At 37.4% G+C, this 72089-nt stretch overlaps 1 protein-coding gene across 1 annotated transcript; it reads left to right on the top strand.

The window, feature by feature from the left end:
- Positions 1 to 24526: 24526 nt before the first annotated feature.
- Positions 24527 to 70637, top strand: LOC134533427 (homeobox protein unc-4-like). Its single transcript, XM_063370949.1, has 4 exons — positions 24527 to 24531; positions 28778 to 28901; positions 65534 to 65651; positions 70534 to 70637. The coding sequence occupies exons 1-4, from the start codon at positions 24527 to 24529 to the stop codon at positions 70635 to 70637; spliced, it is 351 nt and encodes a 116-aa protein (XP_063227019.1).
- The last annotated feature ends 1452 nt before the right edge of the window (positions 70638 to 72089 follow it).

Here is a 72089-nt window from a genome sequence, read left to right as displayed (position 1 = left end):
GTAAGAAAACCTAGGTTATTTTACCTTCAATTTAAGGTTTGATTTGTTGTAAATAGTCTAAATAAACTGTTATAATATACCATTGAAACTGGGACATTATATTATGGACCCTCTGTATTTTTAGAGGAGCAAGGTATTTTTAAAGCTATCGACACATACTGCATACATACTCATCTAAAAAATATAGTTTGAAATATAAATACGGAAGCATAATTATTAATCTGACCTCAGCGAATTATTAAATTATTTTCGTAAACAGACGCAACTCGAATATCTTGAGCAATTTTCCAATCACTTGATTTATTCTAAAGCTCGTCACATCGTACGTGTGTCCAGGTAGGCGCGTCCCGTAAGTGCTGAAAATATGACAATCACTAACATAACTGAAAATAAGTCATTCAATTTATTGTTTGGCATTTTAGACCAAGGGCTAATTCGAAGATAGTTAATGGTAGTGATTTTACTTCACACAGGGGGCTAAGGTGACTAGAACTCAAAGATTCTGGTGGGATCAGGACCACTTCGATGCCAGATCTGTGCTCGTGGATTTCAGAGTCCAGCCGAGTGTTTCGGACAGAACACACGACCATAGCCTCGTGAGTGCAATGCGCTGGCGACTGTGGTCAGCGAGGAACCTGCTAACATGGGCAAAGACGCACTTCTTCTATGCGCATTATTTTATAGTTAACATTTTTGTATCGGCAATGAATATATGTACCTCGGAGGCATCAGCCACTATGTCCGCTTTAGGCGAAAAGCACTTGTAACCATCAACTTGACCACCGTTGGACGTTCTTTCTAGTAGCATACAATATTAAAATCACTATACCTATGTCAAAAATTTATATATTTTGGGTATAAAATTAAATAAGTTAGATACTATTTAAAATTCTTTAAACAGCTCTCATGTAAAATATGGTTTATGTGCCACAATGCCTTATGCCTCCGAGGTACAGATATATAAGTAAGTAAAATAAGAGGGGATAAAAGCGGTTGGTTATATGAAACGAAGGAATATTGCAGACGATTCATTCGTCACGTGCGGAATAACGTGAAAATTAATATTCTTTTATAGGAAGTTAGGCTACTCGTGGTTGGATGCAGAGGCGATGGTTTCAGCAGGCGTGGTGCGGGGCTTGAACCTTATGTACGTTCAAGATACGCTATCGACTCTCGCCGTTCCCTCCCGCAGACTACCCTCTTTCCCATTCGCGCATCCTTGGCGTCCCAGGAGGCCGCGACTTCATCCCGTTAACACCCGGGGAAGGGGAGGGGGGTAGGGGATGTCCACACGGGGCCCGAGTGGCCCGAGGCGAGGCCTGCCCCGTCCGTCTCCCGGGGGAGATCGTCTCTCGGCCCTCGCCGGCCAATGAACCGCGACAATGAGCCGCGTGAATCAATCCACCGCCGGTTCGGCGCTCCGCCCCCTCCTCCTCACCCTCCCGTCCACACACCGCCCCTCCCTCCTCTAGTGGCGCAAACAAGCCAGACAACAAACACTCAGCTGCGGGACCAGCGAAGCCCAGACCGACCATGTGCGCACTCACGAACCAGACCAGACTCAAGTGAAAAAAAAAAAAAAAAAAAAACATCCTTCATTTTGCACAAAAACGATAGTATTATTTGTCTACCAGCTGGAGTACCCGGAGTTGCCCGGGCTAAACACGTCACAATACGAGGAACGTCACTACCGAGTTTCAAGTCTGTAGGACATACACTTAAAAAAAATAGTGCCTGGAGTCCCTCCGCGCGGAAGAAGTGAAACTTCACTGTTTACTTCGCTGCATAGCAAGTAGCTATACCACGCGCATGTGCTTGGGATCTACCGACTCACTCTCTTTCTCTCTCCTACTTTCTACCTTTGTGTATCTTTCTTTCTCTCTCCCTCTTGCTTGGGAATACTGGACGCTACTCGTTGCTAACGCTCGCGCTGGCCTGTGACGGGTATACTACGCGCATGCGTTCGAGTGCCACGCATTCACTCTCGCTCTGTCTCTTTCTATTCCCCCTCCATGGTAGCGTTAAACGTTTAACGCAACCTTGTTGGAAGTCGCAATAGAAGTTTTACTTCAAAAACGGTAAATTTTGATTTTAAAGTTCCATTGGTTGCACAATATCGGTGCATCAGGGCTACGCTTCTTCAGATTCATTTTGCGGGGAAGGCAGGTAACCCCTAGGCAAGATGCGACGGACGCACCAAACGATGGCGCGTTACAAATTAAAGGCAACGCCGTCTATTGACGAAGTTCTAATCTAAACTGTTATAAACGCCTTTAGCTCGCTTGCCGCCGCGAGCTTCCCTAAGCGGACGGGTTTCTATAAAGAGAAGGATAAGAAGTTGCCAGACCTTACTATATGACCGTGAGGCGGACGTCGATAATTGACACAAACTCACTGTTTGTGTGTCTATGACCTACCTCCTATGATGTTCTATTCTAAAACTGAATTTACCCCCTTTTCACTCCCTCAGGGATGTAATTTCATAATTATATGTAGTCTATGTCGTTCCCCTGTCCATAAACTATCTATATACAAAAAAAATCATGTCGATCTGTTGCTGCGTGAAAGAAAGACAGACTAACACACTTTCGCATTTATAATATTAGTAGGGATTTTTGAAGTGAAACTTCTTTGAGCGCGATGGGTGTAAAATGTCAAGGCCGAATTTTAATGCAACGTTTTCGTGGAACATTGTTGAAAAACGTTTTGACGCGAAAATGACGGAGAATAGGTAGTGAAACACAACGGGGTTTGAGCTTATTTTAAAGTGAGAAATAATTTGGTTAGTTTATCTTTATTTAGAAAATTTCTTATTTCTCTCTCTTCTCTCTCTCTCTCTCTCTCTCTCTCTCTCTCTCTGATGTTTTACCCCTTACGATGTACTAACGAGTTGAGGTTTGAATTGCCAAAGATATTTCACTTCTATCACGTGTACCGAGTTGCACACACTACTCTTTTTTATTTTTTTTGATTGATTTTATTGGTGGTGAAGTTACGGCCTTTCCTTACACTTAACCGCATTGAACAACAAAATTTCTCTACATTCACATTGAATATTAAAAATTAAATAATAAAGCACAGCAAAATAATAATTCATAGAAAACAAACTTATATGTTCACTAAATATGCATAGATGGGAGATAAACAGAAAACAAATTCAAATGTAGCTCTTAATTGGCATACACATATGCTGAAATGTAATTTATGGATAAAAGTCTTTGTTGCTAAAATAGGATTATAAAAATATTATTTATTTAATACCATTCATACACACATTATTACATAAGGTAAGCTTTAACTTACACAAGTTTTCAACCTATATATATATATATATATATATATATATATATATATATATATATATTTGACGTGAATGCGGAAGCCGGTTTGAATGTAGGATTTTTTTTTCGTTTCCTTATTTTAGTAGTTTAACATTTATAATGTAAGAAGTCTGCAATTTAAGTTCAAAGGATGAGCTTTTGAAATGTAAATATTAAATTCTGGATATATTGGTTGTGAATAAAATCTTCTATTGCATTTTAAAATGATGATATTAATATTCTATCATAAACTAACAGTCCTAAGCACTACGTATATGCACCTATGAATGTATCAGATATGTAGCCACTCCACTTGTCTATACAAATTCCGTTTCGTAGTTTCGTCTTGAACGTGTATATTAGACCAATTTTAATTGATAATGTAACACTGTGTTTTGTTTTCTCTGCGTTAATGTCATATTTGAGTTGCTCACCTTAATGTAATGTTTTTAAAATAATTTGCTGTATTATTCAGTGTAACACAGCACGGATGGCTGCGCACAAGGTGTCGCGCCAGTTTCCCGTGGAGGCTCGTAAAGCCCGGTGGTTCTGGCCCCACGCACTCGGACATGCGAACAACGTCGGGCGGGAACTCGTCGTCGGTGAAAAAAAAAAGGGGGGGGTGAAATGGGTCGCTACGCTGTTTACCGCTGTTTACCGCTGCCACGTCCGGGGCGTGAAACCCAACCCGCATTACGTACGTATGTTTCACCTGGCCAGGCTCGCAGAGAGAGAGAGAGAGAGAGAGAGAGAGAGAGAGAGAGAGAGAAGGAAGGCGACGAAGACGACGACGGTCGTACAAAAAAAACCCTCCTCCTCATCCCCCGCCAGGGCAGCCAACACAGGCGACTCTGATCTCCCAACCACGACCTCGAGGCGGGAAAAGGAAGGGGGGAGAGGTTGTTTCTAAGTGGGGAGAGAAACGACAGCGGTTTTGCTCCCGAAAAGGCGCCCTGCGAGGACTGAAATATGCAGCGCGCGTGTGTAGTTCGCTATCTTTGGCGTCTTTTCCCCCTCTAACTTCCCCCGCCGCAGAAACCACCTCGCACTTACGAACGTCGGGGGCAGACAAAACTGGTTGCGCTGCTCCTGCGTGCCGCGGGGACTGTGAAATATTCACGAGCGTCCCCTCCCCTCCTCCAGAACCACCCCAACACGTTTTATAGGTTTCCAGAGGTCGCGCGGGGCGAGACCTCTGGCGGCGGTCGCGCGAACCACCCGCGGGCTGCGAGAGCGACTCCGCGACCCACACGCGTCGCTCTCGCCACTGGCCGACTGACGGAGTTGAGCTCACGCCTCCTCCACTTACATTATAAGAACTGCGTGGTAATGCGCACTGGCTTAAGAGGCCACTCCAGTGTTTCAGGGGCACTACGCAACCCGCGTTAACCTCATAAGATTCAATGCTATTTTCATTTTGCTTATAACTTATTAACTAATATAGATTTCGAAATGATGCTTGCTTCATATGTAAGACAACGATGCTCTTATCAAAGCCCCTTTCTTCAAAAACGTGCATAAATTATGGTTCAAACCTAGACAATACACTTATGCATATCAGTAAAGATTAGAATAAAACCATAATTTATGCACGTTTTTGAAGAAAGGGGCTTTGATAAGAGCATCGTTGTCTTACATATCAAGCAAGCATCATTTCGAAATCTATATTAGTTAATTAGTTATAAGCAAAATGAAAATAACATTGAATCTTATGAGGTTAACGCGGGTTGCGTAGTGCCCCTGAAACACTGGAGTGGCCTATTAAGGGCCCCGCCTACCCGGGCACACACACGGTGTGCAGAGCTTTAGGAGGGAGTCTTTCAGTAATCGCCAGAGATGCGTAACATCTAACCTCGGTAACGAGCAAATTCTTTTGTTCTCATGTTGGAAATACACTACTTGTAATACGAAACTCGGACACGAAAACTAACGTAGAATTCTTTACAATAAAGCTGCATTTCTTAACGCGAATCACACGTAGTTTCCGCAACCACCGCTAGAATTCGCTGCCGGAGCAGCTACGTCAACTACCTAATAATTTGACTAGCAGACCGAAATTTTAAACTTTTCTAATGAAATGGCTCCGGTAAAAACGAAGAATATTTTAAAAAATACTTAACCCCGGCTTTGGACCTGATTTTCGATCAGCCTTGCGCTTAGAGGCGACACCGCGCTATAGAAGCACCAGCGAACGGTATCTTGACGGGCGGTTTCGGGTCTGTATAATTCGAGACACGGTATTGTAACTGGAATAGGGAAGTGAAGGGAACATTCATCTCCTACATATATTCAATTTTAAAATGATAGGCTCGACGTTAAGACTGCATCTCAGTTCGGTGCCTGGCGCGTAGAGGCTAAGAGGCGCGTGATGCGCGAGCCAGCATCGCCCTTAGCGCCCCCGGGCTCGTGCGCCCGGCCGTACAACGGAACCTCCTCATCCACAGTGGGCTCCGAAGAAGTCCGCGCCATGTGACTTGTTCTCCGAAACAAGCACCGAAGTAGTATAGGAATGAAGGTCCGGGCACTGGGTCCGGGGCGAGGAGCGAGGCGCCGGGTCAATGACCGATTGCTCTGACGTCACGGCGGCCATCTTGGATGGTAGTGACCTTGACCTTTGACCTTAACCTTGAAATTTGACACTCAAAAATTTCCAAAAGTTGTCAAAATTGGGCAAAAATTGCCCAAAATTCCTCAAAAATCGCCAACATTTACTTTTCTGTGGAAAAAAATTCCGCCAAAAAATCTCAAAAATTTTGATAAATTGAAAATTTCTCTTTCCGAGGGAAAAATTCCCGTTTCGAGGGAAAATTTACCGTTTTTAGTCCTTAAAATCCCAGCGGCTAGAAATGTCCATATGTAGGCTTAAGCATCCATGTCTACAGCCTACGATAAGCCTCTGACGTCATCATGGATTATGACGTCACCATCGCAATTTACGTTACGGCGGCCATCTTTAAAATCTTTATTTTTTATCCGATTTTAATGAAAAAAATTTAAAAATTTATAAAAAAATTTAATAAAAATTTTTTTATAAAAATATTAAACGACATTACTTTTATGACACGGAGCTCGGAGTCCTCAGTTCGAACCCGACGAGTGCAAAAAAATAAAAATGACGACCGATCCTTCTCCCGTGGTGGGTGCAGGCAGACTGGCCCCCACCACTTTGTTAATAGCATATATAATGCCAGTGAGCATGACGTCATGTCCGCCATCTTGAAAATCCGTAATTATAATGCTACAGATTCGAGAAAAATTCCAAAATTAATCAAAAATGTACTTATTAGAATACTGATTGATTAGTTCGATTCCTGTCCTTGGTTCGAAACCACTGCAAAAAAATAAAAAAAACATCAGATCCTTCCTCCACAGAAGCCACCTACAGACGAACCTACCACCACCAATAACAAGGTATATATCGTCAACTAGTATGACATCATGTCCGCCATCTTGTCTTCGTCTGCTGGAGACCACCATCTTGTTTACATCTGCTAGAGTGTGCTGATGACATGTTAGTATAATTTTCTGGTCACCATACCTTTAACCTCGACTGTTGGCATTGACCTTGAAATTTGACCTTGACCTTGAAATTTGAACTTGAACTTGAAATTTGACCTAGGCCTTGGTCTTTGACCTTGACATAGAAATTTGACCTTGACCTTGAAAGTTGATCTTGACCTTGAAATTCGACCTTGACCTTGAATTTTGACCTTGACCTTGAAATTTGACATTGACCTTGACGACCATCATATATCCGACATTATGCTTTCAGTACATGCTACCAGGAGCTACCACATGCTAGTGGTCATTGCCACCATCTTGTTTTCGTCTGCTGGAGGACACCATCTTGTGTGTGTGTACACGTCTTACCATCAAGCTAGTTTTATTCTAACCCGCTAGAGTGCAGTAATCATTTATTATTTTTGCTGTGACACCCGCCATCTTGAAATTTAGGCGCCATCTTGCAATCATGTAATTATTTAGCTAGAAATTCGGGAAAAATTCCAAAATTAATTAAATAAATCACTCATTAATTTACATATTGATTCGATCCGCTCCTGTCCTTGGTTCGATACTCGATCGATGCAATAATGTTTAATTTTATGTAAAAAAAATAATAATTTCAATAAACCATGTTCAACATTCTTAAAGAGACTTTAAATCCTCTACTACCATCATCCTATAAGACATCAAGACCAACATCTTGGAAAATTCGTAATAATTAACCTAGAAATTCAGGAAAAAATTCAAAATTATTAAATAAATTTGCAAACAATATACTGATTAATTACGTTCGTCTAAGGTCCTTGGCACGATCCTGGACGAAGCTAAAATAAATTTAATTCAAATACCAGAAAAGTGTAAGGTTCGAGAAATAAAACACCACAAAGTCTTTTACAAACATAATATTTATTACACAATTTATATCGTACTACAGGATCACTTGCGAAAGCCAGCAATCTTATAAACATTTAGCCCTGCATACACGAGCAATGACTACTTCTTAGCTCCAAATGCTCCAACAGCTCCAAATGCTCCAAAGGCTCCAAACGCTCAAACAGCTCCAAATGCTCCAACAGCTCCAACAGCTCCAAATGCTCCAACTGCCTTTTCTTTCAACAGCTCCAATGATATTGGGCTACAATGCTACGAGTCTAAGAGACTACGAGGCTACAAGGCTACGAGTCTAAAAGGATCTAGCTGGTTACGAGTTATACATGGCTGCGAGACTGCATGACTAAAAGACTGCATGGCTACTAAACTACATGTCTATGAAGCTACAAGGATACAAGTCTACTCGGCTCCAAAAGCTCCAACAGCTCCAACACGCAATGTACGCAATGTACGCGCAATACATGCAATTTACACGCAATAAATGTAATTATTACAAAGTACACACAGGAAACGGAACGTACACACATAGAGTAGCGGAAACACAGGCTTAGTTGGAAATCAGAATACAAGAAATAAAAACATTAAATTTTTACTTTCAATATTTAATTTATTTCTCAACATTACACAAATACTAGTAAAAGAAGCCATTATTGTATGAAGCCAGTTTTCCTCAGTTCTTTGAGTATGAAGGATATTCTTTGATGCACGAATAGTTTCCTGCACAAAGCGAGCCATGTAGAAGTCTTAGCCGTTCAACCAATATGTTTGGATCCTTCCATGATGTGTAATCAATCTCTTCTACCACCATCTTACTTGTTTGTTTATTATAAGTACATACTTTTAATATCACAATCGTCCCAGTGATCATAATAAGCATTATCAGATTTATTTATTATAACATGTCATTTCCATCGTTTCGGTCTCAGGACACCGCCACATTCTTCGATCTTGTCAGCTTTATGTGCTTCATCACAGTCTATGCCTTTGTCAACAGCCTCAGAGTCACTGTAACAATCACTGTAGAAGACATCCTCTTCACCCAGATTACCGTATGAATTCGATATCGATGATGTCGAAGTGTCTTCATCGTCTTCTTGCTTCCTTTTTAGGAGTCCATCATTTTTACAAAGATTGGAGGATCTACTGAATATAGGCTTGAATGTATTCTCACTTTTCACGGTGTTGATACTTCCATTAGTTTCAGTCTTCCCGCAGCCATCAGCATCCTTCAATTTATGTTCTTTGTCACGATCGGGTGAGCTAATACCATCACGCTCAGGACAAGGAAAATTATTGTCTTAATGCTGATCACTCTTCTTTAGTCTAGTGGATCCATCGATGTCCTCTATGCCGTAAGTAGGCTTGGCTTTACATGTTATATCATGTCTGTTTAAGCTGTCAATTCGTGTTAACAACCTGCTACACCGATTACAGCTTAACATTTTGCGTAGTGGGTTTTTAGCACAATCATTCCTCTCATGACGTCTAGCATTCCTTCTCATGACAAAATCCTTGCCACAGTATCTACAGCGGATTCCTTCCGATTCAGCTGCAGATAACAAACCATGATCCATGGTAGCTTCTGTGACTAATGTTAGATACAAACTGACAGTTTTCCAATTGGAACCATTTTTTTTAAATAGAATTTTTTAAATATTTCATCAGCGAGAGTTAAGTTATCTAATGCAAAGCAAATTGATGCAAGTAGTTCTGCTTGTCAACAACAGATGTCGACACTTTTTTGCTTGCAGGTAAGTATTATTTATTTTATGTGGTATGCGGGATGCTTACTAATGATCGCAAAAGAAGGAAGGCTTCGTTAGACATCAAGGAGAATGAAGTTCGTCCTTCGTGATAGTGTTTCTCTTCCGTCTTATCAGATATTTTTGGACTGAGTAATGTTTTTTTTTAATTTTTTGAAATCCACCTTTAAAAAAAATATCAGTTCTGATTTAGCACCAGATATTAACAATTTATTTGCATCACAGGATAAAATGACATAACTCATTAGGTAAAAAGTCCTTCATGCGGAGATAAATTTCTCATCTGTAACCAGAAGCACTCGGAGAAAACCACCATAATATTGACAAGAAAAATCAGGAGTACACGGAGAAAACCACCATAATATTGACAAGAATAATCAGTAGCACACGGAGAAAACCACCATAACATTGACAAGAGTAATCGGAAGCACATGGAGAAAACCGCCTCAAGTTTTCTTTAATTACATTAAATTACAGAAAAAATTAATAAAAAAATAAAAATAAAAACGAAAAAATACAAAGGATTCTGCTAGCTTGTGAACTTCTGATTGTTGTACAATTTCTTCTGCAGCTGTCGCTCCGTGAACCGAGTTCGCGAACAACTTCCCGGTGTCAGCGTTCACGCACGAACATCGTGTGTTACTTTGCAAGCGACAGTCGGGAAACAGGTCACCTCCGGCGCCACTTTGAGACAATTTACCAGAGACTTGAGAAAATTTGACGACTGTTACTCTCCGTACGTCCTCGTCGTATCGGTAGCTCGAGGGAACCTGTCCCCCACACACGATGTCCATCATCCCGGGGAGCTTCGGTGGAAGGGGGAAAGAGGGGTGACTTCCCAACTGACCCCCGTCGACGTTATTAACTTTTATAGTTCATTAGTGACCCGTCGCCGAGCGTGTGAAAGTCCTCGTCAACATCGCCTCTCCCTGACGAGCATACTACGGCTCGGCATAGCCTCCACCGGCGAGCTTCATTATTATTCTATAGTGATGGTTGGCGGGCGCGCAGCATTCCAGTCTCGCTGCGTGCAACCCCCTGAGACATGGAGCGGTCACCTCGAAGTTTCATCGCAAAGTTCTGCGCAGACTCCCTGACCTTCAGTTGGAAGTTAACAGGATGCATTGCCACAGTACTCGTTTTACCCATGGAGAAGGGCTTCGAATACATAGAGTGTCTGTACTCTTTTGCTAGCAATTGGTTACGAGGGAAAAAAACGTAGACGTGTAAAGGCTACGTTACCATTGAAGTTTGTTAAATAGATTGAAAGAAACTCACTTGGAAGAATAGTGCAAGCGGCGTCATGAGATGTATATTGTGAAACAAAGATGTTAACAACACATCAGTAAGGTATTTCTGTTTAACTTAATTTTTACAAAATAAAAAATTCGTACCTGGAAATAATAGATTTTATATTCAACTATTAATTGGGCAAAGGTTGCACAAAATATCATATCCCTTAATTATTAATTTCATGTTTTAATCAATGTTTGTCAGACGCTAAATTTCGGTACAGAAAACAATTTTTGTACTTTTACAAACATATTTTTTTGGAAACCAGTTGCCAAGAAATAGTTTGTAATTCTACAAGAAATATATTGCAACTTTGAACAACACATGGTCATGGTAATTTTTGCATTATATGTATCGAAAAATGTGTTGTATAGGCTATATAATAGGTACATTTTTCGAGGCAATACTGAGTATATCTTACTAAAATTGGCGCATAATTTTATACTTTAATTCATGTGTTATTTAACCATAGTCTTTGAAAATATTATCGATTATTTTACTATTTTATTTTGTTTTATCATGCTTATTATGTGCTCAGTTAATACTGTAAAGCTATTAAGGTAACGGCTTATAAATAACTTAAACTATTGTAATTCCTGGGACAACGCACACATAATAAATGCCCGAATATGAATCCGAACCCAGTATTAGGCTACTACGAAAAAGATCTTTGAAACGAAGTTTAAAATAATTTCTGCGTTAGACACTCAAAAAAAAAATGATACAACCTCAAATATTTTCAACTTGCGCGAATCACATCAACCCGCAAGAAATTTCAAATTAATTAACGGAATTTCCAATAAAGAACGAACCTTCGAATAAACAATTTTGTAATGTATTTCGTGGGGTTTATGTCCAAAGAAAAACCACACGTGAGCGAGTCTTTGAGTGCTCACCAATGCAGATTCGTGTATTCTAGTGTTGCAAGTACACTTATAATACGAAACTCGTACACGATATTGAACGTTGAATTCTTTAAAACTAATTCCAAGCGTGATAAATAGATATAAGCAAATTCTGTTTTCAACTACATTCCTTGCGAATCACACGTAGTTTCCGCACCTACCGCTAGCATTCGTTGCTGGAGCAGCTACGCCGACAATTGAATCATTTTATTAGCAGACAGAAAATTTTAACTATATAATGAAACGGCTCCGATAAAAACAAAAAAAGACTTGGAAAAAATACTAAACCCCGGATTTTGACCTGATTTCCGACGAAGAAATTTATCACAATACTGCTCATCTTGTTAAAATTCACTAAACAGTTAATACTATAAATTTTCCATTTGGCTTTGTGAACTTTGGTTCGTGCCATTCGCCACAGATGACAGCACCGTGGTTCCACGCGACTTCCGTCCCACTCATGAATGCCGTATACCGAGAGAGCTAAGATGTTTCTGCACATTCTGTAACCCCGGTAGCTATTTGTTCGCAGCTCTACCGGCAGATAAGCCGTTCAGCGAGTGGCTCGCACCTGCACTCTACCCCCATGAGGGAAGGTAAGTGTGCGGAGCGGGAGAGGGCGGATGAGGGTGGCAAAACTGTTTTACAACACTCGCCCCTCCCTGGCTCCCGCTCTTCGGCGCTCCGTCGTCGTCACCCCCGGGTCCCTGGAGGTACTCGCCGGCCTCCCCCACCCCGCGTCCATCCGCCCGCCAGGCGGTTCGGATGCCTGACGTGGCCATGTCTGAACGGGAAGCCGAGAGCCTACCTCCCAGAAATTTACACTCTTAGATACCGCAGTGCACGTTCGGACTTTCCAAGTTCAAGACTTTCTCCGTCGGGGTGAAATTTGTGTTGGTGCTTCTGGCGTGGTTTTGCCTCTATAGGCGCAGGACCGTGGGCTGGCGCGCTGTCTGCTCGTCGTGCACAGCGAAACTATGATATCCGAGCGGTGACCGTAACATTGTATGGAGGAGAAATGACACAATAGTATAATGCAAGCTCCTGGAGTGCTTTCAAGAATCTATACTTTCCAAAAAAAACAGCTTAAAAACTAATTACGGAAACAGAATTACTCATCTGCCCTTAGCGTATTTATTAATGTTATTTTTTTTTGTAAACCAACACAACTCTCTGATATCTCGAGCATTTTTAAATCACAGATTTTTTTTTCTGAAGCTCTGCACAACGTATGTGTGCCCAGGTAGGCGGGAGACTTAAATAAACGTAGAGTGAGTTATTCGTAATTTTTGATAGCTGAATCTTAGTAAAAAAAATTATAACGAATACCGACTTGCAGTTTATGTACTTACTAGTAAAAAGGGTAAACACACTCGTGAAAGAAAGAAGAGAGTTTTTCTTCTGAATACCTGAAGTATTGTTAATGGTTTGTTGGTATACAAGTATTATTCTTGCATATTCGTGTTCATGTGAAATCAGTACCCTTAAATTGTCGAAGAAAATTGGATGTGTATGAAGATCCAAGGGCAATTTATAATCAGCGTTATTCTTTAGTGGTGAAATGTTTTAACAGTATACTATTTGGATTTCTGAACTCTCTGTCTTTCTCTCTCCCTCACATCCTCTATTACATCCTTTCAAGGTGCTTATATACATCCGATCCGTGTGAAAACGCGCTGCAAAGCCATGCTCCTTGTGGGTGACTTAGCCGACTGCAAACAAAATTGTGTTATTTTACACAAACGTTATGTAGCAGTAGTGTCTTCGCCCATTTTAGTGCAAATTTTTACCTAAACGTGCTGTATTTTTACTCTTGCAATAAAGTAAATATGTAATCATAAATAAAAATAATGCAGATTTCGGAGGTCTCTAAATTTATAAACCATTATTTGTCAGTTTAAGTAACGTAGGTACGTTAAATGTCACCCGAAACGGCAGTGTAGCCTACTGAGTTCGCATTTGGATACGAAGTTACTCTGTTGGCTTTAATCGTAAATTCATTTAACTTACATAGTTCCCCACATGTGTAAGTAGCTAACTAAGGTACAGGATGCTAGCCCACATTTCACAGGAATAGCACTTGTGGACAGAGTAGATAATCAGCCTCTCACGTTCTCGCTCTTAGTGATAGTTATGCCAGTTTTTTCTTGTATCAGGTTTTTTAACTATAACTTTCTTCCTATGTATTCGTTTGTCATTACACACAGTGAATAAATTTGCTTTGCTTTACACTGACAAAGTTTTGTTAAAATAGAGCACATAATTTATTATTTTATGGTAAATAATGAATTTGTATTAAATAAAAATGTTTCACATTGATAGGTACATTTTTTTCGCCAATAACCACATAAAAACATAATTTTGCATTTAACACAATTTAATAATATATATATTTTTTAAACACGCAGAAAAATTTTAAAGGGGTATTTTGTAACCTCTAAAAACATTTTTTGTTAAATGTATTTAAGTTATTAAACAAGATAAAATGACCAGTCTATATCTTTTAAGAGGTTTTCGGGTATGTTGTTGTTTTTAACCTGTATAGGATTGAATCATTCAAAAAAGTGGTTTTTCCATCAGTAAGCTATTCAAACTCTGAACTACTAGCGCTGACTCTTTTTATCTTAATTTCACGAAGAACAACTTATAGAGCAAAAAAAAATATTTTTGCTGTCAGAAATGGTTAAATGCACTCTTAAAAACTAGAAGCGTCTTATACTCGAGCACGTCCTCTCTCCACATATCCTGCTCACTTACAAGTTGTAGCTACCCCCGAGTATTTGAACAGTTGATGCTGTACTACTGAAAGTTTTTAAAAGGTGTGAATGCTAACTTGTGCTTTTCATGTTGCAGACCACTTTTTAATTAAGTTTTCTAAATTTATTCCAACTACTAAAGCACTGGTTACCAAGGGGTTACAAAATAACGCAAATAAAGCAAGGGAAAATGTCGCTTTAATTACATTTTCATGGTCATTTAAAATGTTCTAGGTTGTATTTTTTATTAAAAAGGCAGTTAAATAGTGTATGGTGTGCAGAAATTTCACGTATTCATTCTAAAGAAAATATTATTAAACCGCACTTAGCTTAAAGGTCAGGATAAAGAACAGTTTAATGAATTAGAAGTCCGAAGTTTTTAAATGAGGTTAAGTGGAAAACTTATAACGAGGTATTTTATAAAGTAATCCTTCATTAAATGCACGCTGTGTGGTTACTCTGAAGTTTGAAAACAAGATCGTCTGACGGAGATATAGCGTTCTTTCGAATGATGTAATCAGAGATGTTGTAGCCTCAGTGCATCAAAAATTATTAGCGGTTTTATACCTTCAGTTAGTGAAAAGAAAAAATGGGCAATATCTCTTGAAAGAAATATTTTTGGGTAACGTTTTACGCCATGTTTTGTTCCTTTTGAAATGTATAATTTATTCCTAGAGTTTGTCCGTAAATGACTTATGAAACGACCAGGAAACTCTGTCACTAAAGGTACCTAGATATGGAATAAATTATGCGAGTGTTGTGTACTCGAGTTGGTCTGCAATAAAATGAACAAACTAGAGCTGAACCTCCCAGTCGGCGTCGTGGTCAATTAGAGACCATGAAGGGTGATGGGATGAGGATGAAGTATTCACGGAACAAATAGTTTGGTGCGAACAGGAGCACCCCGAGAACACACGCCTTCTCACGGCCGCGCCTACTACGTTCCTCCGCATGCAAAAAAAAAAAAACCAGGTTCGACCCCGTATTAAGTTTTTATTTAGTAGCAACGTCGTGGTGTCCCTATTTATTTTTTAGATACCTTTCTCCTTAATGGTTCCTTGCCACGTATGTATATGGCGAGTCAGAATTCGACGACAAATTTGGTTACAGGTTCATCATTAAAAAAAATTAGTTGAATGTTTAATATAAGGGACCATCCTTATCCCCCTTATATTGCTATGTTCCCCTAAATTTTTCAATTAAATAATGTTAAGACAGCGGAAAATGTTCGCAGACAAGTGTAAGTAGCACTTTTTTTTTAAATTAAGCATAATACAAATGCTTGGTTATCATCATAAATACTTTCCCTATTATTCGTAATAGACCGGTTTTTCGGCTCTAACTTCAAAGACGTGCATATATATACCATATACCACGTCTGCGAAACACTTTAGACCAAAAGTCGTCTCTATATGTTTTCAACTCATGTTTTGTGATAAACCAACAGTATAAGTTTGCCGGTATAATTCAGACTTACTATATATATTCAGGGACAATCTTCTGCCTATACAAACTAGGTAGCTGTCTATTTTCCCGGCCATGTGAAATGAGGACACAAGACATGGGATACAATGACATCCCCCTCCTAACCAATTCAAAAGTTATTGATCAAACCTCAATCGTTGACCCTTAAGTTGCAATACTGTGTGTCGTTCGTTTTCAGAGGCACAGAGAGTAAAGAATTATTTTAAGATCAAACACAGAACAAAACAGGCTTTATTATTATTTCTCTGTGCTGTACCTACATAGATTCAGAATTTATTTCGTCCGGGAACTTAACAGAAAATAAAATTCGCCACGTGGCTAAATGGGCTTGTAGTTGAAATTACAAATGTTAAAGTTTTCTTTGGATCTTCGAAAATTTCCATATATTTTTTAAAAAATTATTGGGTATTGAGTTGACTTAATTATAGCATGAAGCCACAAAGATCATGTATTATTAACAAAAAAAAATGGTTAAGTTGATATATAGAAAAAAAAACACTCTTGTTGCTTGCAACTGAACAGAACGAGGAAGCCGGAAGTAGTTTCCGTGAAGATCCGGTCATGTGGAACAACGAAGAACCCTGTACTTTCACTGTAATTGCCATCAGTGTATATTTCTCCCGTCCAGAAGATCAAGGTAGTTGTCTGTGCTCGGGAGCGAAACAGTTGTTACTTTCGCACAACTGCCTCCAGTGACGCTGATGCTCTCGCCTAGACCAGACTCTGCGACGGTGAACGCCGCAGACACCGCCGTCGCCTCAGCAGGCGTGGGTCTCGCGTCCCGACAGCCGGGTCCGGGCATCGAACCCCGGACCCGCCGAGAGCCGCTCACAGGAAACATTTTTTATTGTCCTTTTACAAAACTATTCCTTTGGGAACCTGGTGCCGAGAAATGATTTATAGCACTTCAAAAAAAATTACTTACTCTACATTTTTACAACACATTGCTATGGTTATTCTTGCACGCATAAAATACGTTTTTTTGGAAACAATACTGAATTTAGAAAATTGTTAAATATTGATTGATGTTTGATATAATTTTTTTTTAACTATGCGAAAGATAACAGAATTGTAAACAATAGGATTTATTTCATATCAATCTCACAAATGTGCGCAGTTAACACTGGAAAACTATTAAGGGAACGGCTTACAAATAATTTAAACTATTGGAGGTACTGGATCAACACAAAGCATGAATACCTGGGCAAGAATCTGAAGCCAGTAGTAATGCGAACATTTTTATAGTGATACAGTTGCTTTCATGTATATGTAAAAATGGTAAAAATATGTGTGATTTTATATAATTTCAGTTCTATTTACAAAAAAAAATATAATGCAGTAGACGGAATACCGCCCATTACCTCTACTGAGAAATTTGCGCCATCACTGCTTGATCGTGGTACGAAAATGAGAATGATGACTAAAAACTGAGGAGCTGAATTTAAATACAAGGGGAAATCATCATGTCAGTCACAAACTTATATCATTTATCTTAAAAGTGTAGCAAGTATTTTCCAATGATTTCAATCGGTAGCAGTAACATCCAACTTTATGGTTTTCATTTCATATTAATTACATAGGAATCATCCGCGTGTGTCATTTAGTTTCAAAACGGCTATGTTACTTAATTATTGTACTGTAGGAATAGCAGTGTGTGCTAATGTGGCGGACAGCAACCCAAAAGATAATTTATGCAACAACTAAGAAATTACTTAATTTTTGCCGTATTATATATAGGCCTATGTATATATACATATATATATATATATATATATATATATATATATATATATATATATACCAAAAGTTTATGAACACAGCCTTATCTATACTAATATTATAAAGCTGAAGAGTTTGTTTGTTTGTTTGAACGCGCTAATCTCAGGAACCACTGGTCCGATTTGAAAAATTCTTTCAGTGTTGGATAGTACATTTATCGAGGAAGGCTATAGGCTATATTATATTATCAATAACATTAGGGATCCTTACTAAAAGTCCAATTTAGAATCAAATGCGTTGGAGGGGGTTAGATACAACATGCAGTACACGTACGAAGTGTGTGTTAATGCCGCAGGCGCTATTGCCTATTAACATTGTTGCCACGCACTAGATGCCTTATCATTCTTAATTTTCCCATACAAGTTAAAAACACCCGTGTGATATTAACAACGAAGCAATCAGTACCCTCATAAGAGTTCAATTAGTATTTAAATACTTTTTATCACTTTAAATCGCAAACCTAAAATATTGTTTTTTTTTCCTCTCTCTGTGTTTAATTTGTTTTTTATTGTCCTTTTTTTCAAGTATATATATTTTACAGACTTGAAACTTCACAGTAATGTTCCTTATGTTACGCAGGATGACATTTTCCGAAAATTAGATCCCAATGGGTGGTTAAAACCAGGCAATAGTGGGTACTTTGTCTGCATGAGAACAGGATTTTGCATTGTTCATGCCTTCTGCGTCTCCATGGCAACGGGCATCGCGCGGCAGTGGCGTACCCACAAGGAGGGGCATGTATAATGAGCGGCGCAAGAGTGATCTGCCTGTAGACTGCCGTAGCGAAGTACGGGTACATCAGTTGTACGTTGCGTGCACGAGTCGGGAAACCATCGGTGCTATTCATTTTCTCTCCGGTACATTATACAGCATTGTAATAAATTTTCACTGATTTTTTTTTATTCACCATTACTGTAAATGGGAGATGTGGCTTAATTTTTTTCCATTAGTATAGCCGTGCGAAGCTGGGTCGGGCAGCTAGTTTAAAATCAAATTATCCTAGATTTTTTTAAGTTATCATTTCATGAATATTTTGTGGATAGTGCAGATCATGAGTCATCTACCTATCCAAAAAATATTGCGATACGATATTTAGTTTCCAAGATAAAAAAAAATTAATTTTCGATACTTATTATAAAAATCTACATTTTTAAGTATCAAAAATGTTGTAAATACTAAAAAAAATTTGGGTGATTTCAGTATTAATTTTTTTCCAGTATTTTAAGATGTGTAAAATCATTTTGAAAAAATAAAACTGTTTATTTTTTTCCCCAAATGGTGAATTCTGTGGTGATGATAATGGACATGATTGTGACGGTTATGAGACTCGGCGAACTCACCCGCTCGGGGAAGGATTGGGGAAGGGTGGCTAAACGGGAAGGGGGGGGGGGGGGTGGGGGATAAGTGGCCCCCAACCCGCCTGATATTCCTAATGACTGCGGGGTTGACCTGCCCCTCCCCCCCCCCCCCTCCACACGCGGATTATTGGCCCCGCTGCGCCGGTAATACGTAATCACCGGCGCGTCGGCGAAGGAGATTTCCTCCGCGGCGCAGCCTCCCTCCCCTTGTCGACCTCCTCCCTTTTCGATTCATCCCTGATAACTCGGGGCGGATGAGTAAGAGAAGGGTGAGCGGTCGGGTGGTGTTGGTGGAGGAGGGGGGGAGAGAGGAATCGCGTCACACGGTCTGGCGTGGCGCGAGACTGTGCCCCCAGGGAGCACTCCAAAATGGCGGCCCGCCCGCCTCACTGGTGCGCATGCGCACATGTTCCCTCCGTCCGGGGCAGCTGCCCGAAAACTCGGGAGTAGCGGTGAAGAGCAACTGCTTATGCCGGTATTACAAGACACTAAAATAAGGGATTAGGTTCTTACTATGTCCCTAGTGTTCCTAGTGCACGATAGGACACGACCTGTCCCTTATTTTTTACGGAACGGATTTTGGTGTCCTATTGGTATTCGTTGCCGATCTGTTGCGCAAGTTCCGCGCATGCGCAGAGCTCACTTTCTCGTTGATTTCATCCGGATGGCGGACCCTCGTCTGGCGCCATTGACTCATTAACTAACACATTAACTGTATTTTCACTTTTGTGATCATTGATGGACCTACCAAGCGTGTTGGTGTTCCAAATGTAATTTTATGATAGCTAAAATACCACGGGAATACATTTTCTACACTTCAATGGTCATAACAAGAAATAATCGCAACTTAAAAAGTACTTGAGAAAATTAGAAAGGCGGATCTATTTTTGTGGAAAGGTACTGCTATCTCTAGAATTTTTTTTGCCGTAACAATTGTATCTAGGGACTGCGTAGTCCATCCTGAAGGTGATCGAAACCGCGAATTTATCCAGTCCCTAGCAAATAAGGTAAAATACCTACACCTAGTAATTTTAATTGACGACTTAAGTTAATCAAGGATTGAAATTTCTTTCGATAGTTTTATCAAGGCCTTTTCTTTCCCAAATTATAGAAATACATAGCCAACCACACCCCCTTTATTAAAGTGTTCCGAAATTGTTGTTGTTTCAGGGTGAATCTATTGCTAATGAAATAAAACTGAAGTTCAATTTTTCTTCTCCTGAAGTTATATTTGTGATTTATCTTCACAATCTTTGTCCCTGTCTGTTGCAGGTTTAAGCCACCTGGATGCGGGCAAGGACTTCTCCGCTGAGGGAATTGGCTTCAACAAGAAGAAAAAGAAGAAAAGGCGACATCGGTACGTTGTATTGTGTATTTTGTTTTGTATTAAGCATTGAGTGTTTGCTTCACTTGCCCAGCTACTTGTAAGCCTGTGTAGTATTTTAATTACCCGCTGCTCCATATTCATTAGCTGTTTCAACAAGGTCTCAAATAAATAACTGTTAACCAAGCATTTGTTAATATTCGACCAGTGTAACTGAACCAGACATTTATTGTTATTATTGCGTATTTTCACGTGTAGAACGATTGAAAAATGAAAATATATTTTACGAACAGCAAAGAGTTTGGCTTCAAAGTCCTCTGGGATAAACATCAAAGTCATCTCCATAATTAGACATACGTCACCTGATGAGCCAGGGTAGCCTTTTATTAGGTAAATTTTATGTGGATGGTTTCTGACTGGTCAAGAGTCATCCTCAAAAATTATGTGCCAATAGCGTAAGCATCTTAAATGAACTTTAACTCTTGCCTTTCTTGAAATAAATTCGCCGATTTCCCCCCCCCCCCCCCCCCCCCAGATTCTACACATGCAATGTCCAGTAAATCCACGTTTGTGTTTGATGAAAAGTTTTCTAAAGAAGTTTCCAATTCCATTTGGCGAACCGGCTAGGCTAATTACTCTACAGCAAAAACCAAACGTGTTTGTATACAATACGGCATTTGCGCTTGCTTTAAAAGTGAATGTCCAACATTCTACGAGAGTAAATATTGTGTAAGTGGAGTAGAGCAAAGGATTTTATGATATTCCTGAGAGCTGTACCCGCCTGAAATGCAATAAACGAACACAAAATATAACGCACAGTGGTTTTCGCAACAATAATACAACTTATTCAATGTACTATTCCATGAGTTCCGAAACTATGCATTTTTAGTTCTTAAAGACACAGGAGAATGTAATTGGCTAAATGGTGTTATATACATAATGTACCTATATCAATCCTGTTCTGTGTCCTACGGATTTTTCGCTAGTGGAAAAATTTCAGGTTTAAGACAGAGTATTTAATTTGTCTTACCTCAATACGGTGGAATGCAAAGCCAAACCTCTGCAGAATTACTCCGAAAGTTTTGCCCTTAAGCCGATTTGCCACGACGTAAGTTTCCTTAGAAGATTCAATGCTTGCGACAATGGCCGCTGTTAAGGAATATCTTGTAGGCTTTTTATAATATTCGCTAAACGTTTTAGAGTAACCACTGCAGGTTTTACAATAGCAACTGGACTTTTTACAATAACCACGTGTTACAATATCCGTTAGACGTGTTAGAACATCCGTTGGACGTGTTAGAACATCCGTTGGACGTGTTAGAACATCCGTTAGACGTGTTAGAACATCCGTAGGACGTGTTAGGATGACCTCTGGACGTTTTCATGTGAGTTAATTTTTCTGGTTGTGCGCAATTTTCTGTAAACATTTTTCTCGAGGTAACCTTTTAAGCCAGTCAAACGGTCTTAGGTGAATTTTTCTAATAATAAATATACATGGATGAATAAATTGTGTATTTTTAAGTAATGAAAAGTTATTTGTTTGAAAACTAACGATCATATGGAAAAAAATTACGAATATTATTGTTTATTCGTGGTTATTATTAGTAAGAATCACTCGGAAATATGATCTAACAAATATGGCGGAAGCCATGAGTGAAGTAAGTATCGCGTGTGGTTTATTCCATAGAAACGTCTAAAGCTTCGAGGTAGCATTTATAAAGGAAGATTTTATCAGTGCCTGTACAAAATCTTCCATAGCGGTAGTGTCTCTCCCGCACCAATACTTTTATCTTCGAGCCAATGAGGCAGATTATATTGATGTGTAACAACTTATGTGTGGCTTCTGTGTATGTGTGTTGATGGGCAGTAATGGTTGTACATTTTCATATTCAGTTCAAGTTAGTTGAAGTTATTTAATTCCATTTCATTTATAACTTTTTTCTCTTAAGCAAGTCCTATTTTGCATCATTAATTATTAGTTTTAGTTTTAATAGTTTTCGTTGTATTTCTCAGTTATGTATTGTGGTACCGGAAAATAGATAGATTTAATTTAACTTTTTTTAAAAAATATTTATGTCAACTCAAAAATACATTGGCTTAAATCATTTATAATGCTTACCACTAAGTAAGTGGCAAAAAAATAGTTCTGTGATTTGCTAAAGGCATTAAGATTTGATACGGAATCTCAAAAAAGAGGTTTCATAGAGACTAAGCATAGCTCTGAAAACACTGTTATGTTAAAGATATGTTAATGTTAAAGATATGAATTCTAAGAAACACATATACTAAACTTTAATTAATAAACAGTTTGTAAATTAAAGCTTATTTGAATGAAAAAAAGTAGTTTTGATTTTGAAAGCTATATGTAGGCCCACCTCTGAAATAATTTAATTTGGCAATAGACAATATGACACTAAAATTAAAATTTAAAACGAAGCTCACCTACAATAAACACTTTCTTAACTTTTATTTAAAAATCTTTGCATCAAAGGAGCAAAAAGGAAGATAATATTTTTGTGAATTATGAACGTTATATCTTAGTCTTAAGGAATCAATGAATATCAGGAACAGTGCATTTACTATTTATTTTTTTTTCAAAATGCATTTATAGCAAGCAAAATACATTCAAATTGTTTTATAAAGAAAATCGCATATAAAGCTCTTGTTATAATTTTCACAACACATTTTGAGTAAAACCGTAGTTATATGTTTTTATGCTTCTTAATCTCACGAGTAGACTATTTTTGTTTTAAAAAGATAAACATGTTTTTTATATACTGAGGATGTATTATTTTTTAGTATGTGTGTGTGTAAGTAGTGGAAATTTACTTTCTGTGCAGCCTATATTAACCAATAACAGATTTCTCAATAAACACTAAGTGTATGTATATAATTCAGAAACAAATTTAATAATAAATACATAATGATTAAAATGAAAACAGTTTTGGCTGTTATTGTAACAACTTCGCTTGTGAATAGAACTGTTTAGTGTCTTTGTCTGTTTTATTACTTCCACAAGAAAGAAGTAAAAAGCAATTTTCACTCTCAAGAATCAACTGTAATTATCGATGAATTCTAAAGCAAAACTTCTGCTAAAACATTAACGGGCAGTCTGAGAATTTCACGAGTTTCTATATTCTCGAGGACTAGAAAACCCATTATGTATATATATATATATATACACACACGAAATTATACATCTTCGTCAGAAACTTCTTTTCTATTTTTGTAATATAAACGATAAAAAATACTAAAGACTAATTATAATATAGGCCAGAATTGCTTATTCCACATGGATAACTATATTAAATTACGAGCTGAGGTGACACAGCGATTTTGCATTAAAATATTTTATTCTATTAAACTAAAATTAATGCGCAAATATTAAAGTTGCATAATAGGAAAGGATACACCGAATCTTTAGTATTTGAAAAATTATTATTACAAGAAAATGATTCAAGCACAATACTGGACTAAACGCAATACATTCTAAAAATTTAACAGTGACCGTTCTGAAGTTTACTAGGTATAATTATGTTGTTTTTCTTTTTTACTTTTCATATTACCCTTCCCCATAATATTGTAAATTTTAATAGACAATATTTAAATAATATCAGGATATGTTTTGGTTCGTTTGTGAAAAGAACATTTAAATGTTTTTAATTTTATTTTCGTTTCTTGTATATTATTTTATTTTGACATTAGGAAACAAAGGGTGAATTCTAGGATTCATTTGTGACATGAACTAAAGTTTTTTATTCGAAAAAATTGGCATTCGACCCATCGCTATATTTGTACATCTAACATGATGCTCTGTTAAGAAGACAAATTTCATTGTTCAAAGAGATATTCTGTCTAGTAAGTGATTGACTTAATTATTTATATTCTTGTTTAACAGCACATCAAGTTTTATAAAATTATATTACATATATATGTTTTAATAACACACTAGTATAACTTTACAAATTTAATTATGATTTATATCTATACAATTATAACGAATTTTATACTCGTATTCCTACAGACCATATGACATGAAATAATTTTTAATTTAAATATGTTACACAAAATATAATTTGGTGTATGTAAAAACTATTGCATTTAGACACAAAACATCCAGATTGCAACAACTCTATATGGTTAGCATCATGGAGTAAGGCTGGACACATTGATAATAACAGTCCTTAATTTCATGTATCGGGGGTTTAGATCAAGTTATAACTTTAGTATGACCTACAAAATAATTTCAAATGTTAATAGTCTAGCAGCAAACTTATCAAAAGGGCTTGAGTTCTTGGTCAAAGGAACCTCTGGTTTAGTGAAAGTACTGGAACTATGCTTAGTATCAGTTTTCATGTAATATGCCCATTTCTCAATCAAAATGTCAAGCAAATAATAACGAAATTTTGGTACTTCGTTAATTTCTTTGATTTTAAATCAATAACTATGTAACATCGAAGTTAACACTTAAACTCTCTTAAGTAGTGTGCTACGCTTAGCAATTATAAGCATATGCAGAAACTTACTGCGATAACACTTCCTTGATGATTACTATTATAAACCTTTTTTCAAAACGAAAATCCTTTAAAGAAGATTTTTTTTTTCTTTTTATGAATACTAAAAATTATTCTTGTGTATTGTTTTACAGCATTCTGTTGCTTTCACGCCGTATTTACTAACTAAAGGGTTCAATTTATTATTAAAAATGTGTGTTCTAAATCATTGAGTACGCTATAATTTATTATAGACTAGCAGTGCCCGCGACTTTGTCCGCGTGGACTTTGTTGGGGGGTATTGTGACTTTCTGAAATAATATGGTAGATGCACAGTTTTAGGTTATTCTCGAAACACTCATAACCAATGGTATATTAAAGTACTTCAGCGTAAATTATATTTTCTAGTTTTGTCTTTCGGCAGAAGTAGAAATTGATTTTCTCCCGAACCAGATCTCGACAGAGCAACATATAGTTGCCCGTGCGAAAAACACTCTTGGCGTAAATCTATTCCTACGTACTTAAATGTTTGTCCCTGTGCCTTATTAATTGTTACCGCAAACGATATCTTCACCGGAAATTGAATTCGCTTAAAGTGAAAAGGCAAATCCGTTGGTATCATAGGTATGCGAGGTATCAGCACTGTTTGCCCTACTGCTGGACCAGTCAATACTGTAGCACCAATCACGTTATCGCGAAGGAATTTTACTTGGAGTCTGGTTCCGTTGCATAAATTTGGTGGTTTTAGATTCCTTAGCAGCACAATTGTCAGCCAGTTTTTAATTTGAGTGAATGTGATGGAAGGCCACTCGGATTTAAAGAATTTAAAAATTATTGTGGATAATGTACCGCATCTTCTTGATCCATTACTTTATAAATGGACCTGTAGTTCACTCTATCTCCTGGAAGTTTACCCAGTATCATGTTATTGATGTCGTCAACGCTACTGTTTCTAGCTGCCAATATTGCCCTTTGACACATCCACTGGTAGTCTTTGTTTTCTATATGGACTACATCTGGGTACACTTTAGAGATTAGGTCTTCAATGCTAGTCATTCATGCGCGTGCAATACTTAATACTTATTTGGCTACAACACTAATACTTATATTTTAAATATCGCGATATCTTTTGAATAAAACGTCCGAATTGAATAATTCAAAAAGTTATAGAAAGGTATTGAATTCGTCTTGAATATGCAGTAATTTATTTTGATAAGGATTAATACTAAGGTACACAATAAAGAATTTTTGAAGCGACGGCATTTTAATTATTTAAAAAAATAAAAGTAAACACTAATTGTGAGATAGCTACAATAGTTAGACATATGGTTACGCGATATTTTTTGAAGACAATTATATGTTCTGCAAAGTGGTAGTACATTGTTTTGTTCTATAATCAATAGGTTTCGCAGCGCACGCCGTGTAAGGATTTTTTCGGGTCATTTTTTTATACCTTGGGTTACCTTATTGGACTTTTAGTAAGGATTCCTAATGTTATTGATAATATAATATAGCCTATAGCCTTCCTCGATAAATGTAATATTCAACACTGAAATAATTTTTCAAATCGGACCAGTGGTTCCTGAGATTAGCGCGTTCAAACAAACAAACTCTTCAGCTTTATAATATTAGTATAGATGTGAATAACATTAATTGCCTTTCCCGTGGCATAGAGTACATTTTCGTGTAAAAACTTCTTAGGTATTTCAGCCACGAATAGGTAACTCTAAACAATCATACCTACCAATTTAAATAAAATGACGATACATATAAAGTGAACAATATAAATTATATTTAACATAGTAGCGGTTCAATACGTTTTGCTGTACACGTTTCTTGAGAAAACGTAATATAACAGTGTAAAAAATAACATACTGTAGAGCATTCTAACACACTGTAAATAGGCAATTAATATAAAAATTTAAGGAAATTATTATGTAAAATATTATCTTTCAAACATTTTCGCAAAACGAAACACAGATATTTTTTTGCAATAGAACCTTTCACTGACAGTTTTTCAGTCACTAAATTCAGGACGATTCTGATTCCGCGAACCAGGCCACTAAAAAAAATGCGTACTAGTTCGCTCTCTTCAGCAGCTCAGATTTGGTGTCCAGGTTTGTTTCCTACTTATTCAGACCTGAAGTTCACTTAATCCAAATGAAGACTGGGCTTGCACGTGTAAAGATATAAGAGAAATTTCGTACCAGTGATTTATTACGATGCAAACAGGACGACATTATGTTGGCAAGCGAGTCACTTATGGAGGTAAATAAAATGTCAAAAGCCAAGAGTGTATTTATTCAAGGGTTGAGGAAATGAACCTTACAAAGTGTGTATGTTGCATGTTACTGGTCTCAAACTTGACCATACTCAAAGTAATACCAGTGGTACCCATTTTACAAATGTCACTTGCAAAACATCGCATGATGATTGTACACAAGCGCTGACAACACCATAAAATCTTTTGACAAGAACAACAGTAGCAGAAGAATAGTTTTACCATTGGTACTATGTAAGCACCGCGAGGAAATAACTTTATTTCACGTGGGCGACTAAAACTATCATGATAATCACACCAGTATAAAAGCGTTAACATCAACAAGTAGCCGAAGCTAAGCCCTATGCCATGTCAAACCAAAAAAAAAGTTAGCATACAACCTTTTTCGCAAACGTTATCAAAATATTTTAAATTGAAGATGGAGAAACCTAACTCCCCCTAACCATCCCGGATATTTTGGTTCAAATCGCCTGAGACTAAAACTTGGATGATTCCTAAACTTTTTTTTTCTCATGTAATAGGCGAGTAAGGAATACTTTTAAGTTAAACGCCTGGCTTGGTCACCAAACGGCCTGCAGAGTTCCGGGTGTTAACGCACCACTTACCAACAGTTCAAGGTTTAATGAAAGTGTTCGTTTGCGAAACTCGTGAAAGAGCTGTTTGCACTTCGCTGATATAGTTTCATTCCATAGATTAATTTTTTTAAATCGAATTTTTACGGACTTTTTTTAGGAATGAAAAATTGGTTACACAGTTCTGTTAGGGTGACATGAGCGTGCAGGAGGCCCGTATCTGCAATTACTTGACCATATGATAATTCGCACTGCGTTACCGACGACAAGACTGCGCGCCAGTTCGGTGCCTGGCGCGTAGAGGTGAAGAGGCGTGTGATGCGCGAGCCAATGTCACCCTTAGCGCTTAAAGAGCTGGTGATCCAACCAGGTGGCTTTCTTAAGCGAGTGATTTCAGAAATTTTGCTTCTGTCGTTTAGTGTATTTTTTAGTGATTTAAAATAAATCAAATGAAGCACTATAGTTATTATTTCATAAATGGTTTGTCACTTCAGTAATTATACATTTAATTATTTTAAAAATACTATAGGCCAATTTATGTTTTAATATTAACATGAATTAAGGGCATAAAATAATGTAGTATACAGTTTCTAATTAGCTGTTTTCCTGTTGCCTTAGTCGTAATACCGTTTATTGGTTTTCCTTATTAAAATTATGAAAAACCAAAGTTTACAGGTTTTTTGAATATTTTATTAGTATTCATTGATTTATTAAAAATAAGCTAAAAATGAATAGTTTTTATTCATAGACTACATGAAAAAAAGGTTACTTAAAAACCCCATTCCACAAGATTGCTTGCTCTTACTGCATGCTAGAGTTGAAAGAAATATGGACCTGTAAGTTTTTTTCAGAATGATTAATTAAAGAGTTATTAAATCTATTAAACTTTAAAGATCGTCAAACCATAGTTATAATTTTTTGTTTGTTTTTAATCATGAGCGAAAACATGATATTACGAAAGTGAAATGTGATTACGGACAATACCCTTCTAAGGTCTAATTGAGTTAAAAATAACAGCGAGTATATAATTAATTAAGGGTGTGCGTTGCGCAGGACCATCTTCACGAGCTACCAGCTGGAAGAGCTGGAGAAGGCGTTCAAGGAGGCCCACTACCCCGACGTCTACGCCAGGGAGATGCTGTCGCTCAAGACTGATCTTCCTGAAGACAGGATACAGGTGAGTCTGCTTCCTGAGCTCTTCCCGTGGCAGCGCGGGCGAACATTTGCTGCGTTGTTAAGGGTCATTAGGCCTCTCCATCTTGTCATTTCAAATATTCTGATGCCACCTGCAGTGAAGCTTTCGTTATAACTTTTTTTGTTTGTATAGGAATTAACTTTTTCTACGTGTTGAAGCCAGCACTTGTGAACTGGAGTGATTTATCTTGAAAGTTCTAGTCGCCCGCGGGAGATAATACGTGATTTCCTCGTGGCGCTTACAGACTAGAGCCCCTTAGCAAGAAGGTGCAAAAGGTCTGGTAGATGTGATTTATGCCTTTAACATGCCGAAAACTGGGACAAATAGTTCCAAATTAGAATTACAGCAAAAAAAAATGTATGGTGGGAAAAATCCAAATGGCGTGGCCTAATCCCCTTTGAACACATATTTCAACTTGAAATTTACCAAGAGCACTGGTTACAAAATAATCCGGTGATGTTCGTAAAAATTAAGGCTCGGACAAATACACAACTTCCTTACAAAAATAATATCATTCAAAGGCTATTACTGTTAACTCATCGTGCTAGCTCTCTTGCGTTTTATGTTTTGCCACAAATTATGTCACCAGACAGTTTATTAGTGTTACATGCGAGCTATAAAATGTCGCGTAATTGGTTATGATTAGGATCTCTTGCCTGACAGTACAGCTTGCAATTTTTTTTTTAATTGTCGTGACATATTTTCTGACCAAAAAAATATTTACAAGAGAGATTTCTGAATAAATTAAACAGACTCACTTCTTGAAATAAAAAACGATAAGAAATTGAATAACCAGCATTACTTGTACGATTGAGACTTCACGGGTTCTGAGCTCGTTTTTTTGAACAAGAACTAACAAGATACAACTTGGAGTACTGTATGTAAACAAAACCTTCAATAACTTGTTAAGTCCACAGCAAAGAAATGAAAAAAAAAAACATTCTTCCTCTTTCCAGGTGCCTGTTAACCTTGTTTTCTAAGAAACAAAGAAATCGAAAGTCGGTATAGGGCGTAGTTACTACGAACATCCAAATATCTAGAACTACGGCGAAGCTTTCCTTGTTTCAGGGACTTTCCTGCTTTCCTCGTTTAAAGTCCGTAAAGGTACTGATATTTCTAACACTGTAAAAATTTTTACAAAAGTTTAAGAACTTTAGCGAATTTTTCCGTGAATAATTTTATTTTTTATGTTTTCTTTTTTAGGTTTTTAAATGTGAAATTGTTAACAAAAAATAGTGTTGAGTCAAATTCACTTCTTACCAAAACAAATAAGTTTAAATTTTTTGATGTAGTTTTGAATTCAACTGAAAAAATAATATATATATATATTAATTATTCTGAGCATCATCCTGCAACTCACGCTTATAGTATTTGATGGTAGCAGTTTGCATTTTTTTACTGGGACTGACGTACCTGCTGTAACTACGTTCACGCCAATATAAAATAATATCTAGCTTGCTTTGTTTAAACGGGATTAAACCAGTTAATAGTAACTGAAGCGTTTGTAACACCTTGCAGGTTCTGATTCCGAGTAACTTACACATTTACGTTTTTTGTAAACTTTACTAACTTATGTGCATGATTAGTTTGAATGTGTTCAGTATTTAGTTCCATTGCATAATTCGTTCACAATTTAAGCTTCACCAGGTACGGCTTTACTTCTTTTTTTTTTCTTTCAAATAAAGACCACCAATTGCAGTTGATACCATTGTGCGACTTCCAAAAAATGTATTCCTAGTTATGCTTCGTGGTTCTTAGAACCCTAAACTAACGTCAACTCAGAATATTATCAATAAAAACTTTTTATGGACGCAAATAGTGCCGTAATTTTGCACAAACTGTGTTTAGTTCCAGACTGAAACATAAAATTCAGATAGGAGAAACTTGGTCGAGTTCGTTTTTGAACAAAATTGAACGAAAGGCGTGTAAAAATTCGAGTGAGTCTTTCAGTAATCGCCAGAGATATGTAACATCTAACCTAGGTTACGAGCAAATTCATGTGTTCTCATGTTGCAAACACATTTATAATACGGAACTTGGACACGAATTTTAATGTCGAATTCTTTAAATAATGCCGAGCATGGTAAATACACGCAAATTGTGTTTGGAACTAAACTTCTGGATGTAGTTTCCGACCTCCGCCACTAGAATTCGTTGCTGGAGCAGATACGTCGACATTACATTTGCAGACCGAAATTTTAAACTATATAATGAAACGGCTCCGATAAAAAAATCTTAAAATCAAGCATTTAGACCTGATATTTTAAAAGTAATTTTATTAAAATACTGCCCAACATTAAACAGTTAATACTATAGAGATTCCGTTTGTCTTTGTGAACTTTTTCGCGCCATCCACCAAAGATGGCAGAACGGAGGTTACATATTTCCTTTCTATGTGACTTCCGTACCATTCACGAAATTATTCCTACCAAATGCAGTATACCGAGAGCTAAGATGTTACACATCAAAAGGAAAGTTTAAAAGAATAGTTGGGGGGGGGGGGGGGGCGGATGACTACGAATCCCTTAATTTGAAATAATAATAGTGCATATAAGTTTTTTATTGTAGGTTTTTATGGTTGTGATTGAAGGAACTTCTTGAATTAATAATAATTTTAATGAAATGGAAATGAACAAAATGTACTTAACGTATGTATGATTAATAAATTATTATTTTTTATTAAAATTAAAAATAACTGAAAAAAAATAGCTTCATTCTTGCCTTAGAGGTGAAAACCTAGATAATCGTATCTTTTAGCCAACGGAGCAAAAATGTTTTCCGGCAGCGCAAATTGTTCAAATAATTTTTTGCATCGAGGGTTGGGAAATTTTGTGATTGGGAATTCTGCTGATAATCGTGCTTCGAAACACCCGGTTGAAATGCGATACTTGACTCTGCCGGTAACTTGCATAGCTGCTTCTGTATCCCTTTTCTCTCTCTCTCTCTCTCTCTCTCTCTCTCTCCCCTCCCTCCCCGTAGTGCGGAGATCGGTCGCAACCACGCCGGGTATCTCCATGGCAACCGCCCAGCGACTAGAACTGTGTAATAACAACTCTCACTTCCTTCTCCTCTTGGCAGGCACGTCGAGGATACATCACGTTTACTCAAGAAAATATTTGCAATCATGTTTACTCAAGAAAATATTACCAATCATAAATTATAAATAGTTGCAATAAAAACTGGATAACCTTCTCTCTATCGTAACATGTTTTGAAGTATCTAATATGTCCATAGGGGAAGATTCAGTCATCAAAATTTTCACACTGATATTTACTCAAATTGGTATAAAATGAAATGGAACCAATTGTAGAAGCCAAACATTTAAAAATTGCGTTTTCTGTCAGGTGTTTACCCATGTAACTCTACTTCACCTCGGGAGCAACCAAATTATAAGAGATAAGAGTTTCAATCGATGATTCCAAAAGGTTGTCAGCTTAGCACGAGAAAACAGAATACACGAACTGAATCATTTATATGAGCTCCTAAGTTAGACTTGAAACACGTATGTACGTGTGTTTTGGATGGCAAAATATTACTTTATTTAATTAGTGATGTGAAGACTGCTCCTTGTATTATGTACTAAAAGTCAAAGAAATGAAAGGTCTTTTCGATAGATAACCATTATCGATAACGCATAACGCTGTTGTGGTGGTATTAAAATCGATGGTTCATTTCCCACTTCACAGAATGATACTTTGAGAACAGAATAGGCTATTTAGGGGTTCTAAGCTCATAATACTATTATAAATGACAGATAATCGACCGTCTTTGTGGGAAAACATCAAAGAGAAGATGTTTTTTCATGTGACATAGTGCTCAGTATTTTGTTTACGACACACTACAATAGATGCTCCATTATTCCATGTGAACATATTCTTATAAAGAAATACAAATCATTTGAAGACAAAAGTTTTTTGCTACTGCATTCATTTGGGTAAAGTAAGTTGGCCTTAGTTGTATTTATGAGCATTTTTTCCGCTTAAGGCGATCATTAACTAAATATGTTGCTTCTTTAATATCGTGTTTTTGTTCATGATTTTAAATAAATTCATGATATCACTATCGTTTGGTGTTTATTGAAGGTTTATAGATACATTAAGTGTTTAATGGTTTTATGAACCTTAAATGCGAAAAACTATGTTTCAACACAAGCATAAATTGAGAGCATAAAATAGTGTGATAAAACGTTTTTAGATAAACTTTTGTATGTGACCTTTGACATAAACCTCTTAATTTTAAGATACAATTCATAAAAATATAAACATTTTGATTTCCAGAAACTCTGATAAGCTCAGGTTTGTATAATTGTGGGGAAAAAACAATTGTTTTTTTTAACGACGTCGTACTACAAACGGTACACGCAAACTGTTTAATTTAAAACTGAATACTATACATGCACATTATTCATGCCAGGATTGGAGTATAACTTGGACTTATATTGTGAAAACCATTTATTTATATTTAATAAAACAATTACAAACAGTTAATGGTAGATAAATTACGAATTTATTAAAAATAATGAGCGAAAACACGAAATTAAAAAAGCATAAAAAATTTTTGACGCCATCCGCTCTGCAGTGCTGCCAACTGGTTTGCATTCCACCAAGCGTACCTCGAAACAGTTTTGATTCTACGCTCCACAGTAAAAAAAAAAAAGTGTGGGTGGAGTTCACGTGCGACGGAAGTGAAACTTATTGCTTATAATATCCTTAGGTATAGGATACATGATTCTCTTTGGCTGAGGTTGCAGATAAAAAAAATGCAAGTATTTGAGCGCGAAATTCTGCTATTGCGCAAGTATGTAAGTATGCAAGTGTGCAAGAATGTAAGAGTGCAATTTATTATGCTGCGTCATTTCTCCATCTCCCCTGTCGTCTCCTCTTGCGGTACCTCCACCACGTACTTAAATATTCCCCTCATGCGATCGGAATTTTTTGTAACGCTCGAAAATTGTTTCACTCCAAACAAAAATTTCGAGACCAATGACTTAAGGTTTTCGTGGTCATCGAAATATTTCACTCCCCCTTTCTTCGATTATCAAGTATTATTACGAGTAATGCAGGCATCGCCACCTAAAATCGAAACATATCTAAGTACTTACCTCGCGACTTACTCGAAACGCGTAAACAATTACGACCACCGACGAACTTCTCTGTGATTCTAACAACAAAATCTCGCGAGGCATTCTCGCCAGCCTGACTTTATTTCGGTGTGTTTGTACCAATGAAGTGCACGTCACGGTACTTTGAATTACTTCATTGCAATACGTTTAACACAGCAAATTGTTACATCTATTATCAACATGTTCCGATCAAACATAACATATTTGGCAAGTACTTCAGAACGACGCGTCTTCTATGCTTGCTATTGGCTGGTTTAACTTCAAACCGTAGATAAAAAGATGGCCGAACGTGAATCGTGCAGCAGCATAACTGTCAACAAATTAATAAACTATATGAACTGATTTGTTTTGTGTGAGTGGACATCAATACAGAATATTGAATGGTACGAAGGATTAAAAACTAATAAACACATAAACGTAAGTATTGATATTGATTCAATCTGTAAACAATCGACCCCACGTAGCCTGACCAGCTTTTTATTCTCCAACAAATAAATGTTTTGAAGCTAGTTCAACTGTATCGTCTCACATTGTTCTAAAATACATATCCTTATCTAAATAGTACAGAAATGCTGACAAAGACATTGCTTTCGTAATAGAAGACCCCATTAAGATTTTCACACCTTCCAAGTCATAAATTGAAATTCTTTTAATCAGTCCATTTAATATTAAATTCTTTAATGACTCTAGTGTTCGGAAAGGTGGAGGTTTATAGATTTTGTCCACGAAACTCTTGTCTTTCGTATCCAAAATCTGTATCTATAGACGGAAAGCAATTACCGAATATAAGTGCTGGTAAAATATTTTACATTTAAAGTTGTATTAATACTAAGTGAAATAATTTAATAATTTTTAAAGAAGATAATTTTAATTTCCATAACTAAATATATTAAATATTATGTACCCAGACTTTCTTGGAGTTCATTAGTGGTAAAGTTGACAAAAAACTAGATTGTTACACATTAAATAATTTATCATAATTTATTTGACATTTTAAAAATCAAGAAATAATCTGCCGAAACAATAAATATCCTGAAGCAAGTAAATTGAATTTCTGAAGACGCAGCAACCGAATAGTTTGCATTAGTTCAATTATTTCTGACATGTTTGTAAGTTATGTTAGTAAATTCTCCGGAGGTTAAACATAGGTTAAATGTTTTGAGCAAAAAATAATTTAGTAGACTGTACTTTACGGCAAGGAAAATTTTCAAAAAAATATTTTCTTTAATGAAAATAAATTTTACATTAAAACAAAAGTAAAATTATAATTCCTGGGAAAAATATTTTTGAGTTTTCTTTGATTATTTGCTTATCAGTTTTTCTGGGTAAATAAAATAATTTGGCTTGTAACAACACTTACCTGTATATAATAGTATCCAACTTCGACTTTAAGAATGTTGTTGGACTAATTTTAATGAAGCGTATTTTTACTCTAAATACACGTTTTAAACAAATAGCAGTCACTCATATTCAAACAAAAGTTTTTTTGTGGCGAAGAGATCTGTTTTATAGCGTACAAAAAAAATGTACCAGTATAACTACACTACTTCCTGATGCAAATATTATGCTTTCAAAACTGGTACGCAAGTCCAAATCAACTGAAAATATTTCAGCTTTCTGCTAACAAAACACAGAGTTTATTGATCGAATTATTTTTCTATCGACCAGGGAAATACGTGAGAAAAAAAATAATAAAATCCGCTGAATTCCGGCTGTTGCTGTGTAAACAAATATTTGCCTGCGGAAACAACTTCTTATCGGTACGTAACTAGTTTTCTAGGAAATTGCGTTAAATCAGCTTCGTGACCCGGCTGTACCCATTAGAGGCGAGTCTCCAGAAGCTACCAGTATATACATTTTTTTTTTTTTTTCCACGGGCGTTTACGCCGGCAGAAAGGACTCCTCTAGAGTGCAGGCTCTCGCCCGGATCGCAGCACTTGTCCCGAAAGTGTGGATCTGCGAAGAAAGTTGTTTCAGGTTGAGGGGTTGGCAAGGGTGTGTCGATATCTGCACGGTGTAGAAGGGAGGGGGGGGGGGGGGTTTGCTGAAAGACACTCTTGCCTCCTGATGAAAGTCTTCAAGAGTCTGCATACTCTGGTTGGATAGGGAAAGGGGGAATATTTGCCGGAGTAATTTAAGCTCGCGGGTGAAAGATAAAGGGTGGTGAAAGGGGGAAGGGGGGGGGGTGGAAGATGGCTCAATAGTTGCCCGTCTTGGAGTCTCCCTTCGCAGATGGGCAGATTACTCCTTTCTGCACGCAAACGCGCGGTGTTTCAACTTGCGGAACGTCATCTTTTGTTTCCGGCGACGAGGGATGCTCCATCGAGCTTCTCTTGTTCTCTTCGCCGGAGAGAGGGAGAGAGAAAGGGCCAGAGAAAGAGAGAGACGGGAACTTCCCCTCCTTCAAACACTCTGTTTTCCCCCTCCCTCCCCTCTCGTCGTCGGTTCGCCATCCACTCGGCCGTGCCGCGCAGACGCTGGATTTCATCGCATCTGATTGGCTCTTAGCGGATGCTGTGTCGAGTCTGTAACACTGGCAACCAATTTCGATCTCATCCCTTCCCAACCCCCTTGACTCCCTTCCTTCCTCTTCCCCCCCTCCCCCTCCACCCTTCTTTCCCCTTTGGTATTATCACGTTATAGAATGGCCGCGTGTCGCGTGGCAAACAAATCCCTGGTTCCGCCCTTCCGCGCTGTCCCCCCCCCCCTTCTGGCAGTCTACAACAGCTTTAATTCAATCTGGCAAGTGGCCGGGGTATCTGCAGGCGAGGTCTCGACGGGCTGGTGAAGAGGGGGGAAAGGGGAGGTGGGAAATGGGGTTGAAATCACCCGGATGTGCGCCCACACACCTATGCCCCCTGCGGCACGTGACTTCACTTGATAGTCCTTTCGAGAAAATAAATAAATAATATGTACCTTTCTGCTAGTCGTACGCGAAGACAAAAAAAAAAATTCCGTTGAAAACAAATCAACGAGTCGTTTCCGTTCTTAGCTATCTGTGCTTCGATACCAAGCTGCGAGACTTGAAAACTAAACAGTTTGAACTGTCACTAATTATCCAATAACTAGAGACCGGAAAAATCAGAGGATTCGTTTCGCGATAGGCTAGAATTCAATCTTGTTTACTTCTGCGTTTCTATCGCTATTGGTCCAGAGCTTGTGTCACGGACTGTGGAACGAATCACAGGACTAACAAGTCTGCAGCCAATGAACAATGACTGTCGAGTATAACCTAGAGGTCATTGAACCCTCGGATTTTTACGGTACCCACACATAACTAACGTCCAGGTATTTCGAATTTGGAAGAAAAAAAAATGTCGCGATGAGTATTCGAACCTGTATGTACAAGCTGGAGGAAAAGTTTCACATCACGTAGGTACAAAAATAATTGTTTGAAATCGACGAGACGTGACAGAACCTTAGCACCACTGGGATCAGGCGCGCCTTCTCGTGTTGCAACTAGCTACATGCACGCTTTGTTTCGCTTGCGGTAAGTAACGACGGCATATTACTAGGTCTGGGTAGTGTGTGATGATGTTGACGAGATGGCGTTGTCACCCTCTACTTATACCACGTGTACGACACGCCCTCTTTTCTCAAACGTAAGTTTGCAGGATACCTTGAAAGTTTGTTGTGTAAGAAAGCATCGGACGTAGTCCTATGAAAAGGCACATATTTCAGAAAAACTAAGTCCAAAATATAACTGTTCAAAAAAAATTACGTTGTTTAAACTAATTAGAGATAGAGAGTGAGTGTGCGTTTGTTTGTTTGATTGTAAGAAGTAAACTTGAAAAATACAGATTTTGAAAGTTCTTTCACTAGTTAAAATCTACATTTTTTTGAGCTGAAAAGTATATATATATATAAAATTAAGTTTCAGTTACATGCAGCAATATTTTTAACCAGCGGACAGATTTACTGTATTGTACATTGCATATTTTTACAGAGTATTAAAATATCCACGGTAACGTCCGCTGTGTTTTCCCAAACCCGTGCTTGAAATACATTTCTGTATCAAGAATGTTCAATGACATCAGACCAAGAGGACATTGCGAAAAAAAGCGATATACTAATAACTTGGATTCGAGATACACTTGAGACATGAGATACACGGTATGTCGATAGTTTGGACACTTGACAGTAATTAAAATATAAGTTTTTATAGCAATACCCGTGCAAAGCCGGGCACCACAGCTAGACTTTGATAAACATGATTATTTGAAATACATATAATTAAAATATACATAAAATTATTTACTCAATTTGTAAAAAATAATTTATTCAAAGATAAAAAACATCGCTTGCAATTTATACTGTTTTGAGTGTTAACATGACGAAGCGTTCTGTTGTGTGCTAGTATAACTCTAGCGTTTCAGAGATGTAAGAAAACACACAAAATTAGCTAGCAAACTTCGAGTATTATCGCTTATTGTTTTATTATAACGAATTAAGGTAAAATGCCCGCCTAGTCGGGGGTGGCTTAGTGAGGTGGGGTGATAAGTGCGACGGTCACTGGTGCTTTTAGCGCGGTGTCGTCTCTAAGCGCAGGGCTGAGAACTGGTGCGCAGTCTTATCTTCGTCCATAGGACATCTATGAGATTTGAGCGGTGACCGTATCATTATATGGCGGAGAAATGAAGACATATGTGCTTCCGCTTTCAAGAATCTGTACCTGATGTTTCGTGCTTAAAAATTATTCTCTGAAGGGAAAAAATAAACGCGTTTTAGCCATTTTCACTTTTCAAAAAATACAGTTTAAAAACTAAATACTGGAAAAAGAACTACTCATCCACCCTCAAAGTATTCTTAAATGTTTTTAGTAAACAGACACCATTCGGATATCTCGAGCAGTTTTCAAAATCGCGTGGTTTTTATTTTTAACATCTTAGCTCTCGGTATACGGTATTTGGTGGGAGTAAATTCGTGAATTGAACGGAAGTCAAGGATTGGAAATGTGTAACAATCAGGGTAATGCCATCTGTAGCGAATGGCGAGAACCAAAATTCACAAACACTATAGTATTAACTGGTTAGTGAATTTTTAACAAGATGGGCAATATTTTAATAAAATTCCCTGTCTAAAATCAGGTCCAAAGCCGGTGTATCATATTTTTTCAAGGTTTTTTTTTTTTTCTCTTTTATCGGATTCGTTTCATTTTATAGTTTAACATTTTCACTGTGCAAATCGAATGATTTGATATTCGATGTAGCTGCTCCGGTAGCGAATTCTAGCGGCGGGTGTGGGAACTACGTGTGATCCGAGTTACGAAATGTATTTGAAAACATAATTTGCGTATATTTATGCTCGGCATTATTGACGTGACAACGTCTAATAAATCGATGAACGCCGGCTGCACGCACGAAAAAGTGTCCCGTTACGCACATTGTTCCGTTACGCTATGTCCCGTTACGCACATTGTTCCGTTACGCTCATTGTACGCTTGCGCCGCATCTATCTCTCTTCCACTCGAATGTTTATTAAGTGAAGTGAAAAGTTAATGTGGTTTTCATTGCTTATTACAACAACAATTTCGGCAATAAAGGTTAATTATTCTTGCATTTTAAAAATCTGATTACTAGTATCATTTCAAGTATTTATTCTTTTATTATTAAAATTTAAATGATTGAATTTTATTCATGAAGTATGCAATCATTTCATCAATGTTTTGTTATGACGTTGTCACGTTAAACTATCGTCCGTAAACCGACTTTACAGACAACAATTTTTTTTTTTTAAGATTTCTACTTTAAATTTCGTGTTATTGTTTCGCATTATAATTGTATTTGCAACATGAGAACATATGAATTTTCTCGTTACTAAGGTACTGAAAGACTTGTTCCAAATTTTTTTTTCCCTGAAGCTCTGCACATTGTGTGTGTGCCAGAGAAGGCGGGGTGTGGCGTGCAATGCAATGCAAGTGCCGACGACTCTGAGGCCAGCTGGCACAGTCGTTGACTCGGTGCTAAGGAAAGTATCCTTACTGCAAAGTTTTTGCTTCGATTTTACTTGTAAACTGTGCGAGCGGGCCTAAGCCAGGGGTGTTAAGTCGTTAGTGTTTTGCCGTGGTTCGTAGCTTTAAAAAAAAAAAATTGGTGCCGTACCTCAGAATGGTGGTAAATTCATGACAAAGCTAAATATTTTATTTAAATTACAATATTTATGAAAGAATTTTAACTTATTTTAATAGTGTCAAGGAAAAAGATATCCTCTTTGATGTTTTATGATGATTTTAGAAAACGTTTTTATACACACAGACTAATTAACTTTGGATTAATTTATTAATAAGAACATTGTTTCAAAAATACTAAAAATTCCGGTTTCATATACCAAGGCTCAACAAATTTAAAATATAATTATGAATATTATTTAGGTAACCTTTCATACAACATAATAATTATGCCTGTTTCACATTGCAGTAAAATTAAACCTTTCAACAAGGTGCATGGTACACAAGAATAGATACGTTCAATGCACTATTGGGTGGATACTGCGTGAAGTCTTTTATTTTGTCCAACATTTGGTCTGCGATATTGTGTTCGTGTTTTGTTAAAGAGTTTTAAAATAATCGCACTATAGGGAAGGTAATGTTTTCAAAGATGGAATTCATCATTCATATAAATTCATACGGGCGTGGTCGAAAACCATTTCCGGTCAGTTTTTTTGGATGTTGCAATGCGACGATGGTGAGGCAGAAAGTGACTTCAACCAGGTACGTTATAACATGCCATCTCCTCTGACAATTCCTAATTCGATGCTGATTCTTTCATGATATGATGAAACTCAAATAACTAAACTTTTTTTTGTTGCTTCTGCTATTGGTTCACTGTTAATCTGGAGGAATGTGGGGCGATTAGAGGCAACCAACCAAAGAAGTGTCGAATCACAAGTTACTGCAGTTCGGGCGCCTCACAAGTCAGCAGCCAGTGCATACAGGTGACTTATTCCGAGTATGCAGAGTGTCCTGAAGGTAATTTAAACTGCGGATGTTTTTAGTTCTCATCGATACGTCCAACGAGCCTGCAAATGTCATGTCGGAAAGGTGGCAGGCCTGAGCACCGCTTCTCCCTCTGGGACAAAGCGCGCGCAATGCGAGAGAGAAGGTGGTTGCGGGTGGGGGGAAGTTCCAGGGAGGTGGGGAGGGGGTGGGCCGGTGGCACCATCTGGTCGATAACCGCCATTGTGTTGCAGTAGCGGATGTGCGCGCGCAGCTTCCGGTGGGCACGCGCCCTGCAGACGTTTCCAACTGTGGGAGTTTATTGTTCCACGGGGTGGGTGTCCGTCCTGAAGTTGGAGTCACCCTGGTTAGCGATTCGTTGGTAAAAACAAACTGTAGCTGCGCAGTTCCCGCACTTTTAAAAATTTTTTCACCTTCGAATTACTAAGACTTCTCGTTACAAATCATGCTGGGATCTTCGTAAATCTCCGGACACTGAGTTAACATGCTTTGAATTTGGATCCAAAACAATATATTTGGCATTTTAACAAAACATTCAAACACTGTTTACTTCAACAGTAAGAAAACTCTTCTTTTGGCCACCTTGGTTTGGAACGAAACGTCAACTCGGAAGTCTAAAAACGGCGTAGTTTCTACGAGGATTCTATTATTTGAGCTTACGAAGAATTCTTCGTTTGTTTTAATTAAATTATTCGTTTATAAGTCGGTAAATTTACTGTTATTTCTAACTGTTTATACATGGAATTATCCTATAAATGTAATATTTAAGTGAATATTTTTTTAACAAAGATGTTAACCACACATCAGAGAGCAATTAGAGTTAAATTTAATTATAGCAAACAAAATTGTTTGGCTATCCAGAGGGGAAATGTTTGGCTGCCAATATGGGAAATGTTTGGCTATCCAGATGGAAAATGTTTGGCTATCCAGATGGGAAATATTTGGCTATCCATATGGGAAATGTTTGGCTGCCAATATGGGAAATGTTTGGCTATCCATATGGAGAATGTATGGCTATCAAGATGGGAAATATTTAGCTATCCAGATGGCAAATATTTGGCTATTCAGATGGGAAATGGGGGTTCAAGCCATCTCGTTTTGACTTCAATCGTTGTTAAAGTAGCAAATACTTCACGCACCTATTCCCTAACCTAGTGCCTGCATGGTCCAACTGTCTGCGTGTCATGATGGTCCACCAGCGACCCAGAAACTTGAGTTGAGCTAGAGTGAATTATCGCCATGATAAACTTACATGATGTACATCATATTTCGTTAAACAGATATTTTACACCCTACATTTGCTGCGCTTTTATCAAACTGTAGCTACTCAGTGGACTTGGAACAATGGAAAAAAGCTTTATGACTATTTGTCATGGTTATTAGCAGAGACCGGAAAAATTCGCAGATTCGTTTTGTGATAGCCCAGAATTCAATATATTTTACTTCTGCCTTGCTATTGCTATTGGTTCACAGTTTGTGTGGACCGATGAGAAACCCTTATCCACATATGTGCCGAGTCACGGGCTGACAAGCTGAGGCCTCCAACAAGTCTGCAGCCAATGAACAGGTGGTATTTGCCCAAGTATGTAGAGGACTGTCAATTATATCCTAAAGGTTATCGAACCCGCGAATTTTTCCTGTCCCTAATTATTTGTTTGTTGTCCTTCGGTACGTGTTAAAAAACTACCTTTGATTCAATGAGAACACAGGTTAAGTGTATAATGGTATGCATTCCAACTTCTCCCCAAACAATAACGCGAATTTTGTAGGCGTCAACTAATAAGCAGCTTTCAAGAAACTACATGATTATTTTGTTTCTATATAACCCGAAATATTTGTTGGCAGTTATATAGACCATAATATTACATGTGTCCAAGGGAAACTACGTTTGTAATGTTTTGGTTTCGACACGAGTAGGTACGCATTATTTTCATTAAGGTGCATATTTTATTATATGCTGTATTAAAAAAATTGGTAAAAAGGCAGAAAGCTGCAAGTGCTCACTTAAAAAAAAAAATTAATGAACAGCAATATTCTCGAGTCCTCCAGCAACGCACTGCGCCTTTGAAGTAATCGCTGGTCGCTTTGTGTGAGCCGCTGGCAAAGGTCTGCCACTCTCGACGCGGCAATTCAAATGGCTCTTTCCGAGTCTCTCAGAAGACGTAAATAATTTCACCTCCCACCAGGGGGGGAGGGGGGGAATTGTTTCCCGTGCGTGAAATCGATCTTACAGGAAACCGGAAACCTCACTATAATTTCTTTGAAAAAGAAAAAAAAAAGAAACTTAGCCTCACACTAAAAAAAAAAAAACAGCACCCATATCGAATTCTAAACAATTCTAATTAAGGCCCACGAGAGTTAACGCTCTGCGGTACCGGAGGGAGAAGTAGTATAAAAAAATGTGATAGAAAAATAATTTGCGGCCGGAACACGCCAACCAACCCTTCCCCCTTTTTTTTTCCGCTTCTCCCTACAAAAACTTCCCCCTTTACTTCCCCCTCCCCTGACCTGTGCTCACCCCACCTGCACTAATTAAGCCCGCAGCGAAATCTCGACCCTTTCCTACATATTCATCAGGACAATGTTAGCCGCTGCAACGCTGGGCTGGGGTAGAATTTTTTTTTTTTGTGTTCCGTGTTCAGAGTGGGGAGAGTGTACGAGAAAAGGGTTGTCGGTGAAGGGGAGGGAGGGAAGGAAAAAAAGAGAGGGAGAGAAGGCGTGAATTGTAAATTGTAGAGGTGAATACATGACGAGAGGGGTAGAAAAAAGAAGGGTTGGGGGAGCTAGGGATAAGGGGAGGGATACGTAGGCGTTCCTTCCCTTTCCATTATTTTTCATGTTTTGATTTTGAATGAGTCAGCCATTACGATGTAGGCTGGGCCTACAGCCTCGTTCTCAACCGGGCATGGAAAAAAAAATTAAAAGGGTTGAATGAAAAAAAAAGAGGGGAAAAGAAAAGTTTTTTCAACCCCTTTTTTTTTATTATTTTTCTTCAGCATGCTCTTCAGCTCGGCCAATCAGAGGTGAGCATTCGCGCACGTTGTGTTAGGCTCGAGGCTCATTCGCGCGAGACACGGGTACAGCCACAGCCTAACTGCTGACTCTCCGCGAGTCTTCCAAAGACGCAGCGAACCATCAAAATGGTTCACGATTCAGATGCTCACTTTTAAATACGTGTTTCGTGCGAACTGACTATCATGTTGTATAATTAGTTGAATATTTACGGCTGGGTTTATAATCTCCGCAAGAAACGCAAGAACGCTAGGACGCCACACGCAACAAACGTGAGATCTCCAACTGTAATTCATTACCAACATTGCAACTTAAAACTGTAGGGAAAAATTTCTTCATCTGGCGTGCTTTCATAACTAAATTTATTTTCACGAAAGTGTCTAAAAAAATTCATAATTGATATAAATTTATCACAGTTCAGTAATTAAAATCGTAATGCGTGTAAAAATAATTAAGATTTCAGAGTTAAAAAAAAAATACAATTGCATATATAAAAGTTGTCGAAACATTCATCTCAAATGTAGAAGGCGGAAACTCAAGCGAAAACTCAGAAGTTAAATTTGGCCGATTCTTGCGTTAAGTTTTCGCGTCTTCCGTAATAAATCTTATTTTAAAACATGTTATTTAACTTTTTCCGTCTGTCATTCCGTTCTTGCGTTTCTAACGTAGTATATACCCGGCCAATGGAGTTCGCCTACATAGGCACACACACGGTGTGCAGAGTTTTAGAAGAAACCCCACTGCCACACTGCGCTTTACGAACCAGCGAAAGTCGCACTTATGATTCCGCCTCAAATCCTCAGAGATTTCATAGCTGTCCCCAACAAAAAAGAAAGAAGTATGGAATGGTTTTTTTTTTTTAGAATAAAATGTTAAATTGTGTGGTATTACGTCTGTTTACGAATATCTGAAGACTGGTTTTGAGGAAAAAATTTATGTTTTAAATATGAAACAATAGAAAAAATTAATGAATTTCAACGTGAAATTTTCTAAAATTGCTTTATTTATAGTCAAAAAAGGAGCGTATTTAACATATGTTAGCATTCGCTTCGCAACTAGTCAAGTCTACATACGGTGTTAACCGAATGATTTGATTCGGGTTCACGTCACGTCCACATCGAAGTAATTAGAGACGAATGAATGGGAAGTTATACGAGCGGTACGGCGACTGAATGCATAGGCAGAGGGAATCGGGAGTGCCTCCCCCTCCCCTCCCCATTGGTTCACGGAAAAATCCGTCACGTTTCCCACTTGTGAGAATTTGAGTTCGGCTCCTCCAGGAGGCGAATACGCATAGCCTTGATGGGGGACGAGTGATGATGAGAACACTCAGCCACAGAATTCCCCCCTTTTTACCAACCCCCCCCCCCCCCCTCCGACGTGCCATCTTCCGAATTTTCACCCTGCCATTAGCTTCGGAGTAAGTGACTTCAAGCTAGGTAGGTCAGAGTAGCTCACAGTCAGATTTACAATCCTTGTGAACACTTGTCCATGAGTAACATTTTGCATGCAAGCAGTTTCATTTCAAAATTTACAAATTTTACAACACACTATAATATTCAGTATATTTTTTTAAATTTAATCTTAAGCTCATTAGTCATCATTCTAATTGTTAGATTATGAGATAATTTATAGGTAGAAGCTCCTTCTTTCTAATGTGTTTCTACTCTATCAGCACGCCTTTAGCGACAGAGAAAAGAAAACACAAATTCCAATTTAAAAATATACTCGACCACAAACCAGTTCATTAGGTAAAATAACATCATCGTGGAAGAACTCAGATTTTTATTTCCGCCCAAAATAATTTATTGAAAAACACCATACTTGCACATTATGGTTATTTTGAAATATAGAAGCTTTCGTTCAGGTACATATATCAATTAATTGATTGCGGCAAGATTGTTAGATTAATAAAATTGTTTCAATACGCAAGCCTGTAAAACTCGGTAGGTTACAACAAACGCTTGTTTATGTTCACAAACAAATTTTCAGCCAGCGAGATTTTGTGAGAGAGCTTGTTTTAACGCGAGATAATGATAGGATTTTCAATATTTTGTTTATTTGTTTGTAATATTCTTTCAGTGATAATATTTTTTAAAGTTTGTTATCTAGCCCACCAAACCGGGTAACATACATTTTCAGGATTATAAATTAAGCTAACCTAACCTTAAAAAACCAACCGTTGAAACAATTTCACAGAGCATTAAATAAAGCTAACAAAACCTTTAAAAAAAAAACTTCACATGACTCACCAGTATTTTTTTTTTTCCGTTTTAAGCCTAGTTTAATATTGAGTTATTAAGAACAAGCTATAAGAATAATTCAAAAGTGCAAATTCTTTAAAACGTTAAAACTAAGGCTCTGCGGGATTCCGAAATTCGGGAAATGTTCCAGAATCACTATAGGTTTCTTTTATTTTGGATGGTAAAAGAATTTCTGAATTTTTTTTAAATTTTTAAGTTTATTTGTGTGGAGGATATTTTTATTTTTATTTTCACGACATTCAGTGACATGAATTTAGAAGGGAAAAAACTGATACAGAGAGAGACTGGTTGTTCAGATACATAACTAACACCCGCGTTATTAGTTAGCCGTGTATTACCGGGAAGAGAACCAGTCAAATAGTTAACGTGTCTGCAAAACAGCACACGCACAGCGCAGTTACCGGCCGTTGCTCAGGTTCGTTCAAAACGTGCTGACGTAATGTTTTATAGACCAGGTAGAAAACATTCCGCCACAAACATAAGGATGAAGGACATGCTAAGAGACGTTATTTGGGCAGATAATACACAGCATACAACGAGGCGCGCGGCCCTCCTAGAGCGATACAGCCGCGGGCGAAGGGTGGCAGCACTGGAAATAATCTCCTCACACGGGTTGACGTCGCTAGGAACTTGCGTCTCGTTTACCCGCATGCACGTTAAGAAGACTGCGCCCTAGTTCAGAGCCTTGCACAGGCCACACTACGCCATACGAACCAGCGAAAGTCGCACTTATCGTTCCTCTTCCAATTCTCAGTGGTTTCATAGCAGTCCCCAACTTAAAGAAAGAAGTATGGAATTTTTTTTTAGAATAAAATGTTAAATTGTGTGGTATTAAGTATATTTGCGAATTTCTGAAGAATGGCTTGAGAAAAACATTTATATCTTAAGTATAAAACAATAGGGAAAAAATTAACTTCAACGTGAATTTTCTAAAATCGATTTATTTATAGTCATAAAAGAAGCGTCTTTAACATATTCGCATTCACGTAGCCTTTACACTGGACAAATGCATGAGTATTATTTAACGGAAGATTATTATTAATTTTTATTATTTCACTCTAACTCTTTTATCATTTTACCATAATAAACGTTTGACGTGCATGTTTAACTTTCAGTTTCTTAATCATACGCACACAATTTTTGATTTTCAGTGTAGCAACCAACAAAAGTATGGCTGTGGCTGAAAAGTTCATGTCATTGTGAAGTGAAACTTCGAGCTTTCAAAGCTTTCGAACGACCTTTAATAAAATTGAATAATTTTCTACAAAAATATTGCCTAACCACAAAATGTGCGAATAATTAAATTTTAGTATTCGAGATCAGACAATTTCATGACTTTTTTTTTTAGGCCAGGCTAAAATCCACAAGCCAGTTTACAATCAAGTCATTTTCAGTGCTCATTGGCTGGTGCCACATTTCGCCTTTTCTCCAAGTCACGCGTGATTGGTCAGATGCTTCCCTAGGTGTTTATCATTAGCTTCTAGTCCATGTTGTGTCACATTCAAGTGTGCAAATGTTTGGAGTCTATAATCTATCCAAATAATAAAATATAATTGTTAAGCTTTCTATTGGTTTGTAATCAACTACCAAAATTTAAACTGTTGGTATCGTTAGAGCACCACTGAAGCGCAGGCAAATATCTGCCCTTTGGAACACAGCGGGTTTGCAATAAACATTTAGCACCGCAAATGGCGAGTGCTGTGTGGACAAGAGAAGTAACGATGCGTTTGAATGCAAAATGTGGCGGCCGAAGGAACATCTCGTTACGGGCGCAATTAGAGGTTTTGTACTATTTCCCATCGCAAGCAATGTAATTTTCAACAAGCGCGTTCAAACTGTTCAAACCTGAGCTTGGTCACATTAAAATTTCTTCCTAAAACATTACATTTACTGGCATTTTAAATTATACGAGACACAAACTTATAAATATAAAGCTCTCATTGGGTTTAAGTTTGAGTTACTTAATTATTATTAGATTATATGACATCCAGAAAAGACATTCTTAATATGACAAATGTGATTTCATACAAACTGCGGCGTTCAAATAAATATTCTATTTCCTACCTCATCAACATAGATACCATATGGTTTCCTTGGAATTTGACATGATACGATGATTTAATTTATGATGGATATTACTTTCGAATAAACTGCTTAAAAAGGTTAAGTTATCGTTAGCGGTTCACATTATAAATAAATTCTTTGGGCAGCGGTGGTTGAGTGGTCAAGATCGTTCGCCACCCAAGAAGGTAGACAGGATTCGATTCTCGGCGGGGTCTAATGACCTCATTGCCTACGAGATGTTAAGGCCCCTGCCTACCCGGGCACACGGACGGTGTGCAGAGCTTCAGAAGAAACCACGCAATTTGAAAACTGCCCGAGATATCCTAGTGGGGGGTCTGTTTACGAAAATCATTCAAGAATACGATGATGGCGGATGAGTATTTCGGTTTCCGTATTTACGTAGTTTTTAAACTGCATTTTCAAAAGAGTGAAAATACCTAAAAACGCGTGTTTTCGGAATTATGTTTAGGCATGAAACATCCTGTACAGATTCTTGAAAGCTCTCAAAAAAATGCATTACACCTTTATCTTCATCCCCCCTATATAATGTTATGATTACCTCTTGCCCCATGCACGACGAGAAGACTGCGCGCCAATTGAGAGAGGACGTAGCGCTGGAAGCACCAGAGAGCGTCGCACTTATAACCCGCTACACAACACTAATATACCTATCCATGACTAGACCAGCCCCTTAAAGACCATTTGTTCGTTCATACAGATTGTTCGAAATCTCAGCCACTATATCTCGGAAGGTGATTTCTTAAGGAAATTAAGTTCATTCAAGCCCATTATAACCTGACTCAATAACCCTTGAAAATCCTTTAAGAAAAGGTATTAATGCCAAATATTTTTTAAAAAATCTGGGTATAGTTTTTTCTTCACCGTACCGTATTAACAGACTTTTATAATGCTTCTCCACTATCAAAATGGTAAAGAGGTGGCACCATCTTTACACACACAAAACTTGAACCTTCTGATGTTATTGATAGTTGATGCCATTTTCTAAAGAATCATTATTTGAGATTATAGGAAAGGTCGCAACGTGCGTGGACGACGAGAACATAAAAAAAATTAATATAATGGAAACGACATGACAGAATTTGACTTTTTTTTGTCAACTACAGTAGATATTTTCACTATGGATACCTAAATGTACAGAAATATTCAATATAGTAAATAGTTTTTGAAAATAATTGCAAAGAGTATTTTTTTTTACAAAATAATGGTTTTAAACAAAAAAAATGAAAACTTATTGACTGTAAAGTGATAAAAATCACATAAGGAAAACATTTATAACCAAATCATTGAAAGAAATACATTCAAATGATTTTCCCTTACAATTCCATAATATGTTTTACGAACTAAAAATTAATTTAAAATAAATGTGTTTTCTAATATTTGATTATCATAGAGGTTTTTCTTATCTTATTTTAATAATTTTACAGTCAAAATTATCATTTTTTGTTTATATTTTGGTTCCAGGTCCTTATTTTATTGAAAATCTTTTGTATTTACTTTTTCTAAACTTTACACTGTATTGAATTTTTCTGTACATTAAGGTCTCCATTATGAAAATATCTAGCTGACAAAGCAAACTCCAACGAATTCTGTCACTCCATTCAGATTCTATTATTGTTTTTATATTCTAGTCATTCATGCGTAATGCGACCTCGCCTATCCCATTGAATATATAGTTAAAATAAGTAGGTATTCAACTTTTAAATTAAATCATATTTTAAACTCAACACTGACTGTAGGCCTGATACAAAGTTCTTAGGAGCTATTTTTCACGTTACCAGGGTACACAATCCCTCTAAACAGTGATTCCAGTGACTGTCTTAACCCGGGGTTTCATGGCTCTCAAAGGCAGTGGTAAGGAATACTTATCGTCAAAGTCACCCAACGGTGCTGATACCAGCTTCCCGTATATGGGAGGGTGAAGGGTGGTGGCATGACTGGCTGGTTAACCTAGTACGTTCTAAGACCGCTAGGGGCGTCGATACCCAGCGATTGAAGCGATCGCTGCGACGGAGCTTCCTACTACAACAATTCTTCTGCGAAACCGGCCAGAAAATTTAACCTGGGCTTGCGACTTCTGTACGTTATATATATTCAATGCCTATCCTCTTCATGAACGATACCACCCTTATTGTTTCATCTGCCCAAGACGCATAACGCGTGAAAATCTCCAGTGGCAAACGATGCAACGCCTGGGACATAGAACGCTTTGGTTGACACATTCGCGAGGAACTAATATTCGCGTCGCTAGTCCCTGCGACCCCGACTGAGACCGCGTCAAGCGTGTCGTGTGATCTGCGGTACTGGAGCAAGAACCTCGCCAAATGTTCCAACAAAGGTACCGAAAGTGTGTTCCATTATTAGTTCACAGTGTGTATTTAAATGGGCATTCGTTCTCTCTTTCGCAAAGAACAATTTCTGCCATTAGCATTTTCCTTGTTTTGGAACGCTTTTGTGGCCATATATACACCATAGAGCACAGACGTTTAAGACACGACTTTATAACGCAATTAAAATAATTTTAATACATCTGAAACATTGTATTTTGTAAATGAAAATTTGGAATGTGAATGCTGTAAAACTTTTTTTTGGGTTGTAATTCAAGAGCATCTTTTGCTAATATTCAATTATTATTTTTTACTTCTAAGAAGTAGCACATAATGTAACGGAATTATTTGTTATTTATAGAGGCCGACTTCTACAGTTAGTTTCTCCTGTGAAATAAAAATTGTTTTTTAGCATTGAATTTTATTTACAGGCTGATCACAACTGTAACAATAGTCAATGAACACTATTTTATGGTCATGAAAAAACAACAATAAATAAAATATGAAAAAAAAAAACATTTTTTTTTAACTAACGATGGTGTACAAAATAAGATATTTAATGTTACTAAGCTGGGCAGTATCGATCTGGCAACCGCGGGCGCCATCAACTCCGCACATACTGCAAACTAAGAGTGAGACACTCTATAGTGTGCAGGCAAGAATGGAGAATATCGTGCAGTAAGTATTGCCTACGTCCAGGCGTTGTGTCAGTGGCGAGGAAACGTTGGCATGCCTTAAATATGGAAATGGCGTGTCCTAGACATTTGTAACAAGAGGTTCGTATCACAACTCTCTCCTTGGAACAGTACAAAATAACGATAACATTCGGAAGGACCAAATTATACATGCAATAAGTTAGTGCCACACGTGTTACTTTAACAAAGGGTAGGGAGTATGCTAAAAGAAAATTGGTTGTCTGTCAAGTCGGTTTACGGACGATAGTTTAACGTGACAACGTCATAACAAAACTTTAATGAAATGATTGCATACTTTTATGAATATAATTTAATCATTTTTATTTTAATAATAAAAAAATAAATACTTGAAATTATACTAGTAATCAGATTTTTAAAATGCAAGAATAATTAACCTTTATTGCCGAAATTGTTTTTGTAATAAGCAATGAAACTTTTCACTTCACTTTATAAACAGTAGACGAAACAGTTCACTTGTAGATGACTTGTAATTAATTTTAAAAACTGGCGTTTAGCTATAAAGTATAAATATAATTATGAACAAGTTTGCATATGAATAAACTGTAACCAAATATTTATCATTAATTATATGAATCACCATAATATTTATGTCCATTGTAACATAACCTATTATTACTACACTCGCCAACATATGCTACTTTTTAATAATAAAAGAATAAATACTTGAAATTATAATAGTAATCAGATTAATTTTCTTACGTACATTTGACGTAGAAATTATTTCATATTACACATTTATAAACAAAGTTTTAAGTTTTCACTTCTGTCGGTGCGGCGCACGCGTACAATGAGCGTAACGGGACACAGCGTAACGGAACAATGAGCGCAACGGGACACCGCTTAACGGGACACTTTTTCGTGCGTGCAGCCGGAGTTCATCGATTTATTAGACGTTGTCACGTCAAAAGTTTTTTTTTTTTTGATCGGCTGAAAAACTCCGCAGAATCAGATTCTATATTTAATTTCAGACATTTTCCACTACTTTGCACAATTACCATTTCTAAGTAATTTATCTCGTCTGTCAGTGGCTTGTATGAACTATACCTCGGTTCCCGTAAGGAATCGCCTCCAAAATATTTCGACGAAGTTTTACGAATAAATCGTGGATACTGGTCTGTTTAACGCAACAATTCCAAAGGCAGTGAGTAAAATTTACAAGACAACTTTGATTATGTATCACAAAACTAATTGTTTCTATTTTAATCTATAGCTCCGGTTAAGTTTCAAATTAGGGCAGGTAGGCATTCAAAAATAGCTTTCGCAATATTAAAGCTAAAATTGGAGAAGATAAAATTATTTACCTATTAATTTAATGCAGTTCTCTCTCTACGTGCTTACAGTAGCATTCACGTTGTTGTATTACTCAAATAAAGTTTTAATTCATCGAATAAATTGCAAAGGAATTACACAAATATGTTCTTATAAATCTATGCTAATAATAAATTATTCACGGTAAAAAGGTTATATAAATAGCTTAGATTTATGAAAATGCTATATGAAACGAATATTTACAGTATTTGGAACTCATAAAATGTCTTTAATGTTTTTGTGTTTGTATGGTTGTGTATTTACGTTTGTATCTTTGTATGTTCTGGTGTTGGTTCTGACATAACGTAATATATATTGAATGCATTTCAAACATTTACTTAGTAAAGTTTAATATTTAAAAAAAGTTTATGTTGGTTTTTATTTAAAAAAAATGCCTCCGAAGCTAATCAAGTGAAAGTTCAAATGTTGGGTATGTAGGGTATACATGTAAAAGTTACAAACTTATCTTTATCATTTTTCAAACGGTTTTTGATTTGGTTTTATAACGTAGAAATTCTTTCGAACATACTAAAATGATAGATAAGAAGCTAGGAATTAATTCAACACATAAAAATTCCTACTAGATAATTTCCTTTTTTTTTTTTTTTTTTTTTTTTTTTTGCATTTCCATTCCGAATGTGGTGAAAGAGGCTTTTTTTTCTGTACAAGCTTAACATTGGATTATGATCCAATAAAGTACGAGCTGATAAACTTGGCGTTACAAATATTAACGACAAGATTGTTTTTACTTATTTTCAATTACATCCCTTTGGAAAATTATCGTGAGCTATGTTCATCAATCCACAAATACGGAAGATGATAAATCTCTAATCTACATTCATGAGAAAGATGGCAGTTTTTCGCAACTTTTTAATATATACATTTTTAATGTTAGAAATGAAATGCAAATTTCTAAGTTGGCATATTATACCATTTTACAAAATTCTCTCCCTTATTGTGTGCGAATAACTTTTTTTTATTTATCATGTTAACATTTATCTCCGAATACACTAAAAATTAAAAATTAGAAATTGGTGCATTGTAAATGCTCAAAAAACGAACAGATTTTATAATGAATGAAACTTGACATTTTAAAATTAATCACATACCTTCATTGCAATATTAAAATATAAGTTGCGGCTGTAAGATAGTCTACCAATATAACAGTGTAAATTTTTCTTTGCAATTTTTTTTGTAATAAACAAACTAACTTTTTATCTCAACACGTAAGTATTCTTGTCTACTACATATTTACAAACATAGAGTTGCAGGCTATATATATATATATTCAATCCATAGTAATTAGTCATAAAGTACAATGTTTCACTTGTACATCTTCAGTAAACTATTTTGGTAAAAATAATTCTTAATAATTGACGTATAAGACTTCAAAAACATTTTGCTGTCCATCACACAATTATAAATCCTTTAGAGTTGTATAGATTTCACAATGAGTTTCATAGTAAAGGAGTTCATGAATCCCAAGAAGATTGTTTTTGCTCTTGAACTACAATTTGATTACAAAATTCAATTTACTATGAATAGTCGTTTCACTCCACAATTTGTTTTCATTTTCAGGTTTGGAATATTTTTCTTATTATTGAGAAATCTTTCTAGGTGTTAGAACTACCCGTTTTAGCTGCTCATATGTCAACAAATTATTAATACTTTACTATTGTAAACATTTTATTGTCTTACGTAACTTCATTTTTACTTCGACCATAATGGGTGTGCTTTCGTAAATAGATACACCTGGATATTGGTTCGATTATGATTTCTATATCATTACTGACAAGAATACTGGGCTATAATTTTTTATTTAATCTAATTTGCAAATTTCTATAAATTAACTTGAATATTATTTTATGAATTATAGTTTACGTTTGCTAGCCATCGTCAGCAACTTTCCAGAAAAAACTTTGAAAGTGATTGCTACATTATTTCAGATTATTTTTAACGTTTACATTCCAAAATACATCTCATCCCCAATAAAAAACTATCATACTTATTCCAAACTATATTTCCTAAAAACATCAATGAAATTATTTTGATGCTATTGTTTAGTTAAATCATAGTTAAATAATACTTTGTGTTCATTTTTCCTGTTCAACAACAATCCCATGCAAAATATATCGTAAATAGTGGTGGGTTTATTTAAGTATGAAACACAATTTTTGTTACCTTGTAACACAACTCCTATAACCTTTATAATACCAGGTAATTGGTTTGATTTTTAGCTGTAGTAATTTTATGAATACAACACATGAATTTCAGACTTATATGTATGTATGTATGAAAGGAGAAAAACAGGTTTTCCAAGAATTTTATGAATTTTGTTCAATTTAATTCTGGTTCGCTAGTGCTTTAAAAATATGATTCCTGTTCTATTATATAGAAGGTGCAGTAATATTAAAAGTCACAACGTGGTGTTCTTATAAATAAATTTAGTAATTTCTAAGTTGTTTACTTTTTATACAACTAGAAAAATGTATTATTTTGTTAGCAAATTAAAATTAAAAATTTGTAATGTCAAGCCCTTTTTTAATATTTGTTAATAAAATTTCCGTAATATTTTGGCATGCGTATCTCAGCAAACATCCCAAATCTAAAAAAAAAGATGGGTAACAACTGAGAAAAATAATTTTTTAATTAACTTATTTTTTTATGTTTAACGAGTTATTACTTTTCTTTAAATTTTGGGTTATTTTTTATTGCCTAACGATCCATGCCCAATTACTACTCGGTGAAAACCTTTCTTAGACTGCAAATAAAATCAATATTTGCTTAGTGATTTTCTTTGCCGTGAGTAGGCGATGGGCACCCAATCTGCAAGTAACCCCGCTTCCCTCGTTCCTAGTTCATCCGCGCCGTAACAAAACCACGAGAGCTCGTTAGGCCAGCGCCGTGTGCACACAACGCCAGCTGAACCTTTCCCGCCGGCGCAAACAACAAAAACACCGAGGATTTTCATCGCTGTTTGTTTCCCATTAGCACTCCGGCCATATTTCCTCCAATTAGGCGGAGCTGCGCAGTGCCTCATTGCCTTCATTGGGGGGAAAAATACCGCGCCGCAGGACCAACAACACCACATTAGCTCGGTTCACTTCTTCCTGCCTTCCAACTGGTCATTAGGCGCGCGCGCGCCCTCAGGAGTGTACACGCTGCACAGCAGTGCGCGGAGAAACTTGACCGTGTACAGCAGTGGGCGTGGAAACTGGCCATGCACGGCAAATCATTATTTTATCAACACGAGATTCTGAATCAGTATTTCTCGTACCGAAGTCGGTTGTCAATTGTTTTGCCACGGAGGTCGGCTAGAGTTTAGAACTGTTTTTATCAAAAACTGCTTGAAAAAAAGTAGCAAATTTAGTTTTTCTGGGTATTTTGGCTGTGTTAAGAATTTTTTTTACTAAAATAGTTTAGTAAAGCATGTCATGCAGTAATTTTATTACATTTATTATTGTATTTAACAGTGAGCTATACTAAAAAATTTTAAACTCATCAAAGTAAGATAAAATAGGTCCAACAGTGTTTTTCTGTACGAAACTAAACATACCAACGACAGCAGTCAAAACTTTATTTAAGTTTTGCGAACGCTCTAGCGGTTCTGTGCCAGTTTTAAGTTTTAAACATAACAGTTAAACGCTTAAACCTTTTTTTCAAAATGCTAGTTTTTAAGTATTTTTAGTAAACATAACTACTATATTATTATATATTGAATCCGTTTATTCTGTAAAATATTTAAGATAGCTAAGGAATCACTGATTTAAGATGATGATTATGATTACTTACTTGAGATGAAAAGCAGACATGTTCTCATTCTCTCAGAATTCCAAACAACTTTCTTTTTCAAAGGAAAACCAATAAAATATAGTTTACCGATTTTTTTTTTAAATAAATATTGCGTGATAAAAAGCCATATTATAATACTCCCATGAACACAAAAGTCTCTAATGCGTTTTTTGCTTATTAAAAAATAATCGTGTCGTCTTATGAAATCAAATAAAAAAGGTATCTGGTGATCAATCTCTATGTTAACTGCAAACATACACTTATGAGTAATTATTTAACTGTTATTAAAGTTTAAATAAACACTTATTTAACGTCAACTCTCTGATTATATATATTAAAAAAAGATTTTTTTTTTAAAAAATCTGACTTCGGACAAGATGTATATTACCAACTGCTTGACAAAAATTTTACACTAGAGCATCAATTACTTTAACGATTTTTTTACAAGCGTTAGTATTTTTAGTTATGTAAATTTACATATACGAATCTACGATAGCATGTTTTATAATACCAGTCGATAAAAACATGGGATGAACTGATAATTTATAATACACATATGTATGTTCTATTAAAATTTAAAAAATCAAAATGTGCTACCGAATTTTCATTTACTACGAATAAATATAGTGTGCTGTCTTACAATTTTCCTTGCTACTGCAGAACAATTGATTTTTTTATCGTTGAGTGAAAACGTGTGGAGTAATTTTAAATTATGAAACTCCTGTGTGAAGATTTCCGCTCATCCGAAAATCTGGATGTGATTAGTTTTTTTTTTTTATCGAAACTGCGAGTTGTGGAAGGGGAAAAAAACTAACCGGTTTAGGAAGGCTGTCGCGAAATGCGTGAAGCACACAGAATGGAAATCCCGCTCGCGAAGAGAGAGACCTGTCGAAAGCAGCAGGCCTCATTCAATTACCTCACATCACACCCACCGGCCTCCCCTCCTCTTCCCCTCGCCACTGAGGTCCCGCTACACTAATTTAAACCCTCCCTTGCGCAACCGCCTCCTCTGCAGACGTATGTGTGTGTGCGTGTGTGTGTGGCGACACCCGCCAGGCGAACACGTCGGGAGAGCGGGAGAAGGATGAGAAATTGTTTACGCACGGAGGAGAGAGAGAGAGAGAGAGAGGAAGAGAGAGAGAGAGGAAGAGACGAGTGACAACACAAAAAAAAAACCCTGCTTGAGCCGTTCGCGCCGTCGCGAAAACGTTGTCAGTAGCAATTTGCCGGTCCTATCCGGCGCGCAGCGGGAGGCTTTGTCGTTCAATCAGCCCTTGTCGGCGGGGGGGGGGGGGGGCGCCTCTCGGGGGTGGGGGAGGGGCGGGGCCTGCCCAGCGCACGACCGCCGCACTGCCCAGCGGCCGCGCTGGCAAGCTGCGCGGGTGGGATCTGGCCTTAACGCGGTGCGGTGGTATCCTCACTTATTTTTCTTCCGTCATTTCGTGTTTCGGATCATCATTTTTAAAATAAAACCATGATACAACTATCGTTGAATGTTTATAAAATGCTTTATTAAATTTTTTTTAGAAACTTTAATGCCAATTTTATGTCAACCCTAGCATGAACTAAGAGCATTTAATCGTGTTGCATACAGTTTAAAATTTTTCGTTTGTAGACGTTTACGTGTATTTCTTAATTTTTTATTGTAATTAATAAATAAAAAACGTTGGTTTTCTCACAATCCTACAAACCTAATTCTTTTAGGATTTTGGGAAATCCAAATTGTTATTCACACAAACTATTGATTTAGTACTGTATACAGCACGATTGCATGCCCTTAGTTCATGTTAGCGTTGACTTAAAATTGACTTATAAGTTTTTTTTTGTTTTTACTTTTTCAAAATACGAATTTATTTTATGCACTTACCTTATAAACAGTTAAAAATTGTTATATTATGAATTTATTTCAAATAAGGAGCAAAAACATTAAAAATATGGAAGCAAATAAGTTAGGCTACTACCCCCTTAATGCTCGCTTTCGCAGGCATTGTTGGTTATTTCATAGTGTGCTACTCCTTTATTTTTACACATTTTTGACGTATTGTTACCTCCAGTTTTGATGTGGATACGTATTATAAATCGGGTTGCCAGTTTCAAAAGTAGAGTTTAACGAAGATGGGATCAATTTTGAAACGTTATAAAACATAAACCGCCCACAGTATATTTACAGGCCACTACAAGTATAGGTAGGCAAATTGATCGAACGTTCGATTCCGGGTGACTCATTTACGTATTTTCAGAGCAGACATTGTACACACGCGTTAACCAATTTGAATCAAACAGAATTAATTTCGTGCATAAATTAATGACTATTTTAACTACGTTTGAAAAGTTCGAAGGGGAAAAAAAAAGTTTACGATATAACAACTGTGAGACGAAATTACGTAGAAAAGTGCGAAAAAAATTACAATGGCTTGGCATATGGCGTATTTGTACAATTTGAACAGCAAGAGACCACGGTCAGAGGAAAGAACAGCTGGTGGCGACTCCAGGCAGGCGACACTCAGCACTGTCGAGCGAACCAGACTGCCGGAAGAGGGAGAAACTAAGATGGCGGACGTCACCCGGTGCAGGCATCACCGACAGTGACACGAGCTCCAGCGACAAGCCCACGGACATCGATGTCTCCTGATTTTTTTGAACTTCCCGTCTACACGACCTATTCACGTTGTAAACTCAATTTTATAACAACCACATGTTTCGTGTTGGTTATAAAATGTTATTCGACTAAACAATACACAAACGCTTAGTGTTCTATTAAAAAAATTGGTTTGTCTGTAAAGTCGGTTTACGGACGATAGTTTAACGTGACGTCATAACAAAACATTGATGAAATGATTGCATACTTTTATGAATAAAATTACATCATTCTTATTTTAATAATGAAAGAATAAATACTTGAATTTATACTAGTAATCAGATTTTTAAAATGCAAGAATAATTAACCTTTATTTCCGAAATTGTTGTTGTAATAAGCAATGAACCACATTAACTTTTCACTTCACTTTATAAACTGTCGACGAAACAGTTCACATGTACATGACTTGTAATTAATTTTAAAAAAACTGGCGTTTAGCTATAAAGTTTAAATATAATCATGAACAAGTTTTCATATAAATAAACTGTAATCAAATATCTATCATCAATTATACGAATCACCATAAATTTTTAGTCAATTGTAACATAACCTATTATTACTGCACTCGCCGACAGCGTAACGGAACACAGCTTAACGGAACAATGAGCGTAACGGGACACAGCGTAACGGGACAATGTGCGTAACGGGACACTTTTTCGTGCTTGCAGCCAGTGTTCATCGATTTATTAGACTTTGTCACGTCAAAAATCAAATTCTACTCCAACTTCAAACGCGTTTATTAGTCTTGGGTAGTACTACTAGACCATTGGGTCGCACAGTTGAACCTGTCGGCTGACGACTCAAGTACCGACTCGGTTGCCGCGCCTGGTTGTTTGTGCTCGTGATCGGACACGCGGTCCTCGTCGTGTGTGGGCGAGTGGTGCCGGGTTCTTCAGGAGCCTTCCAGGGGGTCGATAGAGGGGGGGGGGGCGACGTCTCCCCGCTGTCCCCTCGACGAAGCGCTAACAAGGAGTGTCTTTTCATCCAGAGAGGAACGGGAAAACTGCCAGTTTCCGGAGTCCTCGAGGAACTTCAACGCCGCCCCCTCGCGGGGGTAGACACGTAAATAAAAATAAAAAAATACGGCCCCTTCTTCTTCGCTCGCATATCTGGCCAGTTCTGGAGGACTGCGAGGTGAACAAACCTCGCGACCACCTTCCCGACTGTGCGACGCCTCTCAGGCGACAAACACCGTAAGCTAACAAAGAAAACAATATATCGCGACCCTGTACAACACACAACTGTGGTTAATTTTTTTCGCATGTATGAAATACGTAGTTTTTTTTACTCGAGGTAATACTGAGTATTTCTTACGGAAATTAGACGCATAATTTTATATTTTAATTAATGTCGCATCCAACATTTTTTTTTTTTCAAAACATGGAAAGGATTATTGAATATTCAATAATTGGACCTTTGTTTTTGTCGTATCGTGCTTATTATGTGCGCAGTTAATACTACTGGGGAAAGCTATTCGGGGTTATTAGTATAGTTAAAGTTATTTGTAAACCGTTCCCTGAACAGCTTTCCATTATTAACTGCGCACATTAATAAGCGTATTAAACAAAATGAAGTTAATTTTTTGAATATTTGATTATATTTCCCACTGTTTAAAAAAAGTCTTGAATGAAACGTCAATTAAAACTTAAAATTATTCGCAAATTTTCGAAAAGCGTATCTGATGTAGGTGCAAACAAAACCATAGCCACGTGTTGTACAAAGTTTCAATATTATTATTGTCGTGTTACAAACTATTTTTTGGCAAATGGTTTTCAAAGGAATATTTTATAAAAGTACAGGATTTTTTTTTAGTGTAGGTAGAGGAACCAAAATACACCATTACATTTCATAGGCTAGTGCACGATTTAGCACAATACCTGCAATATATAGTGGCTGGCTTCTACAAAAAGTTTTCTTTGTGAGGTCATTAGCGTTAAGAATTGAATTCATTTCCGGAAATGACTACAACTGTAACAATACTGTCAACAGACACCATGCAAATGTATATTACAATATCGAATTAATGTGTTATCACTGCCTTAACGAAGGCATATATTCCATATCAACAGTTAAAAATAATGGTACGGCATAAAAAAACAAGTTGGCGTCTTTCGGTCTCCATATTTCCCACTTAAATCTTGTACCACTTTTTATGAGCGAGTTTCAACTCATTAAGTGTTTAAAATATTTGTTTGCGTCAAATTGCTACTGAACTTTAGATAATTCTAATCTAAATCTACTACACTAAACCCCGGTTATGGACCTGATTTTCGACAAAGAACTTTATTAAAATACTGCCCATATGTTAAAATTCATTCAAAAGTAAAAACTATGAAGTTTTCCTTTGGCTTTGACAAACTTTTATTCGCGTCATTCGCCACATATTACTGTGGTGACACATTTCTGTACAATGCGGCTTCTGTACCATTCACCAAATCACTCCTACCGAATGCCGTATACCAAGAACTATGAGGTTGCACATCAATAATAACATATTCAACCACGCAATATTACGTGTTGAAATAAGACGCCATTGGAATCGATCAATCGCTCACTCCGGGTGCAGTCGGGAGGGACCCGTCCTCAGCCACCCCTGCGGTGGGCTGGACTGCAACCCTCATGACACCACTGCCTAGCCTCTAGCCGCCCAATCAGGAGACGCCTAGGGAGTGCAGCTCCGAGCATACGGAAACTTCTAAGTCTGCAGTGAGCACGTATTGACTCGGTGCTCGTCAATTAAGTCACTCCAGCAGTGGGTGTATGAACATACCTAATAAATAAAAAAATATCAAATAAAGCAATATTATTTGTATTAAAATGAATGGTATTTGTAACCAGCAGCTATATATATATATATATATTTTTTTGTTTTAAAAAAAAAAATGCCCGTTTCGTACATTTAAAACCATATAAGTGCGTTACCACCTAGGCCGCTGTCCTGTTGGCCAGAGTAAAACTCAACTGGAATATACACGCGGCACCTCGTTTGTGTGTGTGTATGTGTGTGTGTATATATATATATATATATATATATATATATATATATATATATATATATACTCTCTCTCTTTTTCAGTTAAAATCAACAATACTTAAATTCCGAATATTATTTTAAAAACTTCTAATGACACATCCTCACAAAAGTTTACATTCTGTTTATTTTTTTCAGAAACTACAATACTTGCGTCTAGAAACCAAACAACTACATATTTGTTTAAATATATCCAGCCAACAAGCACACATGTAAATTTATCTGACATTTAACGATTTCAGGTATACAAACATGCTATTTAATCTTACGTCACGCTTACGGAATAAATCATTGTCTTGTTCGTTTAGAATATCATTAAAGAGGTTTCTTTACGGTTTAGAAAATAAAACTTAATTTTTTTTAGATGAAGCGGGATAAAAAAACGCATGTAGTTTTGTTATCTATTGTGATATTACGTTGTTAATCAATGCTTGAGCACATGAATATTTATAGCTGGTGTTCATATTTCCTGGACGGCCTTTTGAAGAGTGTGAACCCAGCCAACGGGCCAAAGTCGAGTGTGAAATTGTGTGAAGTATTTAAGATGGGTTGAAATAGAAAGGGAACGCGCCTTCCTTTACGGACGAGCAGGCCGATATTTTATTATTATTAATATTGTTATTCCACTCGTCGCTACCCTGCTGCCTCGTTTCTTTTCCCGGGGAATTCCACCAATCATTCTTCTGCCGCCGCCCTGGCAGCCCTTGGGCCTTCGCCCCAATCATCGCGCGGGCTGCCGACACATTGTAATTTCTTTCGTCGGGACGGGCGCTCGTTATCCTATCATCCCTGGCGGACCCGCGCCGAGCAATTACGTCACAGCCAAACTGGCCAATCATCGCTCCTGACGGGCCCCCCCCCCCCCCTCTCTCACTTCACCCACCCTCCAGCGTCAAGAAAACTGAACGTCAACTCTTGACGACGGGGAAGCTGAAATGTGGAAATATTCCCCTTTGTAATAAGTTCTGTTCTTTTTTTTTTTTTTCTTTCTTCTTTAACATCATTCTTTTGTGCAGCTGGTTGGAAATGACGTCAGCATGGCACGTTCACCAGAAAATTAAAAATTTATACGACTTCTTTAGAGAATTCATTTATTTATTTTTTGTGTGCTTTGAATCCCTACTACCCTTGTGTAAACTTGTGAACGACTTTTGGTAACTAAATTTGTGCACAGAGCCCTAGAACAGTGTAACAAAAATATGTTTGTTTATTATTATGAGATTTTGCCAATGTTTTGATGTTTATAAATTTATTAGTATAATAGGAATATAACTTAATATGATTATAGGATAATAAAAAAGGTTTCAATAATCAGTACTATAAACAGATCGTTTAAGATTCAGATTGCAATGCAATAATATTTCATTTCAATACGTTTTCTTCACTTATATAGAAATTACGATTATATTTCACTTAAAGAAAATAAACATAACAATGTTTATATTTTCTGTCAAGTTATCAAATCAACGGTAGTAAATAATTTTAATGGATATAACGAAGTGATTGAAAAAGAATAAAAAATATTCTCATTATAAAGTTTGTGGTGAAGGTATTTACATATCCAGCTTGAGTGTTTTCCAAAATGGTACAAATAATTTTAATTCAATACAAATTTGTTTAATGAATACTTTAGTTAGCGTTTTTTTAGTTATGTATTAAATTATAAAAAAGGTTAAACGCAAACAAATCGTTTACTTTATGTTTGGTGAAAATTGTATGTCCATATTAAAAAGTTCTGAATCATAATAAAGTAAATGTTGACCAAATGTTGTTCATTGGTGCGCCACTAACAAGTATATACAAAAGAGAATTTTGTTAAATGTTATCAATTATTTAAAATAATATTAGTTATTATTTATTCTACTCGGTACAAATAAATTAAAAATTTCCCCATTCGTTTACATTGATTATAAAGTTCACTAACATATTTCGAAATTTTGATTCCAAGAAATTAAACTTCTTTTTTTTTAGAACTTGAACAAAAATATTTAAAATAGACAATCATATTGTAGCGATTTGCCGGGTTAGTAAAAGGATAGCCCAATTAATAGATTTCACTACACACACAGTTTTATTGATGGTCACTACTTATGTCACTTACAATCATCTAATCTTATAAAATAGCCAAATAATCAATTGCACTTAAAAATGTTGCTTCATCAGTCACTCGTTTCTTACAATCCACACACCTCGCTGGGCCGCACCTCTGGCGCAACTCTCGCCGTAGCACCCCTCGTGGATCTCAGCCGCCGGACTCTGTCGCCGCACTCCGCCGCCGCCGACGCACTTGCCTTCGCCGAGATCCCAATCGACGCCTCGCTCGGAACTTCGCTTGGAACTCCGCCACGTCCAAGACACTATAACCCGGAACTGAAATATTCGCCCTGGAACCTTCGTCCAGGGACTTCGCCGCTCTATCGCCCTGGAAGCTCCGCCGCGGGAAGGCTCCCGCCTCAACTCTCTCTCTCTGAACTCTCCTGCTGAAGCCGACGTCCTCTTTTTATACATCAGCCGCCATTTCTGGAACTCACGAGCGCGGCTGGGGCCAGTCGCGTCATTCCGCGCCGACCCGACGGCAGAAATCTCTCGAAACACGTGTCAGCGGCTCGCGTAACTCCGCAGCTGTCAGGTTTCGGATGTCAAACTAACAGCGCCGCGCGGGGAGCTGAGGGCTGGAGGGAGGGGAAACGGCGACCCAGGTGCGCACTGCACATCTCATGTTACGGCGGCATGTGATGTCAGCCCAGCTAGCTCTGCACCTGCGCGTGACGTGGCCTTGCTCACGTTCGTAACACTATCAACAGATTACTGAATAAATAAAAATAACACCAGCTTTTATATCTTCGTGAAACTCTTTTTAGTATATTGTTTGTTCGTTTGTATTTTATTGAAAATATATTTTTAAAATATACTTTATATTGCTATGATTTTTTTTGTTACTTCTTAGTATGAACAGTAAAAATTACCACGTGCCAATAGACTAAAATCACATTGAAACAAAATTGCTCATGTATTTATTGTTATTCCCGAAGCATTGAATGTTTTTTGTGAAATTTATTGATTCGACAATTAAAAAAAAATATAATTAACTATTTTATGAGTAAAACTTATAAGTATTTTGAATTGTTTTAAATTATAAGCGGAGAAATTTTAATGAAATAGTTGGGAAATCATTTTTATAGTTACATTGTGGTGAGTAAAAAAAACTTACGGAAACGTGAGACCTATAAGCCACCAGTCGGCATATCCTTTACCTTCTTTCTGAGTATTGTTATTATAATTATCTTTATTCGTGGCAGCAGAAAGAGGGAGCAGTATCATTATGTTCTTGTAGGACCTTCTCGTTGCTTTTTTTGTGGGTTGTTAGCTGACGAGTCCTGACAAGCCAACTCCCTCACCTAAACATCGCCCGCCGTACAATGGGAAGTATTTTTATGACGAGTCACCTTCGCTGCTGGTCGAGCCACTGGGAGCACAAAAACTCTGTTCCCAGTTCCCAATCATTAAAAAAATCTTTTGTGAAAACTGTCACTGCACAATACTGCATATATTGGGGTGAAGGTGAACATTGTTTTATGCATCTCACAACTATAGTTCTTTTATAATCACTTTTAAGTGTTTTAATACAACATGAACTATTTATTTTATTCACAATCACAAAATTATTTTTCTATAAAAGTAATTGGGTTTGTTTGGAAACCAAATTTTATTCACATGTGGTATGTATACAACCGTAGTGACGTTTCGAAGCTACTGAAAAAGAGGAAATATAAATGTTTGTAAGTCAAGTAAGCTGAATTCTCATTATCTTCGTAGTTAAGTCAGAGAAAACCCGTAATGCAGTCGCCCGATAGAACAAAATCTAGTGTCTAAGCCCAGAACGCATGTGTGTAGATCTAGGGAGGGGGGAGGCAAGCAATCAAAGGGGGCCCGGGCCCCCTGGAATTAAGAAGCCTCTTACTGTAGGGGACCCTCTGGCCCACTTGCTCTTGCGAAATTTTGACTATGAAAAAAGGTTGTAAAACATATCAATGTCAAAACTATAATTTATGGAAAACTCCCTCCATATATTAATTTTTGGTTGTGCTTATTTCATGCATATAGGTCAAAATAAGGTCAGTATATAACATATGTACAAGCTCCGTATCCAGAGTTGACGTATTGGTTGTGACCTCGACGTAAAACCCTAGGCCCACAGCCTCTCTCCCGCCCTTGCAAATTCCTCCTACCCCCCCCCCCCCCCCAAACCAAACACTTGCGAAACCTAAATCATTGAGCCACTGCCAGCCCATATTATTAGGAACTTTTATGCTACTGTCTGCAATGCAGCAAGACTGCGTATGTTTGGTTGCAATGCAGATGAATTGACGACGGGCGCAAACTCTTTCCAAAATAAGCTTCTAATAAAACTATTAAATATTTTTGAACTATTCACTATGTTAGATTTAGGACTGAACAATAGAATACTTTACTCTTCCTTTTTAGTGCTGTAACGAAGTAAAGGCTAGAAGAGCTAATGAATTATTTAATAAAAATAAATAAACATAGTTTTAACTTTGTATGCTTACATGTTTTATTCCACGTTCGCAACAACCTCTGCTGACACTTCATAAGCAGCTGAGAAAAACTTCTAGTAACGGTCGAAGCATTCCGCCCGTACACTCTAAAATGTAAATCATTTGCGATCACCGCACGCCTAATCGCTTTGAAAACAAAAGAACCTGATATTCACTGCCCCGAGTCAGACGGCCGGGTAATCTGCAGTTTTCGTATTTCCCCCTCCCCCCTTTTTCTTTTATAAAAGTAAACTGTAGGTTCGATGTTTTTATCAGTCTTGGTGATCGTAACTTCAATGAAAGGTTGGTTTGGTTGGTTGAGCGACTTACTCTAAAATCGAGCGTTACCGAGTTTAGGATGTTAAACATCTCTGGCGAGAAATGAAAGACTCGCTTACATATTTTTTTCTTCCGACCAATCGCACGAGCTAGCGGACGAACTTCGGATGTATTCGGGACTGATTCGAGGGTCGTTGGAACATACAGCTTCCCTAATAGGCATGTAATACTCCGATCCGAGGTGGCCTCTACAGGGTGGCACTGTGGTGTGGCGTGTGTATCCAGCATAGAAAAATACTGCCCAACAGTGCGTGCTCCCAAAAGCAAAAACAAAAAAAAAAATATGCGAAACGGACTGGCCCCTGGATAAGTAAATGGCCTGTGCGCGGTAGCACTCAGCACTCAAGGTTGATTATATAATAAACGATTTAGCAGAGAATGTAATAATTTCATATAATAGTCTAAAGCATGTACGCCTCCTTCCAAACCGATAAGATGGCCTCTGCAAGGTGAAAACATGTATTAATGAAGTGCCTAGTTTGTATGTTTGTTTGTCTCCTCCTTCTTTAGTTTTATCTTTGAATATATATACTGTATAGAAGTCGCGAGTGGATAGGATTTACTCTACGTTTTTCAGAAGCGTATGATGAGCAGCTTGGGAACTTCACCGCTGCAGTGCGCTGCCGTAACGCCCTGTATCGTCTTAGTTGTTATTTACACAATAGAGCGCAGCACTGTCGCCGGCTGTCATTCCCCGCACCCCCACCTATCATTCACTGCAGCTCAATGTCGCTCAACGGGAGGGGGAAGGGGTGTTTGAAGAGTTCGACACTTGTCCGCTAGGGACCACCACAAGTCGATGCCCTAGAGATGATGGCGATTGCGGCGGTGAATTAACCAACTACTTCAAAACCGTATTAGAAATTTTAACCTGGGCTGGCGACTTCTATACAGTATATATATTCAAAGGTTTTATGTGCTGCTGGAAGCCAAGGGGGGGGGGGGAGGGATAGACGGTGTTGAGTGCAGCCACTCACCACAAGTGGCGTTTTCGTCTCTGGTTATCTCAATCCAAATGCGATTGAAATTCGAGAAGGAACCTAGCGTCCAATCTCCCAACCACCCGCATGGTAGACTCTTTTATACTCTGACCCGACTCTTCGTCTGTATTCTCCTACACAACTAATGCATGCCCTTGCATCCCGCAGGTTTTACCTGGGTCCAACTCAGCATAGTTTTACCTTTGAATATATATACTGTATAGAATTCGCGAGTGGATAGGATTTACTCTACGTCTTTCAGAAGCGTATGATGAGCAGCTTGGGAACTTCACCGCTGCAGTGCGCTGCCGTAACGTCCTGTATCGTCTTAGTTGTTATTTACACGTTAGAGCGCAGCGCTGTCGCCCGCTGTCATTCCCCGCACCCCTCTTCCATCATTCACTGCAGCTCAACGTCGTTCAACAGGAGGGGGAAGGGGTGTTTGAAGAGTTCGACACTTATCCGCTAGGGACCACCACAAGTCGATGCCCTAGAGATGGTGGCGATTGCGGCGGTGAATTAACCAACTACCTCAAAACCGTATTAGAAATTTTAACCTGGGCTGGCGACTTCTATACAGTATATATATTCAAAGGTTTTACGCTAGTTTTAATGTAGGGGAGTTAGTCATGGCGCTAATTGCTATCAGGGCTGCCCAATCCCTGGACAAAGCACACGATGTATGAGACTCTCTCCTTGCACGACTAGACGTATAGGCTTCGGCCTGAGACGCACTTAGGTCCCTCCCTAGCCCGGACCCTTCCTACAGATACACCTTTTTTTTAGTTGGGGTAAGTAAAATAAATATATTGTCATCAGAACTGAACAAGTATGTAAAATTTCAGCTCTAGTTCAAGCGGAAGTGGTTCGAAAATAACTTGCAAGATTTTAAATAAACAGACAAACAAACAAACTTGTGAAGTTAAATAAAAGGTTGTAAAATCAAGCTCTCCTTGGAACACGGCCTGAGAGTGTGTATGTTTTTGTGTGGTGTGTTGGCCGTTTCCCACAAGCCCAACTATTAGCCCAGTCATATTAGGTAAAAAGGGGTCAACCTCGGAATGAAAGATAATAAGCTGTAAACTGGCATAAACCTTTGTTTTGTCGTTCTAAATGTTGTCTCAAAAGTCACAAATGTTATCGTGTCCGCGTCTTAAGATAGTGAGGGTCAAAGGTCATAAAATCGGTTTTTCGCGAATATCTCGCTTTCTACTGCTTAAATAAGATTTGCACCCATTATAAAAGTTGTATAGTATAAAAGTCTCTACAACTTTTGTTTGAACTGTTTTTTCATACGATCAACCGTTTTTGCGGTATACCGCGAAGAGTTACGGTTATCAGTACGTTGTATAAAGTTAATTATTTACTAAAAAATTATAATTATTATTCAATGCCCATTATTTATGCACTAATTATTAATTATTTATACATTATTTATTTATTAATTATTAATTATTTATATTTGTATTTAATTAAAATAAGTGACTTAGTTATTTATATTTAACTATTTAACTATAGCATATTAATTCTGGAATGTATATTTTAGTTATATTTTAAGTTAAAACGACATTATATACGTTTTCTTTAAAACGTGTAAATTTTTTAATACTTATATACCTGGAAATACTTGTCCCTACCCTATGACCTTTTCTATTTATAGCCGGGACAGATGTTCTATTGTATTCAAGGCCACTTTCTCTTTTAAGGGACCACTTTGTATTAGTCAAGATTATTCGTTAGTTTGAAATTGTATCTTCGCAACGACGGACCTACGGTTTTAAGAGCTATGGCTGATTTGTGTTTTATATGTGATAAGTCACTTTCAGAAGGTGTTTCTGTGAATGTCGTACGTGGCCATATATGACTGTACGCGGCGCACTCTTCGCGGTCTACCGCAAAAACGGTTGATCGTATGAAAACAAGGTTCAAACAAACGTTGTAGAGAAGTTTATACTCTATAACGTTTATAATAGGTGCAAATCTCATTTAAGCAATAGAAAGCGAGATATTCGCGAAAACCCGATTTTTATGACCTTTGACCTTCAATATCTTAAGACGCGGACACGATAACATTTTTGACTTTTGAGACAACATTAAGAACGACAAAACAAAGGTTTATACCAATTTTCAGCTTATTGTATTTCATTCCGAGGTGAAACCCCTAATATGACTGGGCTATATGGCCTCGCATCCACGCTGTCTCCATCAGCAGTGGAAACACGCGAGAAAAAAAAAACGTTTTTCAAACGGTTGTAAAATCTCTATTAAGGCTCGGTCTCGCAAGCCAAATTGATTACGGCCTTTATTTTTTGTCATTACTATTAACTACGAAATTTTTCCGTAAGTTTTGATGTGTTGTGGAGGAATACTCACATATAACTTAATTGTACTGTGCTGCACCCACTGACGCGAAGCAAAGCGAGGAGAAGAGGCGTGATTTTTTTCCGCGGGTATTAGTTCCGTGTTGTCAAATGCGTGTGTGTCCACGGCAGACGTGGAGAGCAGCAAGCGCCGCGACGCGGCCTCCTCGGCTCCCTTCGGCCACTTCCGGGGCTGTTCGGCTCTTGGCTGCGACACAATGCACCCCACGTGCTGACTGGCGGCGGAGTGAGTGGTCAGTGCAACCACTCACCACCAGGGGCGCTTGCGTCCCTGGTCACTAAATCCAGTGCTGGAAAATTAGTAAAGCGGACCACGAGTCCAAGTGCCCAACCGCCGCATGGTAGACTCTTTTCTACTCTGTCCAACACTTCATCCAGACCATCCTCTGTCTCCTGTAAATTCCTACACGTAATGCATGCCAATTTGCATCCCGCATGAATGTGCCCAGGGTTTTCCCTGTGTCTATGCAGGTTTTACCTGGGCCCAACCTATCTCTAGTTATAGTCTAGATTTAAGAGTGAGGGGAGTTAGTCATGGCGCCAATCGCTGCCATGGCTGGCCAATCCCCTCCTAGCACATGATGCATGCGACCCTCTCCCTGCATGGCTAATCCCAGCATGACTAGGCGTATAGGCTTCGGCCTGAGACGCACCTAGGTCCCTCCCTAACCCGGACCCCTCCAAAATACACTTAGTTTTAGTTAGGTTAGGAAAAAAAAAATGCACCCCACATGTTCTATGATCATAAGGAATCCTGTAGTAGATGCCATTAGAAATTTATACACTGAGAATAAAAACGTTGTGTTTCGGAAATTACAACCAGGTGAAAAATTAAAATGTTAAAACAAAGTGAGGACAAACCAAGAATTCCATGGAGTAAAAAAGGGGCATTATTTTAGAGCAGTGAAATTTTTAAATTTTTTTCAGGGAATTTTTTTGCTGTTTCAGGAGAAAAAAATTTTTCACTCATCATATATAGTACAGATTTTTGTAGAAGACAGTGGCAGTTCAGTAGTACCAATACTTACGAATCTGTCAAGCAAAATGCAAGGCCAAGCAGCTTTTTTCCAACCCCATTTTTATAAAATTTCTATAAAAAATTAATAATATATTTCACCTGCACTAAATATGAAATTTATACTACAAACGATTCTGAAAGAAGAAAATATCAATCCCAGTATAATTAGGAAACGACTGTGAACAAAAAAATAAATATTAATTGTAGGAACTCTGTAAAAAATATATATCATATATCAAGGTTCTAACTTCCAAAATTTGTAAGCCTTATAGAATACTTGCTATTTATTAATACCCTAATCTAAAATCTAAAACAAATGTAACCCATGTGTAGAGGATTCAAATATATGCAAGAGTAAAAAAAATATTAGGCAATGGAAGTTGGAATTCTAACTGTTGATTGTTATTAAAATATGTGTATTTTAATTTTCTAGTACATTTAAAATGTTCTGCCCTAGAATACTTCTAGTGAAATTTCATGAGAATATATGTTTTAATGTGTAATACCGTTAACTAAAGTTCCCTTGCCAATAGATTATGCTTCTATGATACAAAAGTGCACTTGATATTTAGTTTTGTTCTTGAACTAACTAATTCACCAGGGCTTTGCTCACGCAAATAAATAGATACTGTGGCATCATCATGCCACT

This window comes from Bacillus rossius, chromosome 6 (assembly GCF_032445375.1).
Source record: "Bacillus rossius redtenbacheri isolate Brsri chromosome 6, Brsri_v3, whole genome shotgun sequence".
NCBI lineage: Eukaryota > Metazoa > Arthropoda > Insecta > Phasmatodea > Bacillidae > Bacillus > Bacillus rossius.
The sequence above is the reverse complement of the archived record's forward strand: the minus strand, read 5'-3'. Positions and strand labels throughout refer to the sequence as shown.

What these genes read in the sequence shown, in the direction of transcription:
- LOC134533427 (XM_063370949.1), top strand. An exon ending in TTCCTGAAGACAGGATACAG is followed by an intron (nt 28,902 to 65,533) that starts GTGAGTCTGCTT and finishes GTGGGTTGTTAG; the next exon opens with CTGACGAGTCCTGACAAGCC. An exon ending in ACTGGGAGCACAAAAACTCT is followed by an intron (nt 65,652 to 70,533) that starts GTTCCCAGTTCC and finishes TGTCCACGGCAG; the next exon opens with ACGTGGAGAGCAGCAAGCGC.